The 57046-nt window shown below is 48.8% G+C and overlaps 1 protein-coding gene and 1 non-coding gene across 2 annotated transcripts; one reads left to right on the top strand and one right to left on the bottom strand.

The window, feature by feature from the left end:
- Positions 1-7078: 7078 nt before the first annotated feature.
- On the bottom strand, positions 7079-45303 carry SLC6A2 (solute carrier family 6 member 2). Its single transcript, XM_069549865.1, has 14 exons — positions 45036-45303; positions 34079-34210; positions 32839-33076; positions 25617-25755; positions 20824-20958; positions 19103-19206; positions 17761-17885; positions 16378-16490; positions 14710-14838; positions 12396-12495; positions 11087-11187; positions 10471-10638; positions 8669-8740; positions 7079-7757 (listed from the first exon to the last, which is right to left on the bottom strand). Exons 1-14 carry the CDS (start codon positions 45301-45303, stop codon positions 7734-7736), a joined length of 1848 nt encoding a protein of 615 aa, XP_069405966.1. The 3' UTR covers positions 7079-7733.
- TRNAG-CCC (transfer RNA glycine (anticodon CCC)) lies at positions 39162-39234 on the top strand. Its single transcript has one exon. It is a non-coding gene; the product is annotated as a tRNA-Gly (tRNA).
- Positions 45304-57046: the final 11743 nt, after the last annotated feature.

The raw sequence follows: 57046 nt of genomic DNA, 5'->3' as shown, positions 1-57046 counted from the left end.
GGGTCTTCAGAATTCAGTATTAATCATAAGACCACCCCATAAGGCTATATATAGCCTTAGAAACACTTTGTGCTGTTTAGATGGGGGGCAACAGGAGAGAATGCAAAAGAACAGTGGCTTCTCCAGATAGCTTCACCAGAGTGCCAGGCTATCTAATCCAGTTGTTTGGACTGAGAAAAATTTCCTGTCAAGTAGCTCACCATCTTTTCCAAAGCTTTGCGGAAACCTTGTGCTCTTCTGCTCTCGGCACTTAGAAACATTCCAGTCTGTTAGCTCACTGATTATCCCTTCATTCAACAAGCATATGTTTTTCACTCACATCACAGTCCAAATGGGTTTTGCCAATTGCAACTTGCCTTCCCTGGTGATTTGGCATCTGGATTCTCCATCCTGGGATGCTGAGATCTTCCAGGGCTTCCTGAGTCATATCTGCTGTTCTAGAAGAGTCTCCTGGAGAGGTGGGGAGCAATTGAAGCCCACCCTGGGGACATAGAAGCTGGCAGTAGCCGTTTTGGGGGCAGCTCTTGTTACAAAAACACACCAGTGCTGGCCAGTGCCGGCCAGTGCCTTTCTGGAGTCCTAAATAAATATATTTGTTCATTTATATTTAGTTTTTGGCTGCCCTATGCAGTTTGCAGAATCTTAGTCCCCTGATCAGGGATCTAACCTGCACCCTCCAGAGCGAAGGTGCAGCACCCCAACCAGTGGACCACGAGGGAAGCCCCTTGAGAGATTTATTAATTTGCCAGTAAATGAGGAGGGTAGCGGACTAACATCTTGAAAACTACCATCCTATTCTCTGAAAGAGGGTAAGACGATTTAAGGAGAATTTTGAGGTTTGGGGTGGCAGGACTGCATGACTGAGACATGCAGTGTGTTTGGAGAAAGCCAGCAAAGGTATTTTCCTTGACCTACAGGAGAGGTTTGTTCAAGATGAACTCTCTTACTTTGTTGTCCAGAGCAAGTCATTTGCTTCCTAGCATACTGTAGGCAAATTCTATTTATATATAAATGTATGCATATTTAAGTGCATGTATATATATATATATAACATATAAAATATATGTATGTATGCAAATTACAAATGTGGATACACAGAAATTTATCTTTATATTACGTATTTTTAATTGAAGAGGGTGTTGGAACTAGCTGAGGGTCCATGCCTCTACCAGCTGGATCGCGTTATGCCTGAATGGCTGGGGTCCAAGGGATATGGCCCATCTGTGGTTAAAGGCCAGACTAGAGCCGGATTTCCTGGCTTCAAATCCTAGTCCCCCTGGCTACTAAGTTGCACCATCCCTTTTGGTCTCAGTTTTCCCCACTCACAAATGGGGATCGTAATACTACCTCATTGGCTCACTGAGAAGTTTCAAAGAGGTGCAATTTGTAAAGTACTGGGAACAGTAACTGCCACAAGATAAGACAGTGTGCTTGTTGACTGAACGTCTGCTCAGGGCACTGGCCTTGTCCAAGGTGCTGATGCTCCTAAGGTCTCAGTCCTCCTGGGAAGCACGGCTTGTGAGACGTGGATAGTCCCATTTTCTCTTTTAACAAAGCCGGGCACTCCTTGTGCCATGCTCTCTTCCAATTCCCAAACCCTGATGGGGACTCTATACAATTTAATTGCTTACCTAATAATTCTAGTCGTGGCTCTATCTGTCACTCACTTGAAATGTCAGAGCTGTCATGTCTTTCCTCATCTGTGAAGTGAGTTTGTCTCATTTGCCAGCCCTGCCCTCTCACTCCTCCCCATTGATAGGTTATTCTTACTACCAAGTGACCAGATGGGAGGGGTCGGGGTCAATGGCAACTACCAGGGAAGTCTGGGGGGCTGTGGTATAAGAACAGAAATGTAGCAGGAACCTGGGCATGGATTCAGGGTGGGCAGCAGGCAGGTGACTTGTTGTTGGTCTGATCGTGACCTTCAAGTGTGCCCCAGACTCACCGTCTCCAGGAGCTGGACTTGCTTCAGGGCTCTCCTCTCTGACTCCGGGTCTTCCTGTCTGAGGCCGGGACTCTGGACTAGACCTGAAGCTGCAGTAGGCGGGGTGGCTGCTCCCTGCATAAAGCCATTCTTTGCTGTAGAAACAGGCAGCCATGGCTCCGGGGTATGGTCAGGCCATGACCCTCTCTGGGCCTTCTCTGGGGACAGAGGTGGTCACTGCACCTCAAATCAGAGGTGGTCTGATTTCCTGCAGCCCAATCCCTTACCTTCATGTTTTTATGGGCAGCTCAGCTCCTCCCTGGCCCACAACTGACAAGCCAGTTGCTGATAGAAAGGACATCTGAAACCAATCAGTCACCAGATCTTTCGGGAGTCTCTGTCTCCACCTCTTCTGTCTCCACCTCTTCGGGGTCATAGCTGAGGTCAGGGCCTCCCTGAAACACGGCCCAGCTAAGGGAGCATCTCCCTCGCCAGCAGCCTAATGGGGGCTGACAGCAGAGGGCTTGTGGGGCAGCCGAGTCCTGCAAGAGGTTGGCTGCTGCCTCCCATGGAAGCTGGTATTTTCTGAAGCTGGGACTTCCTGCCCAGCTGTTCACATGCACTCAGGCCCAGGGAGACTCAGATTTGGCTATTCCCAATTCAAACATCTGGGGTGCCATCCTAACGAGGTGACAAGGAAACAGACGTTGTTTTGGCTACATGAAAACACAGCAGCAGTAGCTGGGCTGCCTTTGAAATGGGCAAAGATGGGTGAAAAGGAGAAGAGAGAGAGAATCGTTATGTAACCGACACGTGCCGAACATAAACCAACAAGCTGTGCAAGCTAGCCCTATTCTGAATCCAATATTAACATTTAATCCTCTCTACAACCCCATGAGGTGGTCACTATCGTCATTTCCATGTAGAGATGATAAACTGAGGCAAGGGAGGTTAAATAACTTGCCAAAGTCTTCAGACAATTGAGTGAAGGAACCAGGATTTGGATCCAGGCACTGTGGTCCCAGAAAAGTTGCTCTTAAGTGTTCATCATCTTGTTTGATCCTGCTAATCCTCTTGAAAGTCTTATTCTCATTCTTCAGAAGCAAGAGAGACACAGAGATTTTACGTAACTTGTCCAAGATTTCACAGGAGTAAGTAGTAGGGCTGGTATTCAAACCCAGGTCTAACCTGACTCAAAACCCTTTGTTCTTTTCTCTAATCCAGGGCGAACCACAGACTGCAAGCCAAATCCATTCCACCACCTGTCTTGTAAATAAAGCTACTTTTCATTCTACAACAGAACTGACTACTTGTGACAAAGATCTTTACAGAAAATATTTGCTGAAAACTACATTAAAAATATGAAATGGATGAAAAGCAGCAACTTCCACTTCTGTCTATTAGGAGCTACCTAGAAAGGTAGTCATTCACATTTTAGTATGAATTCGTCTATCACATCTGTGATTGCTCCCTGAGAGTATATCATAGTCAAAAACAGAAGGGCCCTTGAAATTCAGCCCTAGAAATGAAAAATTGAAACTAGTTAGCTAACTAGATATCCGTTTTCTAATTACCTCAAAATATGTGTCAACCATTTACCTCCCCTCAAACTGTTGTCCTAGGTTATAAAAAGAGTCATTTGGGTGAAAGGTGGGCCATTATTACTAGCTGGAGACTGATCACAGAAGACCCACTGGACTTATTTAATTTTGTAGTATTTTACCTTCATGCCAGAAAGAATACCACTACCAGATACATGACACAGGAAATATCCTTTATTATTCTGTACACTGAATTTTCCATGAAGAGGACAGCTTTTAAAATAAACACATACCAGATATGGACATCCGCATGACATCGGAACAGTCCGTGACACAGGGCACCATTGAAAGAGTCCTTGTTTACACAGAAGTGGGTAAACAGAAGGATGAGGGCAGGAACCCCCAAAGCAACTTCACATTCACCAGAATTTTGGTGACTTGTACGATTGCAACTATAGCCAAGCTGCACATCCTCAGAGCTGTGGATTTTCATATTTAGGAGGGCAGGACATCGGTTACCCTCAAATTCCTTCAAACAAAAGGGTTGCATTTATTTTTTAAAATACCAAGTGTTTCCGTCAACAGCTGAAGAAATATTGGAGAAAGAGGAAGTACTGAATGTCCAGAAAACATGATACTTCCAACATGTCTCTACTTAGTAGATTGTTACTGGTCACTAGATCATTCAGGAAAGCCCTACAATAAACTGTGTGTTTCCTTCTTTGTAAATTTAACATAATAACGTTGCTACGGAGACAGGATTTTTTTTTCCTGGGTGAGACCTTCAGTTCTCTGATTCAACCCTTGCTTTTACAGACAGAGAACTCTGCAGCCCACAGAAGTGGAGCCCATCCCCCCAGGTTACCCATAAGACAGTCACAGACTCAGCCTGGTGCAACTCTAAATGCTGTGCATTTTACCCCACGCCATACTCCCTCTCTGTTCTCCCGTTCATGGCTTTCAAAGGATGTAAACGAAACGAGCTCAGTAAACTTCTTACTAAAAAATGACATCTTTGGTAATAATGTTCAGTCTCACTCACATTACCAGGATCCTTTGGCAAGAGACAGGCTCCCACCTGGGCTGGAACCCCTCTGAGAATTAAGGCAGCTTCGAGGACCTTTATTTAGCAGGATATTTGGCAAGAGTTGGCAGGTCCCCTTCTCCTCTGTCTCATTCACATCTGGAATGAAGACCAACTCACAGGTCGACACTAAATAATTAGACATTGAAGAGATGTTAACAGGATGGTCTTAAACAGATATTTCAACACTTCGTGGAAAATAAAAATTCTTTAAAAATCTAGTAAAATAGCAAAAGTGCCCTATACAGTACACAAGAGCACCCTTATCCTGGGTAACCTCTACAATAATAATAATAATAATAATAATAATAAAATGTCCTCAAAGAAGAAGTCAAACATCGTTTATGATAAAGCCCATGCTCTCTTTTCATTAAATGTGGGTGAAAGGTGAACCCAGAAGGTCTGCCAACACCTCCATGAGAACGTCCACAGGTGTCCCAGGTCCCCCACCCCCAGAGCTGCTCCCCAGGCTCGGGAGTCAACTTTCCCCAGAAGGCAGCACTGCTGGGTTGGTTGGTGTTGGGTCAGCTAGCACCACATTTCCAATTCACCCTCAGCCATGTGTCTGGAAGCAGAAGGGCCACATACAGACAGCAAAGAGCAAACTACAGGATTTGTCTGAAGGGGGCCCCTGGTACACAGGCTTTTCTGACTCATATCTGCCCAGCAGACTCAGCTCTTCACATGCCACTGTTCCCTAGAGCAGGGGTCCCCAACCTTCAGGATCTAATTCCTGATGACTTGAGGTGGAGCTAAAGTAATAATATTAGAAATAAAGTGCACAATAAATGTAATGCGCCTGAATCATCCTGAAACCATCCCTGAAAAACTGTCTTCCATGAAAGCAGTCCCTGGTGCCAAAAAGGTTGGGGACCATGGCCCTAGAGTGGCTCTTTTCATCGAAAGAGAGCAGTGAAATACTTTCCTCCCTGGCAAACAGCTAGAGGGAAATAAATGACATCTCCTCCTCCCCTCTTCCCTTCTTCCAACACATTGCTCTTTTGCTAAGAAATAAATACTCCTTGGCCACTTGACTGGATGGATTGTTGTTTACATTTCATGACAGCCCTGGGTATGGTGAACTATATTGTGCTGGGAATTTCAAAGTGCTCTCAGCTGAGAGTCAGAGCTGAGAGTTGAGGGTCCGACTGGATCCCTTAGTAGCTGAGGAACTTTGAGCAAGAATGACAGAAATGTTGGACCTTGGTTTTCTCACCTGGGAAATGGGGACAGAGAAGCCAGCCCTACAGAATCTGCCCGGTGGATGGGAGGCAACGTGAATGAAAGTGCTTTGTAAAAAAAAAAAAAAAAAAGGTCATACCTAGGGAGGAATTACCCTTCAGGGGTGGATTCAGAGCCACAGGTGGGACCAGATAACCACCAGGCACCGGTCACTCTGCTCTCATTCCCACACCTGTTTATTCCACCCTGTTGGGTGCTTCCAGGCTGCATCTTTTTCAGGGTCTAAGACACCTGCTGCTTGGGTTGTCTCAGATTTTTAACTGGACTTTTTTATATGAAAAGATCTAAAGTCTCCTGAGTTTCCCACTTTAAAGAATGCCATAAAGGAGCCTGACTCAACAGAGCTCTGACTCTGAGAGAAAAGCCATTCCCCTGCCCCCAGCCTGCCCCCAGGTAACCATCTTCCACTGACTCCGCAATCAGTAGATCAGGCTCAGTGACTGCCCGCCCCATCCCCCTGTCCCGCCCCACTTTCCCTAAAGCACCTTTGGGGTGTGTGTCACCCTGCACTCCCAGTGAAAATGATGTGGCCTCGTTCCCCACCGCCCACCCCCTCCCCCCCCCGCAAGATTCTGCAACAGGGCCTCTCACAGTCAGAACAAGAACCCACAAGTCTAGATTTCTGAGAGCATAAGAAACTGATACCACAAAGAGAAATTCCAAATAGATGCCACCGACTAACCAAGCTATAAATCACCTCTCTGAATGAGCCAACACTAACCAGCAAGCACCACCAGAGGGCAGCACTCATGAGTGTTTATCAGAAATCAACCTAGAAATTCTTCACAACAGCCAATATGAGAATATGAGTGACCTCAACCTGAGTGACCGGGGAGCTGTGTCCTGGGTTCCCTGCTGCCCTCGTGAAGAGAGACAAAGGGAGTTTTCAGGGCCCACTCCCCTTCACTCAAGAACCCCTGGTCCACACTGGGTGGGATTCCCACAGAAAGGCTTTGAAGGTATCTGTGAACACCACAGACACAGCTGTCTGTCAGATGGCCTTTGGACACTGACCTGGCTCTGTGAGGACGGCAGAGGATCCTGCAGTGGAGACACACAGCTGGCCTTGCTGGCTTCCCACCCCGAGTCCCTGAGGAAGGTCCCAGGAGCCACAGGCAGCTCTCTGAGCATCATGCCCGTAACAGAGCAAGACCGCGTGTGGACTCTACAGACTCATCTGGCTCCTGTGCAGAAGCCACTTACTATGACCCCCACAGCTCTGGGCCCTCTGAGCACCAGAAGCCAGAAGAAAGCCCCAGAACACACATAAATCAAACCCAGGCCAACTGGAGTGAAAACCATGAAGATTTATGCTCATGATCCCCACAGAGCTTCTCTCCATGGACTTCATAACAGCAACAAATATCCCCAAAGCTCCCTGATCAAGGCCCAGCACTGACCAGGGCAAACAGAGAGGCAAGATCCACATACCACTCCCTTGCCCCCGACTCAGCCTGGCTGCTTGGGTGCGTTCTGGTTTTATGATACCACTCCCTTGCCCCCGACTCAGCCTGGCTGCTTGGGCGTGTTCTGGTTTTATGGTGTCTGACCCGAAAAGCAACATCCTGCCCAATTTGGTGGACTGAAGATTTCTTCTGTGGCCCAAAGTACCAGCCAGCACAGTAGGGAGTTCTGCCTGAGACACAGACCTCAGCCCCAGCTGGCTCCCACAACTGGGGGAGACTTCCTCAAAACTAACAGAGGTTCAACAGAAGTCATTTTTCCTGTTCCCTCCTCTCCTCTTCTCCTGCGAGGCTTAGCAATCCAAAAGCCCACAGCCCTCAGGCCAGGTGAACAGAAGGTGAAAGAAAACCAGGTCACTAAATCAGTGGTAACTTGGAAAAGAGGAAGAAGAAGGGCTCGGAGAGGAATCCCAAGACAGTGTCCGGGGTGGCCTTTGACCTGAACGTTGGCGCTGCAGGGTTCCTCCTCGGGGCCAGGTTCAGATGGCCAGCCAGTGTTGCAACTGCAGAGAGAGACAGCAAGGCCAGGGTCAGGGCAGGCAGGGACCGAGGGATGAGGGCTGCTGAGAAAGACAGCAGAACCACAGAGGGAGCAGAAAACACAGCCGCTTCCTTCAAAGACTTGGAGCACACCTAAGAGGGTTCCCTAATTGTCACATGGGGACTTCCCGGGTGGTCTGTCCGATGGCTAAGAATCCACCTGCCAATGCAAGGGACATGGCTTCAATCCCTAGTCCGAGAAGATTCCACATGCTGCGGGGCAACTATGCCCATGCGCCACAGCTATCGAGATCTAGAGCCCGCATGCTGCCACTGAAGCCCATGCTCTGCAACAAGAAAAGCCACCACAGTGAGAAACCCAAGCACCCCAGCCAGACAGCAGCCCCCGCCTGCCGCAACGAGAGAAAGCCCGCACAGCGATGAAGGCCAAGCACAGCCAAACATAAGTAAAATAAAGCAGAGGAAAAATTAAATTATAATTTTCACTGAGACCCAGAAAGGGCAAAGGAGGCTTTGCAAAGTCAGCCAATCTGAAGCAGGGGAGTCATAGGGAAACTCCCCAAACCCCACCCCCACATTTTGAAAGGGAAAAGAGTAGGGCTTAGATCACCAAGTTACTGATGTACTTGCAGCGCTTCCTTCAAGATAAGCAAGCCTCAACCTAATCTGGGGATACTCCACAGTCACAACTCAAAGAGGGAGAACAGAGCTGAGGAAATTGGGGCATCTGGTACCTCAGGACCAAGGAGCAGGGGGGCAGGCAGAAGCTGGTAGTGGTCAGAAGACAGGCCCCTTTTCCTCCATTCCTAGTATCATACCCCCAGGCGCTCTGGGGTTTCTGGCGTGTATGGTGTGTGGTCGCAGTGGGTCCCCACCCCGCAGCACCCACCAGAATGGTCCAAGCTGCACCTACTTGGAACTGCCTGATGTCCCTCTGGGCCACCAGGTGATGCTCGCTCTCTGGAGTTATGCCATAGGCCAGTCTCTGTGAGGATGGAGAAGTGGAGGAGGCCTCAGCTTGGCCCAGGGATACCCTTCCAGCAGCCCGGAGCACACCCCACATCAGGGCCACCTGCTGCTTGTCCCTGCAGGCCCACATGGACAGCAGGAGAGGTTTGTACAAGACACTCTCCACCCTGCTTTATGGAGCTGGTCATTTTACCTTGAGATATGCATTTGGTGGACGCTTACTGAGCTAGTGACTGCTGTCACACACTGGCCTCAGCCCTGGGGGTCCAGGGCTGAAGGACACCCACACACTCTGCTTTGGGGGAGCTTACAGCTCACAGAAGGGGCTGACACTGAACACACACACACAGAGGCACTTTTACAACCATGACTGGAAGCAGAACTACAGACAAGCTCAGAGCACAATGAGAAAACAGTGACAGAACCTCAGTCCTGCCTGGGGACCGGGGCCACCTTCTTAGGGGGCTAGACACAGGGTGGACTCAGGGAATGTGTCTGGAATCAATGTCTGATCACTAGGTGGGCAGACCTCAAAGTGTGAAGAATAAAAAAACTCAAAGTAGGTCCTGGTTCCACATCCAGGATGAGCTCACTGAACGCGGTCCTCCCAAGGGTCCCGAAGGTCCCGGACCATAGGATTTCATGAACAGGAGACATGTCTCAAGGGGGTGGGGGTGGACACAGCCCTGCCTGGGACCCTCTTCCCTAAGTTCCTGTACGGCTCACTCTTTTAGGTCCTCCTGTGTGTATCCGCCCTTTCATGAGAATATGAGTCCAGGGGAGTGTGTCTAGTGCTGAGAATATGGTCTGCCCTGTACAGATTTTCAGTAAGTATGAATAAAGACAGTGGATAAAGAAGGAATGAAATCAGAAGGACACGAAGAAAAGACTATCACCATTATTTATAAAGAAAGGCCATTTAACTGAAGAATAGGGCAGACATAATTTCAGTTAAAATTCTTTGGTTCCCAAATACTGATCCTGAATATATGTATCTGCAATGCACACAGCTCAAAGAAGAAATGTACTTCGGAAATCTCTGGTTTAGGCTGATCAGATCATGGTGAATACAGATAGGGAGAGTGGGAGACATCTAGGGTTATGCCAAACCTTAGGAGATGGGACACAGGAGTGGGCATAGTTAATACAGACTAATTCCTCCTTAGGGGACTGGAGGGCTGAGCTTATTGTGGTGACAATGGCCGGAGCACACTACATATGACAGACGACGTAACAGCAGGCGTCATGCGGCGGCAATCTCCAGTGCGCCAGGCACCGGGCTAAGCATTCCCTTTCACCTCTCACGGTTCACCTGATCATCCCAGGGCACGAAAGCGGAACCTGAGGCTTGGGGGTAAATAACATGGCCAACATGGTGGGTCCGTCTGACTCTAGCGTCTGTGTCCTGTCTGTCTCTCCTTTTTAAAGATTTACTCTATTGAAGTATAGTTGATTTACAATGGTATGCAAGTTTCTGCTATACAGCAAAGTGACTCAGCTATGTGTATTCTTTTTTTCATTGTGTGCTTTTTAAAATTTTTACAGTGTTGTGTTGGTTTCCGCCATACAACCATGTGAATCAACTACAATCACACATACATCACCCCCCTTTCCTTCCTGTCTGTCTCTCTCACTCCAGCAGGAATGACCTGGGATGCCCCTTCTCCTGCTGTCCCCACCCTGCCCGGCTGTCCCCTACCCTGCCCGGCTGTCCCCCACTCTGCCCTGGGCTGGTCCAGAGCTCACCTCTCGAATGGAGCCCCGGGTGCTGAAGAACTTGTAGACGATGTAGGCGGGCACCAGAACCATGGAGGAGCCCGCGATGCCCCATCCGACCCAGTTGGCCCAGAGTGGGAAGATGTAGTCATCGTAAGTGAGTGGCTTGAAATTGATGATACTCACAACCACCACAAACTAGGGGAGAAAGGATACAAGGATGAAGGAGAAGAGAGAAAAGGAGAGGGGAGGAGATGGGAGGGAGGGAGAGATACAGAGAGGGACCAGAGAGAGGTGAGGACTAATTCATGAGATAGATGCAGGGGATGGAGACAATAAGGATGGAGGGAAAGAGAGAGAAAGGATTCGAGGAAGGATGGATAATGAAAAGGAGACAAAGAAACAGGAGCAATACAAATAGAAGACTAGAAAGGTGACCCTGGAGCTGGGCTGAGGGGTGGCACACACAGCCCCCACCCCAGACCTGGCTTCAGGCTGGACACCCTGCTCATATGGAAGCCTCCTTGGAATCAACAGGGCAGGCGGAGCCTCCTGAGCAGGTCTCTGCATCCCAACCTCCTCCCCTTAGAAGCAAAATCCCCACCTCCACCCTCACCCCGGGACGCTCCCACCACACACTACACACCAGGAGGAAGGCAGGGCTGACAAACTTCCAGCAGAGTCTCCAGTACAGGCCGGGCTTGAACCCCATCATCTGCTGGATGTCGCTGCTGAACCTGTCCACACCTGCGCACACACAGGCAGGCGCGTCACCGCGGCCCCTACAGAGCCCACGGCTACCCACTCCCCTCCGCTGCCTCCCGCGGGGGTCTGCCCCCAGGTGGAGAGCAGAAAGCGGGGCAAGCAGGGGCACCTTGGCTCACAGTAGACCTGGGGATGGGCACTTGGCTGGTTCAGAACAGGTGAGAACACACTCAAGGGTAGCGTCCCCTTGTATGAGTAACCCCAACTCACTTTTCAGAAGGAAAACCAGGGCTTGGGGAGGGGACTTGTCCCTGTTACACAGCCAAGGTGGCCTGACCCCAAAGCCCAGCTCTTTCCTCTTGCTTCCCGAATCTTAAAACAATGATGACTGTGGATACAGAGGCTTCCCGGACTTTAATCCGGTAGAAGAGACCAGACTCTTTCTGGTGAGCAGAAAAGAGTGAGAACAGGATAAACACGTTAATTGTGACACACTGGGGACTTTCCCTGTGGTGCTGAAGAACCCGCCTGCTGGTGCAGGAGACATAAGAGATGCAGGTTCAGTCCTTCGTTCAGAAAGATCCCCTGGAGGAGGGCATGACAACCCACTCCAGTATTCTTGCCTGGAGAATCCCACAGGCAGAGGAGCCTGGTGGGCTAAAGTCTATAGGGTCGCAAAGAGTCGGACACAACTGAAGCGACTTAGCACACACGCACGGGTGAAAAAGCGAATGATGGCACATTTCACTTTCTACCAAGTTCTCCCCGTTCAGCTCCAGAACAAGGGTGCCAGAGAAAACACAGGACACTCAGCTGCATTTGATTTTCAGAGACAACAATACTAAATTTTAGCTTAAGAAATTTCAGGCAGTATTTGGGACATACAATAAAAAAAAAATTACCCATTATCTGAAATTCAAGTTTAACAAGGCGTCTTGTATCCTGGATTGACTAAATCTGGCAGCCCTACTCTAGAATGAATGGCATGGCTCAGGGAGCAGCAGTTTCCTCCGAATTCCTCTCTTAACAGCTGACACTGATGCCTCTGGGGCCTTTGCCACCTCTTGTTAAAGGGAGTTCATGCAAAGCTGAGTTGAGAGCTACGGACCAATATAAGCCACTTATACAACTCTGGGATCAGCCAGTGACAGCGCTGGAGATGAAAAGCCCCTTTGCCTGACCAGGTGAAAAGTCTCCAGAAGCCCAGGGGGCCGAGGCTTTTCCACACACACTCAGGGCCCAGCACCTACCATAAAACCAGGAGACGCCGATGGCTTCCATGAGCACAGCAAAAAGAATGGAGGTCCCCGCCGCAAACGTATCCAGCAGGGTCAGCACATATATTCCACCCTGGGGTGTGGACAGAGAGAGCCTGAGGCCTTCATGGCTAGAAGGAGCGATCAACTGTTCCATCCATCAAATTGAGCTCTCCCCTGTCCGGCTCACTCAGAACTCACCCCTACCCCATACTCAAGTAATGAGGTTTAGGGTGCTACTGTGTTGCTGCTACGTATTCTAAGACCTTCTGGGGTCACTGAGTCTGAGGGTAGGGACTTCAGCCAGTAAAAAGCAAGCTGGAAGACTTCCAGGATTCAATCCCTGGTCAGGGAACTAAATCCTGCATGACACAACAGAAAGATCTCACATGCCTCAGAAGTTCGAAGATCCTATGTGCCACAGTGAAGAAACGTTACAGCCAAATAAATAATCAGTATTAAGAAAAAAAAGCAAGATGGATTTTATCAATGAAAAAAATGTTGCTTCCCTTGTAAGTAACAAAGGATGCCTCAGCCATCAAGCCATCACATTACAGCTGCCCTGAAGGGGAGCCCTGAGGGAATGCAGGATAGAAACAGGATGCCTGCCATATAGCAACCAACTGCTGCAGTCACCCCCTGTGGGGGCACTCAGCATGAAGAAGTGTGGATACTGGCCCCCAGATAGCAGAGGTGTATATCAAAGGAATGATTTCAATGAGCCCAGACTCTTGCATCTTCCTATAGACAGAAAAGCCCTAAACTCCTTAACTTGAGATGTCTGGTTTTCTTTAATTAGCAGTAATCTTTTGATCCAACTTCCTCATTTTTTGTTGCAAAAACTCATATATTCTTGAGGCAGGAGATAGATGGGCCCCAGGTTTGACATTTACAACTGGCCCCCTGTTCACACTTACTGGAGTGATAAAAAGACAGGCTCCGGGCCAGACATTCACTACCAGCCCTGTGTTTACATTTCCTGAAGCAAGAGACTAATGGGCTCTGGGCTACATGTTTAGGACCAAAGGTCTGCCTACATTTTGAGATGATATGACAATAGGAATATGGTGGTTAACCGGGCATTGGGTACTTCATTGGCATGAATAGAGAGGGGCTAAACTCTGTTAAGAGATCAAGAGGTCATATGTTTTCCATCCTTGGGCCAGGAAGACACTATACATGTGCAAAAGGCTTCTTGGGGTCAAAAATGCAGGGAATGCCAGACCATAATAATGCCAGACCCCCTCCATATGCCTCTGCAATGAAATCCATCTTGACTAAGAAATGTGTGCACACCCAGGGAAGGGTTCTGAGGTAAATTAGCCATGGGCGGGGAGGGTCAAAGCAAGACAACTGGCCAAGAAGAAGACAAAGACCTGGAAGACTTCCCCTTTAACAAGGATTTAAACTTTCCAAAGGTGCGACTCTAGCAACTCTGAGTTCACCCATGCATCTTTCCACATGCACTCTGCTTTTCTAATATATGCTTTACTTTCCTCTATACATTTCATCTCCTTGTCTGATTTTTCCTTACAAGGCAGACAAGGACTAGGGATGGAGATTCTAGGCTCCAGCCCCTATGGTCTAATGGTTAGGATTCCTTGTTTCCACCCAGGCAACCAGGGTTTGTTTCTAGTCAGGGAGCTAAGGTCTTGTTTCCAGCCACTGCTTGTTGCAAGCTACTGCTTACTGATGCATGCATCCGAAATCATCCTGGCTCCTCCCTGACCTCGTCAGAACAGCCCCTCAGAGCTATTTGAGATGCTGTGCCAAGCTTAGGGCTTCCTTAGTGTTCAGATGGTAAAGAATCTGCCTGCAGCGCAGGAGACCTTGGTTCGATACTGGGTCGTGAAGATCCCCTGGAGAAAGGAATGGCTACCTGCTCCAGTATTTTTGCCTGGAGAATTCCAAGGAAAGAGGAGCCTGGTGGGCAACAGTCCATGGAGTCGCAAGGAGTCAGACACAACTGAGCAACTAACACGTTCAGGCTAAGTCCTCAGTTTGGTTCACCAAATAAAACCTAATTCTCAACTTTCAGGTTGTGTACTCTTTTTCAGCTGACAGTTTAAAATGGCCCTTTGCTGCTCCCCACCCCAAACCGATAAGCAGGTTTGCCCGGATGTCCTCAGGCTTAGAGGGGATAGACGACAATGGGATATAATCCTAGAGGACGGGACCACAGAGTTCAGGATACCAGGTACTGCCATGGTCCCCCTAGTCCTACCGTCTGCTTCAAGTCTGGGAATACCTGGCTGGATTGAAATGTGGCCTCACAAGCCCCAGGTGACCCAGAGCCAAGCCCCCTCACCTTGGTTATGCAAAACAGAGCCAGAAGGAAGGTTCCAAAGGAGACAGCAAACGTGAAGAGTTTCCGGTGTCGCTTCAGAACCTGGAAGTCATCGGCCAGGCCAGTGATGACTGCCTCCATGCCTCCCATCTGGAGGGGACCGGGCAGGGTGGGATGCAGAGGTGAATGAAAATTGTGGCCCGCCATATCAGCAAAAAAAAAAGGATGCTCCAGCCATCAGCTCCCAACCAAAGGTACATCCTGAGGGGACTCAGGATGGGGAAAAACAGGATACTGGCCCTAGATGGCTGCTGCTGTTGCTGCTGCTAAGTCGCTTCAGTCGTGTCCAACTCTGTGCGACCTCATAGACGGCAGCCCACCAGGCTCCCCCGTCCCTGGCATTCTCCAGGCAAGAACACTGTAGTGGGTTGCCATTTCCTCCTCCAATGCTTGAAAGTGAAAAGTGAAAGTGAAGTCGCTCAGTTGTGTCTGACTCTTCGCAACCCCATGGACTGCAGCCCACCAGGCTCCTCCATCCATGGGATTTTTCAGGCAAGAGTACTGGAGTGGGGTGCCATTGCCTTCTCCAGTGGCTAAGATACATATTAAATGATTTCAGTGAGCCGAGACTCTTGCATCTTTCCCTTAAAGAAAAGCACTAAATTTGTTAACTTGAGATGTTTGGTTTTCTTCAGTTAACACTGACCACCTGGTTTTTGTTGCAAAACTCCTATAAATGCTAGTTCCTCCCTTACCTCTTCAGAGCAGCCTCGGAGCAATCTGATAGGCTGCTGCCCAGGCTTGAAGTCCTTAGAAAATTTGCCAAATACACCATAATTATCAACTTTAAGGCTGTGTAAATTTTTTCAGTCCCTGGGGTCCAGGGAGTCCAGTCTCAGGTACCCAGCTCCCTCGAACCTCCCAGCAGCCCTGGACTCACGCACCCCAAGAGATTTCTAAAGAAATTGGTAGGTTCGGCTTTCTCCCTATCCTCTCACCCTACTTCTGCCCTGTTGTCAACCAAGCTCAGAACTCAGAAACCATGTGAGAGGGAGCCAAGAGTTAACGCCTATCTCCCCCTTATCAACAGGGTCTTGACTCCTGTCCACTCACTCAGCCTGAGTGGATGCTGATGAAATACCAAAGGAAGAATTGTTGGTGAGAGAACAGGAGTTACTAAACTCTGAATTCAGTTCCCCCGTCTGTAAAAGGAGAGTACTGGGCTGGCTTATCCCAGGTCCCTTCTAATGTAAATTTCCACAGTGCCGAGGGGGTTTCTCCTGGTTCCTAGCAGGTGGCTCAGTGATAAAAAGAAAACCTGCCTGCAAAGGCTGGAGATGCAAGAGATGCCAGTTTGATCCCTGGGTCAGAAAGATCCCCTGGAGGAGGGCACAGCAACCCACTCCAGTATTCTTGCCTGGAAAATTCCATGGACAGAGAAGCCTGGCGGGCTGCAGTCCATGGAGTCGCAAAGAGCTGGACACAAGTGAGCATACATGCCATCATCATTGCCTTTCTGAGTACTGATTTCTTTGTTTGCATTTAAATAGGGCCTTCTGGAAACAACTACTAATCGGGGATTTGAATGGGGGAAAACTTGAGACTTAGTAGTGTGTGGTTATTTGGGGAGGGAGCGTCAGAGTCTAGTGGTATCTGTGGGCAGATGGTATCCTGAACAAGGTCACTCACCGAGCTGTCAATTCCCAGAGCCAGGAGCATGATGAAGAACACAATGGCCCAGAATGTGGATCCCGAGAGGGTAGAAATGGCTTCTGGGTACAGGATGAAGACTAGGCCAGCTCCTGGAAGAAACATCAAGGACCTCATCAGTGGCTGGGGCTGTGGGTCTGAGCTGAAGATGACAGGGGAGCATTTGAGACCCAATAAGCCCTAGTCCAGCCCCATCATATTTGGTCAGTCATGTGTGGATAGAGCAAACCAAGGTTCTAAAGATGATGGACAGGGACTTCTCTGGGGGTCCAGTGGTTAAGATGCTACACTTCCAAGGAAAGGGCTGTGGGTTCGATACCTGGCTGGGGAACTAAGAACCTATATGCCATGTGGGTGAGGCCAAGAAAGTAAATAAATAAATATGACTGATGAAGCCAGATCCAAAATAAGGCTGGAAAGAAGGTGGGGTCATCTTAACAAAGCTCTTGAATGCATAGGTAAGAAGCTGAGAGGCGCTTGGGAGCCATGGCAACTTTGTTGAAGAAGGAGGCTGGTGACTTGATTTCCCAAGAGTTTGATATCAGTTTCATATCACCAGAACGCCAAGGGTTCGATCCCTGGGTTAGAAAGATCTTCTGGAGAAGGTAATGGGAATCTACTCCAGTATTCTAGCATGGAAAATTCCATGGACAAAGGAACCTGGTGGGCAACAGTCCATGAGGTCCCAAAGAGTCAGACACGATTGAATGACTAAGCAGGTACACATATGCCAAGGAGGTTGACCTTAAACAGCCAAGCCAGAGGGCTGTACCTCTCCTGGACAGCTACAGGTCTCAAACCTCACCTCCTACACCTTGTGAGGGATCCTCTTACTCCCAAAACTTTGTGAGTTTTCAGAGTTCATCAGAAGCAGCCCCTCCCCATGTCTCAGCCTATCTGTGGCTATAAAAATACGAGAAGGAATTAAAAAAGAATACGAGAAGCAGTGGGGAAGCATAGGCTCTACTGTAGGGCTGGTCAGGGTTCAATTGCTGGCACCATGACTCGCTAGCTGGGTGACCTGGAACAACTTTAATAGACTGAATTTCAGCTTTCTAATCTTTAAAATGGGTCTATTAAGACTTGCCTGGCAGCACTGCCAGAACTAAACCAAGATATGTCAAGTGCTTAGACCAGGGGCTGGTACAGACTGGGTGCTCCAAAAACCTCTCTGGCCTGGCCTGATTCAGAAGATTCTGCCTGGAGTTGCTTCTGACGGCCTCAAAGAAAGCCCGTCCAGCAGCAGCAGGGAAAGCCCCGTGTCCAGCCCCCCTCGGTCCTGCAGCCACAGGAGAGCTGCACAGCTGAGAAGAAGGTGAGCTTCTCAGCCCCTTCCTTCCCAGTGGGCAGGCCTACACCCACCTTCAGTGGCAACATCCTCAATGTTGACCTTGTGCTCATGGGCCATGTAACCAAGGATGGAGAAGATGGCAAACCCGGAGATGAAGCTGGTGACACAGTTGATGGTGCTGGTCAGCAGGGCATCCCTGGGGGAAAGCAGCACTGTTAATTCAAGTTGTCTGACTCTCCACAACCCTGCTCATGGACCATCTATGGAATCCACGGCTTCCAATGCCATCCCCCTCTTCCGTTTGCTGATGCATTCCAGACCCCAGTGCCCTACCATTCCTGGGTCAGAGACTGTGGATGTAGGAAATAGGTCAACTGCTGGATAAAACACTTTGATACCAGAAACTGATATCAAACTCTTGTTGGGAGATGGAATCACCAGTCTCCTTCTTCAACAAACTTTCCGTGGCTCCCCAGTGCCTCTCAATTTCTCACCCTGGCATTCAAGAGCTTCGCTAAGATGACCTCACCTTCTTCCCAGCCTTCTTTCACGGGACTCTCTAACACGCACTCTCTGAGCAAGCCAGTCAACTTGCCGGTTCACAAACATACCACCTCTCCTGGCTCTGCTCATGCTGTTTGTGATCCACCCACTCCATGTCTGCCTATCCCAACCCTAATTCTCTACCAAGGCTCACCTCAAAGGCACCCTCTATGCTCTCACTGATCCTCTATCACAGGGCTGATTACCCCATTTCCTTAGCCTCCCTATAGCCTGTCCCACTTGCATGCATTCATCCTACTCTGTCTTGTACCAGGGATTCTGTCTTAAGCCTTTGACAGAGAGTGATGAAGCAGCCCCATTTGTTCTGTCTGAAGCCTTCACAGCACTGGGCCAGCAGGAGGCAGCATTAAATGCTTACAGAGCCAGCTGATCTAGAGCACTGTCTTCTGACTTTCCTACCCTGGGCAGACTTCTTATTCTTCCCTGTGGTCTTAAGTACTGACCCTGCCAGGGCCCTCACCCCTCAAGCAACCAGCCTGGATATTCCGCCCTTGTCTGCCCCCGGGGCGTCAGATGGACAGAGGGGCAGTGCTGGCTGCTCTGAAAGTGACAGTGTCCCTCTGTCACAGCTATGCACTCCCATGATTGCCCAGGGTTAGTGGCCTCAACTATCCCAGCTCCTCAGCTTGCACTGCTTAAGAAGTGTCCTGAAGGGACATATGTTCACCAAGACCCCCATAGGCCATGTCAGATTTCATAGAACATCCAGGATGATCTTTACTCTGCCTCATCTCACAGGGAAAGAAACCTAAGAAGAAAATCTGACTTGTTCCAGGCCAGAACCCTCTCTTCCACCCCTGTGAGGGTACCCAGGATTTAGAGCTTTCTGGAATCCCAGAAGGATCTTACCTGTAGCAGTTATTGTCAAATTTGTTGTAACTAGCAAATGCAATCAAGACTCCAAATCCAGCCCCCAAGGAAAAGAATATCTGAGTCGCAGCATCAATCCACACCTGAAATGGGCAGATAAAGGGCATCACCCTCGGCTCCCAGAGAACTGGACTACCTCACTGCTTCAGACGGGCGGAGAAGCCCCAGGGATGCTCTTAGACTCAGGAAATGAGATCTAGCCAGAGATGGGCAGTCACACAACTCCTGCTCCCCAGCAGCCTATACAAATTCTGTGGAGAGAGGCTGGGGTCTCTCTGGCATCATCCAGCCTTGGGTGGTCATGAGTAAGCTCACCCTGGAGGAACTCCCTGGCTCAATTAGATATTTTGATTTTCAAAGAAAGTTACAAACCAAAAGTTAATAAACTAAATGTGGCTTTAAAGTGGATGTGGCAAGGGCAAAGGGTTAAGACTATCTCAGGTGTTTTGGAGACAACAGCTTCAGGAAGGAGTTATGATTCCTAGTAGCTTCTACCAACCCACAGAGAGTGGAGACTTCTTGGTGGCCAATGGGGCTTACTTCCCTCATCTGATGGATGATGAAATTACATGGCTAGAAGCCTGGAAATCTGAGCTTCTCCAATTGCTCAGCCTCATGGTCTAGCCCTGGTCAATTTCACTGTTTATATCTCAGTTTCCTCATCTGTACAATGGGGATAATTTTACCTAGCTCGCCAGGACTAAGCCACAATCAGAGCTATGAGACTTCTGTCATCTCCCACTTTGTAAGCAGAGGGTGTAACAAGAGAAGCCACCTGATGGAGGAAGACAGAGCTGCTCCTTCAGATGGTACTCAGGCTATTTCTACTGTTGGAAAGATTTAAGATATGTAAACAGTGCAGAACAGATAGAACTCTGACTTGCTTTACAATTTACAAGACTGATTTGTTTCTTACGCTGTTATATTTCTGGCAGTTACTAAGGAAGCAGGTTTTTCTCTTGGTTATTGGGCTACAACACTGAGGTATGCCTAGACAGTGTAAGCTGTGTCCCTCCTAAACCTCTGTTGGTCCTCCCTGCCAGGATATTGTGGGTTCAAAAAGAGTATGGGGATATCTTTGGGGATTCTAGGGGGAACGTATTGAGGTGTTGTCACTGAGGAGCACATGAGGGAAGAGGTTGGAAATCATCTCAGCTGTGATCTGAAGATGCTCAAGGCCCTAGGAACCTCCAAGGTGTCTCTGCTCCTGGCCTCAACCCGCTATTTTGGACTCCACTCCAAATTCACCCCACCTGCATGGTAGTCTCTGGGCAGGACAGTGAGCTAAAGGAGATGTGAGGAGAGACAGTCAGTAGGGTCTGGGTCTCCCCATGGCTGAGTCTACTCCTTATGCTGACATCACAGATGGTACCAGAGGCCAGGGTTGGAGACCAGAGTAGAAATAGGTCTGGGGTGTTGGAGTGGGTTAGGGGGCCATGACATTTGGCAGGGGTAAGAACCCAGGACAGGATAGTGCTGTCTTTGAAAAGAGGGGGTCTGCAAAGGCCACTTAGTAGAACCACAGATTCCAGGTCATCAGAGCTGGACAGGCTCAAGGATATTGTTGAGCAGATGAAACCAGTCTTTGGGCAGACGGAGATGCTGCCGCTCAGAGTGGGGAGGATCCACCCCAAGCCACATAGAGCACTGAGAACCCTCCTCACCCTGGCCTAAGGGGTGGGTGGTCGCTGGGCACTGACCGTGGCCTCTTTTAGGCGGTAGAAGTCGATGTGCAGGTAGGCGTTGATGCCATTGGAGGCGCCGGGCAGCGTGATGCCATGGACCAGGAGCACGAACAGCACGAGGTAAGGCAGCGTGGCGGTGATCCACACAACCTGGCAGTGGACAAGCTGGCCGTGAGAGTCTGGCTCTGCTGCCCGTGTGGTGCAGGATGGGGGTGAGGGAGCCAGTCACACCCTCCCCGACCTCCTTCCCACAGCGCATGTGCTAAAGGCTCCATCACTAGGTCAGACCTGGGGCACTCCAGGACAGAGTGGACAGCCCAAGGCTGCACCTAGCGAGAAAGCCAGCCTACCGGAGGTGCTGCCACCAGGAAGCTAAGGGCAGTGAGAATGAAGACCAGGTTCTCGCAGTGCCCAAGACCTCCTCTTCTACAAGCTGCCCAGGAAGAACTAGGCACCCCCACCTTTATGCCCTCCATTGTCCCTCCTCTCTCTGTCTTGTTTACCTTCATTCAAACATATCCTCCTAAGCTCACTGCCCAAGGAGGGATGTGGTTGGGCAGAAACTCCCATCTGTAGCAGTTCTTTCTTTTGGGCAAATACAAACTGCCCTGTCCAGAAACCTGTAAAGGAAGAGGCTGTCCCCAGACTAAGAAGAGACACTTGCCCGTTCTGCCCAAGCTAAAGAAACAGAGAAGTGGGGGAAGGAGAAGGCTGCGTGGCTTCCTCTTCGTTCCTTCTCACCCCTGACTATACATGAGAATACTCTGGGGGAAAGTATACATTGAAAATGTCAAAGTTCAGATTCCATTTTTGGAGTTTCTGATTGGATTGGTCTGGGATGGGTCCTGAACTTCAGGACCCATGGCTCCTGGCACTTTCCTGGTGGTCTAGCAGCTAAGACTCCATGCTCCCAATGCTGGGGGCCTGGGTTCAATCCCTGGTTGGGAAACTAGACCTCACATGCTGCAACTAAGAATCCTGCATGCTGCAAGACTTGGCAAAGCCAAATATACATATTATATATATATATAATATATATATTTGTTTTAAAGCTCTCCCAGGTTGCAGGGGACAAAGACAGACGAGGAACATTTATGAAGCGATTTCCATCTGCTAGCCCAGAACCAAGGACCTCTCACCCTATCCTCCCAACTGCCCTGGAGGCTGGCAGGACCATTAATGGGCCTCACTTTTCAGGTGAGGACACTGAAGCTTAGGGGGTATCATTCATCCTGAGGTCACCCAGTAGGGAATGATGGTGTCTGGACTCCAATACAGGTCATCTGACCACAAAGCCGTGTTCTTAATCCTTCATGCTACTTTATGTTTGAGCCCCTGTCAAGACTCCTTTGAAACCCTGTCTGTCTTTTGGCCTCAGCATCCCCATTTGTACAAGCACCTGGAGTAGACGGTCTTGGAGAACCTTTTAGGTCAGCATTTAGATGTTCAGTACAGGCTTATAGTTGCTAAGGCTCGTTCAGCCGAGGACTACGAGTTGGAGGAGGCAGACAGGACTCCAGGGCAGCAAACAGCACTGTGTTTGACACCCTTGCCTGACGCCCTGGGAGCTAACTGACTCCTGACTCATACCTCCACCCTCCACCCTGCAGTGGTCAGTGGGTCAGGGTCACTGTGTGGTCTGTGGTAACCCCGTTCCCTGAATCAGACTGTACCCGTCCCTCGCTATCCCAGGCGCCAGCTGTGAAGTCATGCACCTTCCCAAACAGAGCCTTCACCAGCCAAGACGGAAAGTGTGAACATTTGCAATTCATCCCAGGCCAGCTCTGTGGCTGGGACAGCCTGCTAAGAGAAGGTCCCTGTCCTGTTCTAGATGTAGTCTGGGAAGAAATAAGCAACACTTGTGGTCTTCTCAGGAGCCAAAGTATAAAAACAAAGAGCACAGCAGTGTCCTGTGTGAAGCTCCTTATTCTGGAAAGCCCCTCCCATGGACTGCAGGGCCCCCTGCCCACTCAGCCGCCAGAACACCGGAGGACTTGAGCAAAATGTGGGCAGGGACCCTGGGTGACGTATCTTCATCTGGGGCGGGGCTTCCTAGGGCAACACCCCTGCCCTGCTAGGCCCCTCACTACACTCCTCAGGGGAGGGGATGAGTCCTCCTCTGAAGGTACCTTTGTACAAAGGAGTGGAACATGCTCAGCTCCACTCCTTTTCTCTTTAGCGTCGGTCCCCTCAGAGACAACTCCTGCCTGCTCCAGTCAAGTGCTAAACCAGGTGGGGCAGGCTGTACCCCTTCAGCGAAGGTAATAGGAAACTTAATTTGGGGGTGCAATATTAGAAGTGCGTGGTGGCCCCTCACACAGGCTGGCAGCAGTGGTAAAACTCATACACCTTCTGCAGCTCTGTTGTCGGCAGAGGCCAGAAGAGCCCTGCTCCGGACCCCCAGGAGAGGCATGAAGAAGAGGCTGGATGAGGCTGGCCTGGGGCTTCTGTGGCTTCGCTTGCAGTTCCTTCCATTGGCAATGCCTTCCTTCTGCTCCCTCTCCACCTGCCCCTGTCCTTTGAGCTCTATCCCAAATGCTACCTTCTGCATGGTCTTTGCAGACCCTCTCAGTTTGATGAACTTCCTTCTGCCACTTATGTAGCTTTTTGGACCGTGAGAACCATGGTAAGAAAAACCTTATATATTAAGACACATGGATTGCTATAAGTGAATCACAAATTCCACAAGACAGCTCTTACTTTACTACAGGCAATGTACACTGCTATTATCTAGACAATTTCATTTTGAAAAACTGTGGTGACCCCCCTAAATTGATTTAATGACAGTTGAAAAACCCAAAGTTTGTATCTCAAAGTGCAACCTGACTACTTGTTGAAAAATTATCTTCAAGGTAAAGAAAGTTAAGTTTTTAAGAAAGCAAGATCTGTAATAGTATGTATAGTTTGTGGCCATTAGTGTTTTTTGAAATGGGGACACACATGTGTCTCTGGATGGGGATGCAAGAACGAATGTGATTGACCTACACCTGCCTGTAACACACATAATACTACAATCAACTGAATCTGTCGTATTTACTCTTGCATCACTAATACCAGCACCAAGCCTGGCACATAGGAGGTATCCATAAATGCTTAAAAAGTTGAAGTGGATTCAAAAGAACACTTAGTGAGGTTCCCCAAACTCATTTACCCACCTACCCTTCTTCCTACCTTCCCTTCTTCCCTCATTAGTTCTTCAGTAAATATTTACTGAAGACCTACTATGTGCCAGGTATTGGGATGGTTGTGGTCCAATCCTGGCTCTGCTCTTAGAATTCCTCCAAGCCCTGGTCTGCATTTCATTTGGGTTCTTCCTTGGAGCAGATACCATGTCTCCAACATTCTAAGAGGAAGTTCCACTTCAAGCTCTTTTTGACAGACTCCATTCTCACTCTCTGCTGGTGCTTTGCGCCATCTTTGCTATCTATCACTTAACCAAGACTCTGGGAAAACCACAGAGATGCCTGATGCATCCCACTTTCCAAAATCAGTTGCCTAATGAAGCTTCTCATAAATCCAGGCTGCCTGATTCAGATAGGCTGTTGCCTTGTAACTCCCAACGAACACACACTCCGTGTGTTCCATGTTGACTCTGGGCCTTACCACAAGACTTATTTTGGCCCCTGGGACAATAGCCAGCATGATGTAAAGAGAGACTGGAAGAGCTGCTTGCACATTAGAGTATGTTTCCTTGGAACATGCTCTTGGAACTCAGCCACTACACTGTGAGAAGCCCAAGCCACATAGCAAAACTATATGGAAACAACCCATGGTGCTCTGGTTGACAGCTCCAGTTGAGCTCCTAACCAGTACCAAATGCCCTCAATGAGTATGTGCCATCTTAAAGGTTCCAGCCCAGTCATGCCCCCAGACATGTAGCCCAAGCAAGATCATATGGAGAAAAAGAACCATCTTGCTGATCCCAGTCAACTCAAAGAATCACGAGAGACAATAAAATGATTGTTATTTTTCCATCATGAAATCTTGAGCTCTTTTATTACACAGCAATAGCTAACCGAAACACTGGATAGAATGTTTCCCAGCTACAGCCTCTTTAATACAGTCAAGCTCTACATAGACCCACAGGGTCCAAATGGAGTTGTTGTTCTCATGATGTTTCTCAGGCTCAGAATCGATGTGGGCAATGACCTGATTATACTCCACCCTGAGGGGCTGGCTATGGGGAGCAGTGTCACCTAAATCAGAACACCAACTCTGGCAAGCTGTCCTAGGTCATCTAACTCTATACTCCTCTCCCTAGGAAACCTAAACTCTTGTGAACACTCAGCGCTGTGTCAGAAGATGTTCTAGGATTCATCCAGATATCTTCTAGAGCATTCTCTTTTACTCAAAAATTCAGGGGTGAGAATGATCAATTTTATAGTGAAGGAAATGGTTATATTCTAAAGAAGGCTGCAACACTGGCATGCAACTTTAGTCCCCTAGAATTTAAGATTTATCAAATACATGTCAATAGATTGCTTTGGGCTTTGGGTGTCCTCATTCCCTGATCTCTGCTATTAGGGAAGATTTGGTGGGAAAGTGTGAGGAACCCTGATCCACTCACATGCCCTCACCCTACTGTTGGAGAGCCGGGAGCTTAGGAAAGGGAAGGGATTTGTCTGAGGTCTCCAGCAAGCTGGTGGCAGAGCTGGGGTGAAAACCCAGACTTTGTTCTTCTGGCATCACCTTTTCCTTTCACCAACTACCTGAATTATAGGTAGGAAAAAACACCTTTCTTTCTTTTTCTTTTTTTTTTTTTTTTTTTGAGGCCAACCTCCCAACTAAAAGAGAAACAAAGACATTACCTTTCCTGATGTCTTCACTCCTTTCCAGAGGCTAAAAAACAGGACGATGACCACGATGATCAGACAGAGCAAAAGCTGCCACTGGGGCAGGCCAATGTCATGAATCCCACTGCTTTCATGCAGATGCAGGACGCCACGCCTGCCAGGGAAGATGGTATCATCAGGCAGGACGACCTCGGCCTTGACCACAGGCCAGTCCCTGAAAGTGTGCATCGATGGAGACGGGCCCAGGCTGCCCCCGTCCCTGCCCCGCATCACCGGGACCTGCTCTGTGCAGTCACAGCCTGTGCCTCACACTGCCCTGCCCTAGCCAGCAAGTCTTCTTGGAAGACACCCCCACCCAAGGCTGTTTTTCAAACAGTTACAGAAGTTTTCAACATAATAAATATCTCTGTTTGCCAGGTCCTGGAGAGATGGTGGTGAATAAACAGAGGAAAGGTCTCTGTCCTCACAGGCTAAAGTAGTGGATATTGGAACATCTGGCAATGTCTGCAGATATCTTTGATTGTCACAACTTGGGCAGAAGGCATCTAGAGCAGCAGTCCCCAGCCTTTTTGGCACCAGGGACCAGTTTCATGGAAGACAGTTTTTCTATGAATTCAAGTGCACAATATTTATTTCACACTTTATTTCTATTATTATTATGTCAGCTCTACCTCAGGTCATCAGGCATAGATCTCAGAGGTTGGGGACTGCTGATCTGGAGGACAGAAGAGTGGAACAGCCTACAATACACAGGACAACATAAACATCCTATACGGCACGAAACAGCCTCCAAAATTCCCATGTTGCTGAGCTTAAGAATCCCTGGCCTGGCGACTAAGAAGTAAACATTTCTCCTATTTTACTCAAACTAAACCTATGTATATCCTCTGCCTTAGCAATTCTACTCTGGGTATCTGTCCAATAGACACATATACACATGTCCATCAAAAGACATGGTGTAGAATGTTCATAGCAGCATTATCCACAACAACTCCAAACTGCAAAATTCTCAAATTTCTATCAATGGCAGACTAGATAAATTATGACATATTCATAAAATATAATATTATACAGCAACTAACTCTGTATGGATGAATCTCACACACATAATTTCACGAGAAAGAAGTCAAAACCGAAAGAGGGCTGCTGGGGGCTGGTGACAAGGCCGGGGACAAGGAGGTGATGGCTCCAGCCACATAGAACTCCTGGATGACAATAGCTGGTGCAAACATTCCCCATCTTGAGCTTTTTTTCCCCTCTACAGTAAAAGGGCTCTCATGAGGTTTACATTGCAGAATATGAGACAGTGCTAGAACTCGGGGAATGCTCAACACCAATGATCAATGGAACTACCAATCTGATTGAGTCCCAGCTTTCAAGGGAACAGCAGGCATCAGCAAAGAAGCTGAGGGGGGCCCAGAAAATTCAGCCAAGGGAGTCAGCAGGGCGGGCTCCATAGAGGGGGTATCTAGTACCTTCTCTGCAGGCCCATGGGAGAGCAGGTGAGTTGAGCTGGAGTGCCTGGGTGTGGTAGGAGTGAGATGGGGAAGGTGGGGTGTTGACAGGCATACAGAGAAGTCTGCAGCGAGTGAAGGAGCAGAGCTGTGTGGCTGACCAAAGGTCGCCAAGACCTGTATTCCCATCCCCAGAACAGCCTTCCTCCTGACCACCCTGGGGCCGGATGTCATGGCTGTAAGCTACTCATCCTGCATCAGCGTCCCCAGCAGTGAGTCTCCATGTCTGGTCCCTCCTAACCTTATCTCGTGATCTGCAACCAACACTCCATCCTCATGGCCCAACGTCAAGCCAGACCCATATTCCCTTCCTCCAGGACTGCTGTAAAAACCTCCCCATTCCCCATCATCCCAGTCTCTCCAGTTAGCCCCCTTAAATCCACAGGCTATGCTGCTGTAGAACCATCTGATCCATCTCAAACTGTGTTCTAACCTTGTCACTCTCCTGCCCCCCAATCCTCAGATGCTCCTTATCATCTAAAACAATGGTTCTCACGGGGTGCAAACTTGCCCCTGCCTTCTTCAGACACTTGGCAACATCTGGGGACATTTTTGGTTGTCATAGCTGGAGGGCAGGGTGAGTGTTACTGGTATCTAGTGGGCAGAGGCCAGGGATAGGCTAGACATCCAAAATGCACAGGAGAGCCATCCCTCTGCAACATGGAATTATCCAGCCCCAGATGTCAAAAGCATCGAGGTTGTAAAATCCTGGTCAAGAGGATTTAAAAAAAAAAAAAAAGCCTTTCAGAATCTGAGGCCTTTCAGAATTGTCCTGTGCCAAGTGCATCCCCCTGCCTTGCCACATCATGCTTTTGGCTCCTTGTGACCACCAGCCGCTTGTCGTTCCCCAGTTATATGAAGCTCTCATCGCTCTGGGCCTTGGAACTATCTGTTCCTTTCTGCCTAGAGCACACTTCCTGGCCCAATGTGTCTGCCTGGCAAACTTCTCTCCGTGCTAGTCTCAGCTCTAAAATGATGCCCTAGCTGAGGCCCACTCTCCTGTCCTGAGAAGGAAGGAGAGGAAGAGAGAAACGGGGGAGGAGACAGAGAGGGAGAGAGAAAGGCAGGGGAAAAAGTGAGACAGAGACAGGGAAGAAGGGAGGGAGGGAGGAAGACAAAGACGAAGAAGAAAAGGAGGAAGAAGAGGAGGAGGAGGAAGTGGAGGAAAATGGGTTGGAGGAGGGGAGGGAAGTGAAGGGAAGTGAAGAAGAGAGACTGGGCATGTCTAAAAGACAACTAGAATCAGGTACCCATCTGACTCTTAATCCTGCTTCTTTCCATTGCTTTACATACAATCAAGTGTTAAATGGTATGAGTAAGCATTTGGCCAATTTGACTGGGGGAAAAAAAAAAAAAAGGCTCTGAACCAACTGTGCTTGCCTGAAACATGCTAAAACAACTCCAGCATCCCATCAGATGGCTGACATGGCCCCTAACCAGCCCGGTGACTCACACGTGTGCGGGGTCCACTTTAAGGTTTGCAGTGGCTGTCTAGGTATTTCATCAGTGAAAAAAGCTAGACTCCAGAGCTGATTTCCAAGAAAAGTGAATCCAGCCTCCTCCCCACTAGCGGCCCCAAGCCTTGGGGGTTAGGACAAGTAAGTTGGGTTTGTTGCAGTTTTCCAGCAGTTTAATGAAAATGAATCATCGTTAAGTATATGATCCAGACTTTCCGAAGTCTGTGGGCCAAATGGGCTCAGATCTCACTTGACATTTAAGCACAGAGGGTTAGTGCTGGGGTGGAGGGAGAGGTCTTTTCCCCACCAGGAACAGGCAGGGAGTAGTTTTCTATTCCTGGTGTATGTTCACCAAGGGTGCCCTTTTACAGCTAGAGTTACAGAGCATCAGGGTTTCTTTTTGCCTCGGGCTGCTTGGCTTCAGGCCTGGAGCCTGGGGAGTGTTGCAGTTTTGTTCCCTTAAATGATATGTTCAGTTCATCAGCTTAAAGGAGCACAAGATGGTAAGAGAATTGGCCAGCAGGCTCCAAGGAAAGCAGGAAAAAAAAAAAAAAAAAAACCAGCTAGCCTCCTCAGGGTTGGCACTGGGAGTCCTACTTGCTGGGTTCCCAAGCTGAAAGTGAGTAACTTTTAAAGCAGAAGCATTTAGATTAAAGGGCCATTAAAAACAAATCCCAGAGGCAGCTCATGACTCAGAGACTGAGAAGCACACAAAAGCAGCCTGAAGGTGAGAAAGAGCTGCATGAGAAGGGCTCCGATCTACCCACAGACACCTCTGCACTCCTGTCCCGAATACACCCCACTGGAGACTCTGAAGGACAGAGAAGACAGAGGAGAGGCTCATAGATGGAGGGAGAGCCTCCACCCAGACAGCCTGGATTCAGATCCCTTCCACCACTTCCCTAAAACCTGAACCACCACATTCTTATCTGTAAAACAGGAGTAATTTCCACCTCCGTGAACTGTGAAGACTAAGTGGGACGTGGACAGGAGGAGATGCTGATGCCTGGATCACAGTAGATACCAGACTTGGGGTGGAGGTGGGGGCACTTAAAAGGATGGAGGAGGGGAGGGAAGGGGGAGGAGAGGATGGGAAAGGAGCTCTATAGAGCAAAAAGCTGCTGAAAATAAGCCTTGGACTCTGCCCTCAACCACATTCCCCAAGAGAATCAGCCCAACGCAAGAGAATTTCTTTTTCTACCTTCTTACAGCCAAGCTCGGAGAAAGTTTAAGGCTGTAATTAAAGCAACCGGAGTCTCAAAACCCAACTCACCTCTCCTTCCTCCAGCAGCAGGTCCGCTGGCCATGAAGATGTCAGAGGAGGAATCAAATAATAACCAGGCTAGAGATGAGACTATCATTTTCCATTTTAATTTATAAGGATGAGGGTTACCAAAAACAGAAAAATCATGCATTTTCCTCTGTCATGAGATGATAAAGGAGAAAGCCTAGAACCAATTACATGTATCAGCAGCACCCTCAGCTCCACTATCCTCTACCATTCCAAACTGCACTCATAAACTGGGAAGACCTAAAACCTCTGCCAGCAAGCGCTCCACTGGTTCTGGGATTGTCTGAGGCCACACCCCCTCAGGAGAAGACTAAAGGAGGCCCTAGATTTTCCATGACATGATACTGTAAGCATGTCAGACTGACCCCAGTAAGAATCTGTCCGAGATGGGAGAGTGCAGTGGCCAAGACAGGAGCTGTCAACCCTGGCTGGATATTAGAATTGCTGGCGGAACTGTTAATAAAATCCCCACACCACAGTTGCACCTGGACCAGTAAAATGAATCTCGAGGCATAGGATCCAGGCATCAGTGTGTTTTAAGGATGAGGTGGTTCCAATAAGCAGCCAGTGTTTAGCACCACTGGGCTAAGAGCTTGGACTTTGAAGCCAGTCTTCCTAGGTTCAAACTCACTTTAAATGGCACTTCTAAATGCATGGCTGGGACATAATCGAAGCTGGATAAATGTTAGTTTTGATGACAATAATAATTTGATATCATAATAGCCATTCAAAATGTCTGGAATCCAATATAACACAGAGGTGACGCCTGCAGGCTCTAGAGTTTCACTGCCTGGAAAGGCAGGGGCTAGGGTGAAGAGAGCGAGGATCATGGAACAAACGGTAAGGAGCTCACTCTCAAGAGTCCAGCAGGTGCCATCTGCCAGGGTCCAAATCTCGGCTCTGCACAGGAATAGCCGTGTGACCATGGGCCAGGGATTTACTGTTGCATCTGCAAAACGAAGCTAATGTTTGCAGCCGAGTCATGTATGGAAGAGTTACAGAAACCTCACTGGGTTGCTGTGAGGTTTACATTGATATAATACATACAGAGAAGTTAGCAGAAAGCCTGATGCACATGGTAAGTGATTAGCTGTTGATGTGATGGAGAGGAAGACAGGGATGATGGTATTAACTTAAATAGATGCTCACTTCAAGTTATAGCGGTTCTTTAGATTCTTTGGGGGCTGTAGAAGGATTTCAAGTTCCATGGCAACTGTGGACCCTCTCCCACTGAGTTTCCAAATCTATATAATTGTGCACTTAGTCCTGAAAGTCCACAGGAAACAGATGGAGGCAGGTGGACACGTAGATCCAGGATGCTTAGCAAATTCTCTGCCATGGCTCATGAGGGTACTTCCTGGTCCTGAGAACCCCAACTCCCCTCCCTTGGACCCCAGGAGGGAGCAGACTTCCCAGAGGCCACCTTTAACCACATCACATCTCCTTGGTCCAACTTCACCGAGATGGCAAAGGTGGGAATGGTCCTAAGGAACCCCATTCTCTGGATAACCCCACTCTCTGGTCTGTGGCTTGGCAAATACACAGGACCAGGGGAGACTGGCCCTGATTTTGTGAACTTGTCTTTTTTCATCCTCTAGACCTGCACTGTCCAATATGGAAGCAACTGGCTGTTTAAATGTAAATGACGGAACTTCCCTGGTTAAGAATCGCTGTGCAATGAAGGGGACTTGGGTTCAATCCCTGGTCAGGTACTCAGGCACTGATTGCCATGGATCAATTAAACCCACATGCCACAACTAGAGAATCCACCCGCCACGACAAAAGGTCCTGCTTGACGCAACTAAGACCTGATACAGACAAATAAACAAATTTTTTAAAATGTAAATGAATGAAAATTAAATAAAATTAAAAATTCAACTTCTCCATCACACTAGCCACATCCCAACTATTCACTAACCACATGTGGCATGTGGCTACTGCACTGGGCCATGCAAACACAGGACATTTCTATCATCGTGGGACATTTCCATTCTCCTAGGCAGCACTGCTCCAGACCAGGAGTCAACAAGACACACCCCTGAAACTTGGCTGTGACCCACTGAGTGATGCCTGTGAGCTACAGATGGTTTCTATCTTTTTAAAGGGTAAAATTAAATAAAGAATATGCAAGACAGGTGTGTGGCCTGCAAGGCCCAGAATGTAATCTTTTACTGGAAAGTTTTCTAACCACTACTCCAGACCATGCATCCCTTGAGAGAGAGGTTCGAGTGGGATCTACCTGTCCTGCCCCACACCTTGTGCCAGCGACTTTCTGCTTATCTGCTAACACTTGTGCATGGATTGCTGAAATGGGGCTCACCCCCATCCCCTGAGGGATAAAGACAATACATGCTACATTCTGAAGGGATCACCATGCAAACTTTCAAAATTAGATGGCTGACAAGTTGACTGTCATCAACCTCAAGGACTTCAAAGGATGGAGTAGAGGTTGAAAGGGTTCAAGGAAGCAACAAAATAAATAATGATGGTTATGGGTTAAACCACAGAATAAAATAAACTCCAGTGAGCTTATCCAGACAGAAATGAGTAAATGAATGAATGGATAAATAAGGGGAAAGGGACAACTTTTCCCTTCAATTAATCTAGAGGGAATGATGAGACTAGAAATCACTTTGGACCAACACTATAACAATGATTCTCATTTGTGGGACTTCCCTGGTGGTCCAGTGGCTAAGACTCTGAGCTCCTGGTGCAAAGGGCCCAGGTTCGATTCCTGGTCATGGAACTAGTTCCCACATGCCACAACTAAGAGTTTGCATGCCGCAACTAAATATCCTGTGTATCTAGCCAACGTCAGGCCTGTGGTGGCTGCTGAGCACACATTACAAGGACTGACGTGGCCCCTTCCTCTCCAGTGGTTTCCTTTAGTGTTTGACTCAGGTTCTGCCCAGTACTGGTCTTGATGTGAACAGTACAGGTCCCCATGTGAACAGGACGAGCGGTCAAGGACTTACTCATAAAACTCTGCTGCAGGTGTGAACTTGTACTTGGAGTACTTGGTGTGGTTGCCCAGCACGGAGCTGTTGAGGAGCTTGGGGTCTGTGCAGTTGGGGCTGTTCCAGGCGTGGCCGCAGTCGGTCCAGGGCAGGTTCGGGGTGAAGGAAGAGAAGAGGTAGTAGAGGGACCAGGCGATAATGACATTGTAGTAGAAGCCAACGTAGAGGGCGATGAGGATCACAGCGTAGCCAACTCCTGGGTGGGGGGCACAGCGGGTCAGGCAGGGGCTTCCCTAGGCCCACTCTCCCTCCCAGAGCCACGTCTCCAGGGAAGCTGGCTCCAACCATTGCACTACCCACTCCTATGCCTGTCTTTTTTCTGTAGCAGACCGTCAGAGCCTAAATCCCCCAGGCAGAAGAATGCAGTGGGGGGAGGGGGATGGGAGATAGGGAGTTTGGGATCGACATGTACACACTGTTATATTTAAAATGGATAACCAACAAGGTCCTACTGTACCATGGAACTCTGCTCAATGTTATTGGTAGCCTGGATGACAGGGGAGTTTGGAGGAGAATGGATACGTGTATATGTATGGCTGAGCCCCTTCACTGTCCACCTGAAACTATCACTACATTATTAACTGGCTATACTCCAGGATAAAACAAATGGTTTTAAAAAATTCCCCAGGCACCCACCATCCCTTTGCCTGAGGGCTCTCTCTTGCCACTGGAGCCCCTTCTGTCCACTCATCAGGCAGGACAGAAAGGCCAGGATTTTACTGCTCCCAGGGAGCAGCCAGACCAGGTGTTGGAGTACAAGTATCCCAGCTCCCTTGCCCCTTGGGTAGGACAACACTGAGACATGATGACATTCTCTCCCAGTGGAATGAAGCCCCTGGCCCAGGATGGAAAGGTGCATGACTGATTTATTATATCTGCCATGGGAGCAAGAGGGAGAGAGTAGCATTCTGGGTACCTCCGACACTTCCATGAGTATTTCCCAGACAGGAAAACAGACTCCCTCTGGTCACTCAGCTGCACAGCCTGGACTGGAACCCAGATTTCCAGACTTTCTAGGCTACAGCTATTCCTGACATCTCCAAAGTGCTCCATGTAACTTTGAATGGTGGATGCGCTTGACCTCACCAATACTTATAAATTCCACAAGAGAGCTGGTCTACCAAGGATCCCACCTTTGGGGTAGATTCTCCAGGGACACACAGAAGTCTTTTAGAACAACCTCTGACTCCTTCTTTACCTTTGAAGAATGGGCAGATCTTCCACACGGTGGCTGCCCCTTCCCGGTTGTACTGGCCCAGAGCCAGCTCCATGTAGAAGAGGGGCATCCCAGCGATGATGAGGAACAGGGTGTACGGGATCAGGAAGGCACCTGGGGAACATGGAGGCAGAGCATGAGCCCCAAGACCCCTGTGCAGCTTTGGGCCTGCCCCTCAGAGTGCGTGGATCAATGTCCGTCAGAGTTGTAAGGGTCGCCATTCATCTGTCACCTGGCCATTTCTCAAGGGGTGTCTTGTGGTAGGAACACCAGGGCAATTAAACAAATAATCGTAATATAATGAAAGTTATAGCACTAGTCACAATCATAATCATGAGGTTCTGTGGTCAAATTAGTAAAATCTGGTTCATCAAATCTAAATAGAGGACTTCCCTGGTGGCCCAGTGGCTAAGACTGTGCTCCCAAGGCAGGGGAGTCAGGTTTGATCCCTGGTCTGGGAATTAGACCCCACGTGCTGCAACTAAGATCCAGTGTGGGCAAATAAATAATAAAATTAAAATAAATAAATATTTTTTAAAAGCTAAATAGCCTTGTTCCTTGAAGAATTCTCCATGCCTCTGATACATAAGCACATGTTGTGACAGGCTATGAGGAAGATCAGCTGCAGTCTTTACCAAACTGATTTCAACACAGAATCCTTTCTTTCATGAATCACCACTCTGGGGAATGCCAATCACCCCAAACCCTTCCTTTTATAGGTAAGGAAATTGAGAGCAGAGAGGGAGAGATATGTAATTAGTGCCCAACGTTACATATGATTGAGTGGGATATTTTTTATTATTATTTTTATTTATTTGGCTGCACTGGGACTTAGCTGCAGAATGTGGGATCTAGTTCCCTGACCAGGGATTGAACCCAGGCCACCTGCATTGGAAGCTCAGAGTCTTAGCCACCATTTAAGGTCACCTGGGACTTTCCCAAATACGACCTCACTGGATTGTCGCAGTCTCACTTCACTTCACAAACATAATAAAAGAGGGTCATTATTTGTGCCCCTGAGCCACCCCCACCCTATACCCTAGGGGCAACTGAAGGCAGAGAAGTCCACTTGGTTTCGTTTGCACAGCTGCTAAGTGACAGAAACAGGATTCACGTTCATGTCTTCCAACCCATCAGGCTTACTCTCTTACTGGCAGCTGAAGGTAAACAAACACTGGAGCAAAGAGGCCAGAGGCTCCAGTCTCTGACCAGGAAGATGCCCATCCAGAACGCTGCTGAAACTAGAGGGAGCCCTTGGCAAGATGGGCAGCAACAAATCCTTGGGAGAATTCCTGGTAGAATGAGACAAGCCTGAGCTCCAGAGAAAGTTCTCAGTATGTCCGGTAGCCTGGGGTGAGCTTAACAAGTTCTGACGCCGTGAGGTGACTCACGGGATAGATACCACGTCAGCCGAGGCTGCAAGCGTGATCAAAGCAAAATGCCAGCTTCTTGGCCTGGGTGCAGCTGGAGGTGGCCAGGCCAGACCACACTTCTCCCGCCATTGGCCTTTGGCTGAGATGCCGTAACCTTGGAAACCAAACACTCTCTGACCCGCCCACAGTAAGAAAGTGCAGAAACTGGGAAATATTCAATGATGATAATATTAGGAAGATAATATTCCCAGCTGTGTTCCAGGCACTGTGCTCCACGCAATATCTCATTCCATCCTCACAACAACCTTAAAAGTATTACTACCTCAAATTTATGGATGTGGAAACTGGGCCTCCACGTGAGCAGAGAATCATGGCAAAGTTGTGTACTCCCAGGGTTAAACTCACCCAGCTACTCAGACTGTCAATCTTCACTTTCGTCCCAGGGCTTCTCCTCAGGAAGCCCAGGGCTCGTAGGGACAAAGCATGAAATTCTGGCCCCAGTGCTCTGAGACCCAGTCCTTTTGTAGCAGGAGATGGACCAGTAGGGTGGGCAGTAGGGAAGAAACCACTGGAAAATGAGGACCTCCTGTGTATCCAGCGGAGCACTGGGCACTGGACAGCTGTCATCCCATTTACCCTGCCCAGAAACTGTCTTGGGTAGCAACTCCTATACCCATTTTTCAGAGGAGGAAATTGAGGCTTAGAGAAATTAAGTGACTTATCTAAGTTCACTCAGTTGGTCAATGATAGATCTGGGATTTGGACCCTTGTCTGCCTGGCTCCAGAACTCCAGAGCCATTCCCAAAATATTCTGCCAATTTCAGACTGTCTCAGCCAAGATGTAGCACATGAGTCTGAATAAAGTCTCAACAGAGGACGTTCTGAAACTGGGACTCTGGGGGCCAGGTGATCCACCTGGTCTATTGGCCATGTTCAACATTTCAGCCCCTGCTCCAGGCTGGATTTTTTCTTCCTTTTTTTATTTTTTTTAATGGGCCATTTTAAACTCTTTAGATTGAATTTGTTACAATATTGCTTCTGTTTTAAGTTTTGGTTTTTTGGCTGCAAGGCATGTGATATCTTGGTTCCTTTCCTCCGGGATCAGGGATCCCTGATGAAGGGGGCTAGGGATTGAACCTGCACTCCTACATTGGAAGGCGAAGTCTTAACCACTGGACGCCAGGAAAGTCCCAAGGCTTAGACTTCTTTGAAATGGCCACATGCCAACCTTTCCCTTCCCCTCTTCATTTCTTACTTTCAATCTCTACTCTTCTCTTTCCCCACACAGAGAGGGCTAGTCTGGCTTCAGAATGCACATCTGTCCACATGGCCGACAGCAATGTTCATGATGCTGACAGAGGTCGGGGGGTGGTGGTGACGATGGAGTTGGTAAAAGTAACAGGTACCATTTATTAAGCTTCCATTATATGCCAAGCCACATACTAAGTTTTTGAATAATTATTCCTTTAAAACCATCCCTGAGAGAGGATTACCGCCCATCCCATGTAAAAGATGAGGAAACCAAGACTTAGAAAGGTCAAGTTGTTTGTCCGAACCAGTAAGTAGGAGCTTGGCTCCACATCGGGATCTGTCTGCATCCCCCTTGTGGCCACCTGCCATTACCCATGGGGCCTGGAGCCAAAGTAAGGGAAACAGACGTATTAGAGTGTTAACAGGCCTGAAGACTGAAGTCAGTGGCCCAAGGAATGAAAGGAAAGAAAAAAGCCAGGAGTCACACCTCAGATCTTGGCAGCATGACTTGCTCCTGGCGACTGGATGCTCTTTTCTACAGGCAGAGAAAAGAAGAGCATCATCAGCCAATTCACCAGGCATCTCACATTGGCCAGTTTTCTCAACTGTAAGCCTCTGGGCGGCACTGCCAACAGGTAGGTAAATTGCCCAGTCTGAGAGTCATCTCCTCTTATGCTGGCTGGGAGGCCCAGTGGAGGGACAAGAAGAAAAATGATGGGCTGCACAAGTCCAGGACTCTTCCAAGTGCATTTGATGTGGGCCAGCCAAAGCTTCAGCTGGCAACAGACCAGAAACACTCAAGAATGACGGAATGGCTGAGTATGAATGAAAACCAGAAAGCTGTCCAGTGGCCAGTATCTTATCCTAACAGAAGACATCAGCCGGTGAGCTGGTCTAAGCCTCCTTGCCGAAAGATCTGGAGGAAGCCAGGGCAGAGCTGAAGATTCAGAAAGAGATTTATCAGGGGTGCCTAAAGGTCAGCAGAAGATGCTTCTCCTAGAAACAGCCCTGCAGCAGCTCCTGGGACACTGAGACTGGTTGCACACTTCGTAGAAGGTGCTGCTCTATAAGGCCCCAAACTGCCACCTTCCCATGGCCCTGCCTCATCTCCCTGTGTGGTGGTGCCAGCTGCATCCAGCCTGACACAGGGCTGCAGAGCTGAGAACCTAGGAGGCCACAAGCCCAGAATCCTCGCTCTGGCTGAGCATGTTCTGGGCTGACAGGTGCAGAGCTGGAGAAACAGAGGCAGAGTGTACTTCCAAAGGATCTCAGCTCCTGGTAGTCTCCACCATTCACACACATATACACATGCACACAAAGACTTCTGCACATCAACACGCTCACATGAACACAGGAGCAAAAGACTGTCAACTGCAAAAGGGACTCCAACCAGTGGCCTTTGGTAAGAAAAGTATCTGTCTGACACAAACTGCCTGACACCCCATCATTAGAGAGGAACCCTACTGGTCAGAGTGGGGTTCTGGAATTCTCTGTGGAAATGCAAAATCCTCAGAAAGGGAAGCCAGTGGTCACTCAGTTTAGAGTGGGGTGTGCTGGAGCAGACCCCGGGTGGGTGAGGAGGACCCCAGGACAGGGATCCAGCAAAACGTGGGAGGGGACTTAGTAAGACATGGCATGGCCCAGGCCTGGTGGGGAATCAGGAGGAGGTGGAGGGACTGTGATCAAGGAGCGGCTGCAGGAGGGAGAGGAGAGTCCCTTGAGACCTTGCTGGACCAGTTTCCCAGTCTGTGAAGGGCAGGATTCCTAACTGGCCACATCCTGATACATTAAGATATGAAAACCAGACAGAACTGTTCACCTGGTACATGAAGCTCAGCTTATAGGTTGTCACTGCCCATGGCTTTCACCAGAATTCCCAGAAAAGCTTAGTCAGTGCCTAGGGCAGCAGATTTGTCCCCGTTCCCCAAATACCCCAAGGGCATAGACAGCAGGGAGAAAGAGAAGGTAAAATTTCAGTAGGAGACATAGCTTCAGCATGTAGCAGGCCCACTCGACTGGCAGGGCCCAGGATAAGAGCACACATGGAGATCTACCTTACAATGTCTACATATTAAAGATGACAACTCAGGCCACAGCTGTTACACATGCGCCTTCATCCTACCTTGACGACTAGAGCTTCAGTGTGGTTCTACTCATTATAAAGTTCAATTCTGGAACCCTTGGTTCCTGGAGAATTTGTGCTGGAATGTGGAGGCATGAGGGGGGCCCACATCCTGATTCTTCCCCACCCCGGCTCCATCCAGAGATGTGTGGGGCCTTTTGCACATTCGTGTGGGTTCTTGTGCCCACAAGTCTAAGCTCTGTCCACAGCCTCTGCAGACGGCGGGCCCTTGGCTTCCCCTTGGCCTGGAGCTGCACACGCCTGTAACCCAGTCCAGGCTAGGGTAGAAGGATCCAGGTAAGGGGACCATGCAGAGATTTCCCTGGTGGTCCAGTGGCTAAGACTCTGTACTCCCAATGCAGGGGGCCCGAGTTTGATCCCTGGCCAGGGAACCAGATCCCACATACTGCAACTAAGAGTTCACAAGCTGCAATTAAAGGTCCTGCGGGCCTCACCTCTTTATTCCATCCCCTGCCCTTTACTGAGACTAGCCAGCAGCATCCATATACCTCGCTATGGAAGCCTCTGCTGTTCTGTGAGGGGATTCTACAGAATTTTCCACAAAATGAGCAGAACTGACTTTTCTTGGCTCCACAATCTCTCACTATCCCCCGTACTACCTCATCTTCACTTTGGGTCCTTCCAGCTGACCTCTGGCCTTAGCTCTGAGTGCAGGACAGTCCTAGTGAGGAAGAATGCTCACTCCCCTGTAGATTAAACTCCAGTTCTCTAAGGAGGTCAGTGGGGGTGAAATTCAGGGAGACTGGAGCTAGGCTACCCCTCCCCTCCGTGACAATTCTCCCCTGGCTATCAACTTTGCAGGATCTGACTTTATTCTTCCTAATGAAGCTTCTTGAAGATTTTGGTTTCTCATCTCCTCCATCCTGGTCTCTTTGAGAGGAAGCAATTATAGGCTGCTTGGAATGGTCCGAACCATATTAGAGAAGAAAATATAACCTACGAAGAACAGAGTGGAACCTCCCCTTCCTGATTTGGGAGCTAATACTACCTCAACAACAGAATATAAAATGACATTAACTTGTAGAATATCTATAATAGACTCTGAACTCCCTAAAGGGAGAGACTGCCTTTTGTTCATCTCTATATTCCCGGCACAGGATGGGCACTTAGTAAACGGGTTTTTCTTTTTGTTGTTGTTGTTAAATAAATGGATCCCAGCAGTGACTCACACAGAGGCTACAGCTAATGCAAGCCCCGGGGCCTTTCTCCACTTGGGCTATGGCCTCATCCTTACTTAGGCAATTGGGTTTGGGACTGCAGGGCAGGATGTAACATTTATCCTTGTGAAACCCCATCTTGTTGCAAATGGTCTCTCCAGATCTTTTTGGCTAGCTCAGAGCAATGGGCCAATCATGCTGGTAATGTCAGATCATGGTCTCAGCTCCAGCCCCTGATGAACAGCCTCATTCCCACAAACTTCTTAGCTGGAGGGCTACACCAACTGGCAGCTCATGTGCATCTGAGCTGAATCACCAGCGTCAGGCGTGGGAAGTCCAGGATGTAGATGGCCCCCTGCAGCCAGGCCCAATGTGAGACCACTGAGTTTGCAAACTCCTGCCCTTTGTACCTGCCACCACTTCTTCCTTGGCTTTAAGAACCCCAGATATTTTGACCAAGAGGATTCGCAAAGGTCTGTGGGTACCTGAGAACCTGAGCTCACTTGAGGAAAGAACGGAAACCTATTTGGGACCCAGAACTACATATCTCATGGGACCCCATATAGGAATGTTCATCCCCATTTTTCAGCTAGGGAAACAACAGGATAAGGTTAGGTGGTTAGAAATTCCAGGCCTGGGGCTTCCCTGGTTGTCCAGTGCTTAAGAATCTGCCTGCCAATGTAGAGGACATGGGTTCGATCCCTGGTCCAGGAAGATCCCACATGCTGGGCAACAACTAAGCTTGTGCTCCATAAGTACTGAGCCCTCGCTCTAGAGCAATAACAAAGGCCCAGCCCAGCCAAAAATAAGTAAATAAAGTAAAAAGAAATCCCAGGTCCAAGCATGATTCCTTTCCAGTCTTACAGCCCTTCTAACTTCCCCTTAGAGCCAAGTCTGCACCCTCCAAAATCAGGACCCTTTCCTACTCCTGGATCTAGGCTGGGTCTAGCAGTTCCAGATCCAGGAACCATCAGTAACAACTTCAGCTACTGAGCCCCTACTATGTGCCAGACACTATTGTGAGTCCTTTGCTTGTATTGTCTCTAACATCACATCACCCTATGGGAAGATGCAATCACCCCCCCTTTTCTGCACAAGGAAACCGAGGTCCAGAAGTGACTTGTCCAAGGCCACATCTCCAGGAAATGTCAGGTTCAGAGTCAAGCTCAGGTCTGTCAGAACCTAAAGGACATCTCTCTGACAGCTCAGAGCCATCGGCCAGCCACGTCTCAAGCTGTCATTTTACAAAAGATAATTCACAGTGGTCTCTTCTCTGGCAGGGAGGCAGACACGAGAGCCCAATTGATCTGCCCACTCCTCCCTGGGGACCAGCAGGGCCAGGTGCAAGACCACAGGAGTGGAGGACCTTGGAAAGAGCCTCACTGGCACTGCCTCCATGTTCAAGAAGGTTCTGAACAAAGCCTTGGAATTCCTGAGAGGGGCTTTCCTGGCCAGAAGCCACCTGTACCCATGCATCTCAGCAGTTAGCTTATGGGAAGATGTTCAGACAGGCTGATCTTTCTCAGTAATTCATTCAAAAAAAATATTAGCCAGAGGCCTAAACTATTGGTACCTTTATATTTCAAAACATCCTCCAGTCTGGGCCAGCGTGAACAGCTGGACTTGGAAGTCACCATGTTAATACTGGCACCAGGAGAGCACACAGCTTGTTAAGTAACAGGGCGCGTGAGTCCTGGCTTGGGGGCAGCGCTGATCCAGGCCTTGGAGAGGGATGGATCTCAGGGGTCACCCAAGATCACCAACAGCTTCAGTGGGGCACCTGAGCTCAGAGTGGGGGGACTTGAGCTCAGAGAGGGTGACAGAGATGGGATTCGAACTTGGGTCTTTTGACTGCATCCAGAATCACAGGTTATCACCTACCAACCTGCTTGCCCATCTCTGGGGCTGATTTTTAATCACTGGATGAGAACTGACCCACAAGGAGCAGCCAGGAGGTCTCAGCAGAGACAGTGCCCAGAAGAGGCCTGCTGAGAATTCCCTGGAGGGGTGAGGAGTAAGTTAGAACAGGAGCTGCCTCAGACTCTGATATACGAGGCTGCCCTGCTCCACTGTGCTCCATGGACATTCTAGCCAGAAATGGAAATTCACTTGTGTAACTTTCCCCGGCCCGGAGCCTGGCAGTCAAGGTCTCCATAGCCTGGCCCCAACTTGCCTCTCCACCCTTATCTCTCCCGGTTTACCCTTCAACCAGTCTGTACTCCTAATCTCAGAGATGATCCCACCTACATTCTCACACAACTAGAATCCCTCCTCCCTTTCCTGAGGCTTGTGTGTGCACCACCCGTCTGTGCTCCAATCACAGCCCACCTCCTCGGAGTCTTTCCTAAGCAGCCCTTCCCCAGGCTCATGCATCTCACACATCATCCTAAAGATGTGAGTGAGAAGTGGCAGCTACCTTTACTGAGGCCATACTTCAAGTCAGGCCCTCCGGGGGCATTATCACCTTAAGTCCTCACGATGACCCTCTGAGTTGAACATTTGTCAGACGGGGAAACCAAGGCTTGGAGAGTTGCCCAGTGTTACACAGCTAGAAGCTGGAACCCAGGACCCACAGCCAGGGCTCCCAGTCACTAGGTGCCACCCCCACCCCCACCAGCACAGGCTTCCTCACTTTGTTAGTTCCTGCTGGCGGGGGTAGGGATTCCAGGGTAGGCATTAGGTCTCTGAGGGCCTGGGCCATTTGATTCATTTACTCATTAGTTTGTCGGGCACCTTCTACTACATCCCCCAGATCTAGCCCTTATCTTGGGCATTAGAAATACAGGCATGGGGACTTCCCTGGTGGTCTGGTGGCTGACTCTGTGCTCCCAGTGCAGGGGACCTGGGTTCGATCCCTGGTCAGGGAACTAGGGATATGCTGCAACTAAGACCGGTGCAGCCAAATAAACAAAACTCAACCATAAGAACTTCCCTGGTGGTCCAGTGGCGAAGACTCCACCTTCCAACGCAGGGGCCCCAGATTTGATCCCTGGTCAAGGAACTAGATCCCACATGCCACAACTCAGGGTTCGCATGCTGCAACTAAGACCCTATGCAACCAAATAAAGAAAAAGTAATGTGACTAATATAATAAACAGGAAAAAAAAAAAAAGAAATACAGGCATGGAAAGCCACAGTCTCTCCTCTCAATGTGCCCTAGTCTGTTTGGAAGACAGACCCACAAAGAGACAAATGACCAAACAACCCAGAATGGGTGATGGGCAGGGCTAGCAATTCCAGGAGAGGGAGCGTCTGGCCAATTTTGCCCCCAAATTGGAACGTGTGACAAATGCGCTGTGTCTTGTGCCCTGCATACAGCAGGAACTCTCAGCTGGTGGCGATGGCCAAGGGAGCACACAGCGGCAGTGAAAACACCAGAATATCCTTCTCGCTGACGTGTCCAGTTGGCCATCTGGGGTGCTTTTAGTTCCAACAAACACTTAAAACAGAGAATGACGTGTAGCAGCATGACAGTGAAGCCCTTAGGTGACCAGAGCGCCTGGCAGGCAGAAGTGGCAGTTAATACATCTAGGTGACCCCTGCAGAGCCTAGCACTGTGCCTCATGCCAAGAGGAACCCAATAAATACTGCTGATTAATGACAGAACCTTCCTCTGTCTGGGGTCATGCAGCCTCGGACGGTCATGGAGGACATGCTAGACAGAGTGTCCTAGGTTCTCTCAGTCTGTCCTTCATTCCTCATCTCCCTGTCAGCTAAAAAATGACAGAGAATCCGTATTTCCTCCCTCCTTGAGTCTGAAGGGCCAGAATGCTTAAACCTGATCAGAAACCCATGAGAAGCTGCAGCAGCCCAGTGAGGAAAAGTTTCACCTCTGGATCACCTGTTTGCCATTCCTCACCCAAAACAAGCATCCAGAGTACACACTGAAGCAAACAGCAGGGGCCCAGACCCCATGGGACAAGGTCATGGGCTTTCCCTCCAACTCCAAACCCTTACCCTGCCTCCCTCTGACCCCCTGGAGTCCTGAATCAGAGCCCCTGCCAGGCAGATGGCCCAGTGGGTAGAAAAATGTTTCGGCTCTGGTTGGCCCCCTCTTTTGCCGACTTCTTCCTCTAGGTCATTTTCCAAGGCTCGCTACAGGGTACCCCTGAGCTCATCCCAGCAAAGAGGGGAGGTCTGGGGCAGTTTCGGCAAAAGCTGTCAGGAAGGAGCTAGGGCTAGGCCCCAGTATCCTGCACGCTGAGCTGTTTCCCCCAGGACTCTGCTCCCTGATTGGGCTGTAGTTGATAACTAGGCTCTCACCCCAGGGCAGGCAGTATTAGGTCCCCTGGCAAAGGAGGAGGGAGAGAGCCTGACTGCTGGAGTGATGTTTCCTCCAGGCTCTTCTCCCACTCTACCCTGCAATGTGGCCAGGACCCCAGGAGGTAGAGGCTTCTTCCTAATCACCCAAGCCTCTTGCCCCAGGGATTAGGTCAGTTCTTGGCAGTGGCTGACACAACCCACCTAGGCTGTGCTCTCTGGCCCCTCCAGCCAAAGGACCACCAACCTGAGCAGTGGAGTTCTCTCTGCCACTAGCTTCTCTTTCTGTGTCTTTGATCCAAGGGTTTGTGTCCCCCAGAATTCAGGGCCTCCCAAGTACCGTCAGGGAACCCAAGTCCTTTACTCAGAGCGCCAGAGTGGAGTTAGGATTACCGTGTGCGCCTGGTTGTCGCATTCTGTGCACCTTCGGCGCCGCGACAGAAGCTCTCCAGATCTCTGCCTCCCTTCCTGCAGACCATCCAAAGGTTCGAGCTCCTTACCCAACTTGGTGCCCTGGTCTGTCCTTCTACGCATGCGCCCATCACTGTCCAAGTTCATGCCAAGGTCATGCCTCGATTTCCCTTTTCCAAAGGGGACTCCTTTTCCCGTGAGCCCTGTTTGGTCTCTTCCTGCGCCCTGGACTTGCCCGTCTGTCTCCTAAACTCCTCCCGTGGGTATCCCCAGCTCCTCTCCCGGCCCGCGTCGCAAACAGGTAGCTTCCCAAGTCAAAACCCCCAGCCCGTCAGGGGGCTCACCGCCTCCGTTCTTGTAGCAGAGATAGGGGAAGCGCCACACGTTGGCCAGGTCTACGGCGAAGCCGACCACTGACAGCAGGAAGTCGATCTTCTTGCCCCAGGTCTCTCGGGTTTGATCATCGCCGTCGCGGGACGCCAGGAGGCACTGGACGCCGTTGCGCTCTTTCACCACCAAGACTTCTTTGCGCTTCCGCGGGGGCTGCTCCGACCCCGGGCCCGCCCCGCCGTTCTCCGGCTGCACCTGCGGGTTCATCCGCGCCAGAAGCATGGGTGCGGCTGGTGAGAGGAGCGTCAGGAATACTGGGAGTACGCAGAGGCTCTGCTGGGATCAAAGGAAACGATGTGATCACTGGGCCATGCCACCCTGCCTGCGGCCTCCCGGGAGCGCTGGGATACTGTGGTTGGCACGCGCTGAGAGGGCTCAGGGTGCCCAGAAAAGGCGCACGTCTGTTGGAAAAAAGCAGAGGTAGTGGCGCGCCCGACTGGGATGGAACTTATAAGTGGAGACCGCCCCTGCAGCCCTCGGGATCTTTCTTGGGACCCCGAGCGCTTCCCTCATTCGCCCACTCCCTCTTGCCCCCAAAAGGCGAGGTTTGGACACGCCCAGGCCGAGGTTTCCCGGGGCGGTGACTTGACCCGGTGCAGCTGGCTGCCCCCTACCCTCAGCTCGGGTCTGCGCCACGTCCAACAGCACCAGGAGCCTTCCCGGACACTTATTACCTCTGCCCTTCAAACTCGCTGGCACCCTAGCTCTGCGCATCCCAGCCTGGGCCTCCTTGGCACACCTAGTCCGGTCCCGCGCGCAGGGCGCACTCACGTGTCCGGCAGCAAAGGGATCCCGGGTGCCGTGCGCCCTGCCTGCCCGCCCGGGACCCGCCTCGCCTCGCCAGGCTGTGGGGCGAGGGCTGGGGCTGGGGCTGGGGCTGGAGCTGGGGCTGGGGCTGGGATCCGCCGCGTGGCGCTCGGGCGCGGCCGGAGGAGCGCTGAAAGCGCGGGGCGGCCGGCGGGGCGCGGGTCTGCTGGTTCTGACCGTGCTGGGCGGGGGCCGGGCTGGTAATGTAGCCTGCGCCCCAGGTAACGCGCCGATTGCATTAACCCAGCGCCGGGCCCGCTCTGTCTGGAGCCTGTTAGCGCTAATGGAGACTGACAGCGCGGCCGGGGATGGGCAGGGGCGGGGGCGCGGCGCGGGCTCGGCGGACTGCAAGAGCCCCGCTCCCGGCGACTCGCCGGACCCGGGCGCCCACTGCCTTCCCAGCACGCATTAGGACACCAGACTCAGCTCCTGGGGGCAATAGGCTCTGACCTACGACTGTAGGAAGAGAGCGAGACTCTCAGAACTAAGATCTGAGTTTGAGAGGGAACAGGGAGAAAACTGGGGAGTGCAATGGCGGTTCAGTATCACTTCTGTCATCCGCTGCAGGTCACGTAAGCTACCTGGCCAGAGTTTTTTCATCAACAAGATGGGAATGTTCTGTTCAGTGCCTAGGAAGGCACACTGAGGGCTGGTGGGCCATCGGGTGGGTTTTGTTTAGCTTGTTCGGATTGAAAAGTCACAACGGGGCGCTTACTCCTACATCTGTTTGTTACCGGCAGGCTAGCAAGTCATTTGAGGTTCTGACCCCTATTACCTGAGGCTTAGAATTGCTATTCATTCACTTATTTACCTAGTCGCTACCCCTTTGCTCACGTGTTCCTACATATGCCTGTTAAGTGCCAGACACTGTTCTAGGCTCTTGAGATACATTAGTGGACAACTCTGTCAAATATCCATGATATGGGACTTCCCTGGCGATCCAGTTGTTAAGACTGCACTGCAGGGGGACTGGTCCAATCCCTGATAGGGAAACTAAGAGGCTTCCCAGGTGGCTCAGTGGTAAAGAATCTGCCTGCCAATGCAGGAGACACAGGAGATGCAGGCTTAATCCCTGGGTTGGGAAGATCCCCTGGAGAAGGAAATGAATGGAAACTCACTCCAGTATTCTTGCCTGGGAAATCCCATGGACAGAGGGGCCTGACAGGCTACAGTCCATAGAACTGTAAACAATTGGACACGACTGAAGAGATTTAGCACACAGGAGAGTGTTTAGAGTACTTTCATTAAGGTGACCAACATGACAGATGTCCTCTGTGAAGGATGCAGAGAGAAGAGAAACGGGAAAAGAGTGCGGCGGTGGATCTGCCCTGGCCTTCTGGAGGCTGATGGCTGGAGGCAGAAGGTCAGGGCAAGGAGGAGGTTTCAGGAGGAAACAGCACCAGCGATGTTTGTCTCCTCTGACCCCTGGACCATTCTGACAAGCCTGCAAAGAAAGCAGGATTGGAACCATCATCCCGTTTTGGGGGTCAGGAAAGCTGCGGCTCACAGGTTGGAAGTAACAGAGTTGAAATGAGAACGCAGGTCTCCTGGTCCCCTGCCCCTGTCTCCTCCACCAGCTTATGGATGGAGACACTCAGAAACTCACTAGGAGTCAGGCTGCCCTCCTGCCTGCTACCCTGTGTCTTATCCAAGTGATCCTGAGGATCCCACCTTAAAACATGCTGTGAAGCCCCATTCCCACTGTGGAAGCATCCCCACAGAGGGTCCCCATCCATCGCCTTTCACTGCAGCAGCCTCCTCGCTGGTCACCCTGTGCCCAGTATCTTTCCAGCCACATGATATTCACCAGCTGCCAGAGCATTCTCTAAAACTCATCTGATCACCTCACTCTTCTGCCTAAAACTCCTCTGAGAGACAACAACACATCAATGTGATTTAATTAACTCCGGATTTGAAGTAATTTTATTTTCTTTTTTATACTTCTCTTTATCTGCCAACTTTTATACAATAAGCCTTTGATACTTATGCGATCAGAAAAAGATAACCCATGATTTCTTAAAATCTTCCCATCTTTCCAAGATAATATCAAGACACCTTCTGCAATACAGACAAGATTCTGCCTGCCTATTTAACCACATCTCTTGCTATTCTTTCTGTATTCTTTTAAAATTCCTTTACCATCTCCAAAATATGCTTTATTCTCTAGGAACAAGAGATATACTCAACTACCAGTGATTCCTTAGATACTTTGTGGCTTTTTACACCTCTGAATTTTAAAAAAGGCTTTCCATCTTCCTCTTGTCTATCTGGAGAACTCCTATTCATCCTTTAAAACCTCAGGTGTCACCTCCACTGTAAAGCCTTCTCTGATAACTACCTCCCACAAGAGAATAAATTCTTCCTTTATATTGTTTTGTATATTTGTCTAGAACTTTCTCTGCATGACTTCCCTACTAGGGATAAAGATAGTACCTGATATATCCTGTTACATAGCTTACACTCCAGAAATATGTACAAAATGGAACAAAGAGAGATCTCAGTCATTGGTTGGACTTGGTGTCTTTGGCTGGGGCTTTTTTCTCTTGGATTCTACCAGAAACAGAACCTGAAACAAAGAATTGAATTCAAGTAGTTTGTTTAGGGGGCTTCCCTGGTAGCTCATATGGTAAAGAATCCACCTGCAATGCAGGAGACCTGGGTTCAATCCCTGGGTTGGGTAGATCCCTGGAGAAGGGAACATCTACCCACTCTAGTATTCTGGCCTGGAGAATTCGATGGACAGAGGAGCCTGGCAGGCTATAGTCCACGGGGTCTCAAAGAGTTGGACACGACTGAGTAAGGTGATCCTGGAAACAGTGATAGAGGACAGGGGAGGTAAGAAAGAGAAAGAAACCAATAGAGGGGCCCTTAAGAAGCAGTCACTGCTGTGGGCAGCTGGTGGTCAGTCCTGCTGGAAACCTCTGGGCCAGGAGTGTCTCAGATCTGTCCCATCGCCGGGCAAGAAAGCTGGAGTATTTATCCATGAAGACTGCTCCCAGGGTGCTAACTTACCAGCATTTCCATCCTGCCTGGTATGTGGGCTGAGCAAATGCTTGTTGCCAGAAAAAGGCTCCCATTAGAGTCCCTGGTTTGGGCAGTAGGAAGCTGGTGGTTGGGTCTATGTTGGCAAGAAGAGTGGATTACAAGAGGTGTGGGCAGGCCCTGGAGTGTCCCCTACAGAGATGAAGGGAGACACTGCCCGCCCGCCCCCCTGCCCCACACCCCTCCCATGCACATCATTGGAGGGTCTGACAGCAAAACTTGAGGGTTTCACCTTGTAGTTTCATAGACTTCTGGAGACTAGCCTGAGGCTGGGCTGAAGGGGAAAATGTCTCTCTCCATCTGGAGCCCAGACTCCCTGCCTTCAGATCCAAGAGCCATGGGGCCATGTGGCTTCTCTCTGTGCCCTGCCTCCTGCCCCTCCAGGTGGCCTGAGGGCAAGTGGGGGGGGGCAGACGGCTGGAGCATTATCAGAGCTAACGTGATCCTTGGGGAGGCATCACTTCCACTTACCACGATGCTTGGTGACACAGGCCATGGGCACAAGGCGCTGTTAGCCCAGCTCTGGCCATCTCCCCTCAGACACTAAGACCCTGACACACAAAGGCTGGTCTGTAGGATATTTGGAATCCAAACGACTCAGTTCTGGAAGTGTCCTGAAGGTAGTATCAGAACCTGCACCTCCACCGCACTGATGGGGAAAATGAGGTCAGGGAGGAGGAGAAGTTCCCTGTACATTTCCTCCTTTCCTTCTTTCCTGTTTTCTTTCTTCCTTCCTTTCTGTTTCCTTATTTTGTTTTTCTTTTGATCAGGGGCATTAGACCTATGTCCTGACCACTGACCTGCTCTGGATGGTTGGTGTACATTAAACTGCATTTCCAGACAGCAAAAAAGTGCCCTCAATAAAAGACCCCGGTGAGCTGAAGTCAGTCTCCTTCAGGAGATCTTCCTCTAAAGCCTCCCAGGTGTCCTCGAGGCTTCCAGCCTACTCAGATGGTCAGTCCTTTCACTCTTCTCTGTGGAGCCTGACCTGGGACCACATCCAGGCTCTGGCACTAAAGAGCATCTATCTGTCATTGATGATGGATACATCCATTAACATCGCCTGCCTGGATCCAACTACAGAGCAACATCTCCACACGGGCAACAAAAGACACCTGGAACCCCTGTGTCAAAGATAGAATTCTTGACCTCCCCTTGTTTACCTGCACACATGCACCTGCTCTTCCTTGTCTCCGTTATTCCAAGTGATGGCATTGTCTTCCTTGTAGATCCTCAAAGGCCCCAAACCTTAGAGTCCTCTTTCTCCTGCCCCCACAACCAATCCAACTGCAAACTCTCTTGGCTTTATCGTTCCCATCTCCCCATCTCCGAGGTCACCAGCCTGCTCCCAGCTATGTCATCCCTCACCTGGGTTAGTGCCGTAGCATCTGAATGGCCTCTGCCATTTCTCGCTTTACCCCTGAAGCTCTACACAGACACCAGGAAGACCTTCTAGAAATGAACTCAGATCCTATCCTTCCCTCTCTCCAGTGGCTCATTTCATTTGGAGTAAAATCTGAAGTTCTTCAGTGGGTGAGATGGATTAACGAGTAAACCATCCTTTTGCGCACTTGGCACTGCAAGCCTGGAAAAGCACATGACCCCCCCCCCCACAGGAGGACAGAAGTGCTGGGGGGGTGGGGGGAGAGGACAGGTGTGCCAGGTGGGCAGCAGAAAAAGCACAGGGCTGGGTCCTGACTCCTGCTCTGCTATATTAGGGCATTTTGGAGAGGGCCAAGTCCATCAGCAAGATGGGGTGGACAGGAAGAAGAAGAAAGATAGACAAAAGTTATGTCAGGACTGGAACTGGGGAGGGAGAAAGGGATGGAGGTGTTCAAGGCAAAGGGATTCAGTCTCCTGGGAAGAAAGAAGGACATCCCCCTTCTGCATGAACCACCAAATGACATCCTTTGACCCTAAGGTGGTCACGTGAGTTATGACGACAGAAAACTCACACCTGGTTCACGTCCCTCTCCAAGGCAGAGTGGGGTTGAGGTCAGCTGATCAGGATGAACCATAGTCAGGCTGACACAAGAGTTCTCTCCATCTAGGGAATGAATATTAGAGCATGATGGGACCACAGAAACCTTCACGCTCAGGTACACTCTGTGAGAAGACCAGACACTGACAATCTGGTGAATGTAGACTCTCCCAGAAACACGCGCACACACACAGCATTTAACAATTTAGTGTGAAATTTCTCACACATAACAAGAAGCATATAAAATATATGTAAACAGTTTACAGTTTAAGTATCAGTAATATGAATATATAAGAACCCACCCCCTGGGGGATTCCCTGGCAGTTCAGTTGTTAAGACTCCACAGTTCCATTGTAGAGGTCATGAGTTCGATTACCAGTCAGGGAACTAAGATCTCACACACCAGAGGATGTGACCAAAAAGGAAAAAATAATTTAAAAATTTAAAAATGAATTTTACAAAAAGAACCCATTCTCTTGGCTTAAGAAATAGAACATACCCTACAAGCCCCCTGTGCCCCTCCCCTTGCCACTCTCCCCCACACCTTCCTTTATTTAGTAAATCATTGTTTCTTTGTTATTCTTCACGGTATTGTCACCTATGAATCTATTCCTAAGAGTACATTCTTTAGCTTTGTCCTTCTTTGAACTTTACATAAAAGGAATCACACTACAGATATTGTTCTGTGACTTCTTTGGCAGAACACCATATATTTGAGATTCATTCATGATGATGGAGTTAGCTGTAGATCACTCATTTTCATTGTTGTATATATTCATTCTGGGCTTCCTTTGTGGCTCAGGTGGTAAAGAATTTGTGCAATGCAGGAGACCCGTGTTGGATCCCTGGGTCAGGAACACTCCTGGGGAAGGAAATGGCTACCCATTCCAGTATTCCTGCCTAGAGAATTGTGTGGACAGAGAAGCCTGGCAGGCTCCTCTCCATGGGGTCGCAAAGAGCAGGACATGACTGAGCAGCTAACACTTTCACTTTCTTTTCACATATTCATTCTATTGTCTGAATTATAACAATCTATTTATTCACTCAACTATTGAAGTGGGCTTCAATGTTGGACTGTTTCTAGTTTTTTAAATACTTTGAACCATGCTGCCTGGATTCTTTTGTACAGACAGCTCTGATGCCCATGTGTAGAGTATGTGTTCAGCTTTATCAAATAAGGTCAACTTTTTTTCTCAAGTGGCACCAGCTGAAACTCTGGTATTTCTTCACTTCCAATTTCTTTACATCCTCGGCAACTCTGGGTATTACCTGGCTCTTATTTTTTATCACTCTTTAAGAGGTGATTTTAATGTGCGTTTCCCCGACTTCTAACAACCTGCAGCGTGTTTTCACATACGTGTGGGTCATTTATGTTTTATTTCCTCTGCAACATGATAACATGTCATTTGTGCAATTTCGTGTGTTTTTTTTTAATTGATTCACATGTGTGTGTGTTAAATTGTTTCAGTCATGTCCGACTCTTTGCAACCCTACGGACTTTAGCCTGCCAGGCTCTTCTGTCCATGGGATTTTGCCATTTTCTTCTCCAAGGGATCTTCCTGACCCAAGGATTGAACCTGGCTCTTTCAGGTCTTCCGCATTGCCAGTCGGGATCTCTACCACTAGCGTCTTCATAGTAGTTCTTGATATCCTGTGCACAAATCTTTGTCACTAATATTGCAAATATCTTATCTCGGTTGTATGATAAGTCTTTTTTCTCTATATGGTGATTTTGGTAAATAAGAGCTTACTCATTTTAGTGTATTTTATTTTATTTTTTGATTAATTAGTTTATTTGGGTGCATCGATTCTTAGTTATAACACATGGGGTCTTCATTGCTGCAAGCGGGATCTCTCTAGCTTCAGCACATGGTCTTAGTTGTCCTGTGGCCTGTGGAAACCTAGTTTACTGACCAGGGATTGAACCCACATACCCTGCATTGGAAGGCAGTCCTAACCACTGGAACTCCAGAGAAGTTCCTATTTTACTGTATTTTAATACAGCAATCTTTTCTTTTGGTTTATGTATTTATGTCAGAAATCTTTCTCTACCCATTATTTTCCTAAACTATATTTTAAAGTTTGATAGTTTTCCCCTTCATATTTTGGAGAAGGAAACAGCACCCCATGCCAGTATTCTTGCCTGGAGAATCCCATGGACAGAGGAGCCTGGTGGGCTATAGACCATGGGGTCACAAAGAGTTGGACACGGCTGAGTGAGTAAACAACATTAACAACAACCCTTCATATTTATATCTTTAAACTATATGAAAGACTGATGCTGAAGCTGAAACTCCAAAACTTTGGCCACCTGATGCGAACTGACTCATTTGAGAAGACCCTGATGCTAGGAAAGATTGAAGGCAGGAGGAAAAGGGGACAACAGATGATGAGACGGTTAGATGGCATCACCGACTCAATGGACATGAGTTTGAGTAAGTTCCAGGCATTGGTGATGGACAGGAAGGCCTAGCATGCTGAAGTCCGTGGGGTCACAAAGAGTCGGACACAACTGAGTGACTGAACTGAACTGATATGGAGTTGATTTTGTATAGGGTATGAAATAGGGATTCCACTTCACTATTTCTCAGGTAAATCACTGATAAACTGTCCTGGCCCATTCATTAAGTAGTTATATCTTTCCTGCTCTGCTTGGCAGAGAATGGTCACTCACCAACCAAGTCTCCTTGTACAGCTGGGTTTGCCTCTGGGCTCTTAATTCTGCTCCATTGGACTGTTTTCTGTGTCCAAGTAATACCACATTGCCTTAATTAACATTGTTTTCCAAGCACAGACTTTTAGTCATAAGATGACTATGTTCTAGGGCTCAAAATTATGGCATGTTGTTGCTAACAACACTATATTGTATATTTGAAATTTACAGAGAATAGAGTTTATGTATTTTACTACACACACACAGAGAAAAGGTGTGAGATGACAAACTTGCTAATTAAGTTAATTATGGTAATCATATTACAATGCATTTATATATCAAATCACCACATTGTACACTTTAAATACATAAATTTTTTGGTCAATTATACCCCAATAAAGGGCTTTCCTTGTGGCTCAGCTGGTAAAGAATCTGCCTGCAACGAGGGAGACCTGGATTCGATCCCTGGGTTGGGAAGGTCCCCTGGAGAAGGGAACAGCTACCCACTCCAATATTCTAGCCTGGAGAATTCAATGGACTGTATAGTCCATGAGGTCACAAAGAGTCAAACATGACTGAGCAACTTTCATTTCACTTCATATCCCAATAAAACTGGGAAAAAAGCAAACAGCATTACTTTATGATAAGTTTTTCTCTCTGATGGGGCATCACCGACTCAATGGACATGAGTTTGAGCAAACTCCAGGAGATGGTGAAGGACAGGGAAGCCTGGCATGCTGTAGTCCATGGGGTGGCAAAGAGTTGGACACAACTGAGCTACTGAACAGCAACATCTAATGGGGCAAGATTCAGCAGCTCTTTTTCTTTGGAAGTGTCTTGGCAATGCTCTTCCCCACAAATTTCAAAATCAGCTTATTGAGTTCCATGAAAAATTCCATCAGAATTTCAACCGTGATTACATTGAATCTATAGATCAACTTGAGGAAACGACTTTTTTTTTTTACAGTATTCCTATTCAAGAAAACAGTACTTATCTCTGTGTATTTTTCATTTTTAATATAAACAGCATTTTATTTTTATTTTTTCTTACATATTTACTTATTTGGTTGCATTAGGTCTTATCTGCAATGCATGGGCTTACTTGCCCTATGGTATGTGACATCTCAGTTCCTCAACCAGAGATTGAACCTGCATCCCTTGTATTGCAAGGCAGATTCTTAACCTCTGAACCACCATGGAAGTCTCTACACAGCATTTTAAATAGAGGTTTAGGGGACTTGCAAACTCTTGCACAGACTCTATCTCGGCATCCCTGACACGACGGCCCGCTAGTCTCTGTGCTGCTTCCTTTTTCCTCAGGAAACATTTCCAAGTGGTGTCACCAGTGATACAGAACACATATGCATACACCTACCTTCCCAACCTCTTCCTACTTGTCTCTCTAGCCTTCTGATATCTATTTCTAGGAAACATACCAAGTTACGCTTTTCCTTCAGTCTGGAGAGACAGAACGGCTAAACGCATGAACTTGGTAGCCATATTGCACAAATTTTAATTCTGGCTTCTTCCTATTTGTGAAATCTTGGCCAAATTCTCCTACTTCTCTGTGTCTCAGTTTCTCCATCTGTAAAATAGGTAAGATGGTGATGACAAATAGAACTTAGCTCATAGAATCGTCGAGAGGATTAAATGAATAAACACATGCAAAGCACTTAGAAGAGTGCCTGGGCCAGCATGTGTTACTCCTTGCTGTTATTTCAAGAAGTTTAACCTCTTCACATCCGTGGGAGGCAGGGATCTTCTTTAGAATTTCAAGTTAGGACATCTGACTTCAAATTCCTAGTCTGGGATGAAGTAGCAAATATGGGTTAGTGTAACAATTATGCTTGTGGAATTGGAGTTTTAAAAAAATGTTGGATAGGTTCAAAACCTTGCTTCACCATTTACCTACTGGGTGACTGGTTTCTGAGCCTCAATTTCCTCATCTGTAAAATGGGAATAACACAGCTATTAAATAAAACAATCAATGGGAAAGACTTTGGTAATGCTTTAGGAAGGGACTCATTTAGCAAGGCTCCATGATGTGAGTTACTGTCATGTCCTTGAAGGTCATCTGCTTCTTTCTAGAGTTCTGCAGCCTCTTTGCCACTTTCGCAGCTCACATTAGCCTAGCAGATTGTTCGAAATGCAGATTCTTGGGCCTGGCCCCAGAAATTTAGATACAGTGGGTCAGCAGCGGGGACCAGGAATCTGCATGTCTGTGGCATGTTTAATTCCTATTTAAAAATATGCAATTCCAATATTAACGATATGTTTCCAAAGCATGGTCCCAGGTTGAGAGTGGCTATAGCAATTCACACTCGCCATCTCAGTGCCTTCTTTTCCTAGCACTGGGGCTTCCTTTCACTCTGGCCACACTTGGCAAAAAACATTCAGCCACTTCCTGGCTGAGCCACTTTCTCCCTGGGAGAGATGAACGGGTGCCCTCTAGGGCATGGAAGGAGAAGAGCTGTTTCCTGCTCATTGTCTAAGGTACAGTGATAGAGGTACCAGGAGCAGCCATAAAACCCCCAGAGCAGGTGTGGGGGATAGGCAAGGGGATGGAGGTGAGAACTGCCCTCTCATCAAGGTGATCTTCGTGAGGCTTCAGCACAATGAAACCAAGGGCTGTGGGATCTGCCCCCAGTCTGGGCTGGGCCCACTCTGCTCTCGTGCCTGGGAACCTGAATCTAATAAGCCACTTAGCGAGGGCAGCACAGGCAGTAGCCACACTCTGTGGACCACACGCAGAGAACACCTGCCCATGGCACATGGTGTGTGAGGCCTGCCCCCTACTCTACCTGCCGTTTTTAGCCCTGTTAGCCTGGGCTGATGTGTGCTTCAGTTCTCTATACAATGGGGCTTATCGTAGTACTTATCTCATAGGGTAGCTGTAAGGTTTAAATGCTTCATGACTGTGAAATGCTTCATGCTGGGCACATACTAAATACACAATAGAAATCTGCAATATATCGGAGTCTTTCCATTCACTGATGCATGAATTACATGAATTTTATTGGTTTATTGGTTCTAGATGCACTACACTAAGCGGGCTTCCCAGGCGGCTCAGTGGTAAAGAATCCGCCTGCCAGTGCAGGAGATACAGGCTTGATCCCTGGGTGGGGAAGATTCCCTGAAGAAAGGAATGGCAACCCACTCCAGTATTCTTGCTTGGGAAATCTTCTGGACAGAGGAGCCTGGCAGGCTATAGTCCATAAAGCTGCAAAAGAGTCAGACACAACTCAGCAACTAAACAACAGCCATGCTAAGCTTTATTTCACATAAAACTCATTATTATTATCTCCGTTTTACAGATTAAAGAATTAATAGTATCAACTATACTTCAATAATTTTTTTAAATTTTTCCCAAAAAATTAATAGTAAAAGTGGTTAAATGCTTTGCCCAGGATCACATGGATAGGATGGGACAAAGGCTGGGATTTGGAACCCAAAACTAAGCTGGCTCCAGGGTACATGCTATT

The sequence above is a fragment of the Ovis canadensis genome, chromosome 14 (genome assembly GCF_042477335.2).
Source record: "Ovis canadensis isolate MfBH-ARS-UI-01 breed Bighorn chromosome 14, ARS-UI_OviCan_v2, whole genome shotgun sequence".
NCBI lineage: Eukaryota > Metazoa > Chordata > Mammalia > Artiodactyla > Bovidae > Ovis > Ovis canadensis.
The sequence above is the reverse complement of the archived record's forward strand: the minus strand, read 5'-3'. Positions and strand labels throughout refer to the sequence as shown.

Coding starts and splice junctions, on each gene's coding strand:
- SLC6A2 (XM_069549865.1), bottom strand. CDS start 45,303: ATGCTTCTGGCGCGGATGAACCCGCAGGTGCAGCCGGAGAACGGCGGG. Junction 10,639..11,086: donor TCAGCCCTGCCTTCCTCCTG/GTGTGTAGTGTG, acceptor TTTCTCCCCTAG/TTTGTGGTGGTTGTGAGTAT. Junction 7,758..8,668: donor GGGACATCAGGCAGTTCCAA/GTAGGTGCAGCT, acceptor CTCTCTCTGCAG/TTGCAACACTGGCTGGCCAT.